Here is a 70,999-nt window from a genome sequence, read left to right as displayed (position 1 = left end):
CATTTCTGCAGCATTGAAGGTCCCCAAGAACACAGTGGCCTCCATCATTCTTAAATGGAATAAGTTTGGAACCACCAAGACTCTTCCTAGAGCTGGCCGCTCGGCCAATCTGAGCAATCCGGGTAGAAGGTCCTTGGTCAGGGAGGTGATCAAGAACCCAATGGTCACTCTGACAGAGCTCCAGAGTTCCTCTGTGGAGATGGGAGAACCCTCCAGAAGGACAACCATCTCTGCAGCACTCAACCAATCAGGCCTTTATGGTAGAGTGGCCAGACGGAAGCCACTCCTCAGTAAAAGGCACATGACAGCCCACTTGGAGTTTGCCAAAAGGCACCTAAAAGACTCTCAGGCCATGAGAAACACGATTCTCTGGTGAAACCAAGATTGAACTCTTTGGCCTGAATGCCAAGAGTCACGTCTGGAGGAAACCTGGCACCATCCCTACGGTGAAGCATGGTGGTGGCAGCATCATGCTGTGGGGATGTTTTTCAGCGGCAGGGACAGGGAGACTAGTCAGGATCGAGGGAAAGATGAACGGAGCAAAGTACAGACAGATCCTCTATGAAAACCTGCTCCAGACCTGCTCTGGACCTCAGACTGGGGCGAAGGTTCACCTTCCAACAGGACAATGACCCTAAGCACACAGCCAAGACAACGCAGGAGTGGCTTCGGGACAAGTCTCTGAATGTCCTTGAGTAGCCCAGCCAGAGCCCGGACTTAAACCCGACCGAACATCTCAGGAGAGACTTGAAAATAGCTGTGCAGCGACGCTCCCAATCCAACCTGACAGAGCTTGAGAGGATTTGCAGAGAAGAATGGGAGAAACTCCCCAAATACAGGTGTGCCAAGCTTGTAGCATCATACCCAAGAAGACTCGAGGCTGTAATCGCTGCCAAAGGTGCTTCAACAAAGTACTGAGTAAAGGGTCTGAATACTTATGTAAATGTAATATTTCAGTTTTCTATTTTTAATACATTAGCAAACATTTCTAAAACCAGTTTTTGCTTTGTCATTATGGGGTATTGTGTGTAGATTGATGAGGAAAAAAATCTATTTAATCATTTTTAGAATAAGGCTGTAACGTAACAAAATGTGGAAAAAGTCAAGGGGTCTGAATACTTTCCAACTGCACTATATATATATATAAACGCAACATGTAAAGTGTTGGTTTCATGAGCTGAAATAAAAGACCCCAGAAATGTTCTATACGCACAAAAAGCTTATTTCTCTCAAATTGTGTGCACAAATTTGTTTAAATCCCTGTTGGTGAGCATTTCTCCTTTGCCAAGATAATCCATCCGCCTGACAGATGAGGCATATCAAGAAGATGATTAAACAGCATGATCATTATACAGGTGCACCTTGTGCTGGGGACAATTAAAGGCCACTCTAAAATGTACCGTTTTGTCACACAACACAATGCCATAGATGTCTCAAGTTTTTATGGAATGTCCACCAGAGCTGTTGCCAGAGAATTGAATGTTAATTTCTCTACCATAAGCCAACGTCGTGTTAGAGAATTTGGCAGAACTTCCAACAGGCCTCACAACCGCAGACCACGTGTAACCACGCCAGCCCAGGACCTCCACTTCCGGCTACTTCACCTGCAGGATCGTCTGAGACCAGCCACCCTGACAGCTGATGAAACTGAGGAGTATTTATGTCTGTAATAAGCCCTTTTGTGGGGAAAAACTCATCCTGATTGGCTGGGCTTGGCTCCCCAGTGGGTGGGCCTATGCCCTCCCAGACCCACCCATGGCTGCGCCCATGCCCAATCATGTGAAATCCATAGATTAGGGCCTAATTTATTTATTTAAATTGACTGATTTCCTTATATGAACTGTAACTCAGTAAAATCATAGAAATTGTTGCATGATGTGTTTATATTTTTGTTCTCTCTCTCTTGGTTGTCCTTAATTTTGGAAGAAATGAATTTGTTCAAAACTGTTCAACTATTGTCTTTCTATCTCTTTGAGTCAACTACTCACCACATTTTATGCACTGCAGTGCTAGCTAGCTGTAGCTTTCAGTACTATATTCATTCTTTGATCCTTTGATTGGGTAGACAACATGTCAGTTCATACTGCAAGAGCTCTGATGGGTTGGAGGACATCCCCCAGAAGTTGTCATAATTACTGTGTAAGTCACAGGAGGATGGTGGCACTGTAATTGGAGAGAACGGGCTTGTGGTAATGACTGGAGTGGAGTAAGTGGAATGGTATCAAATAAATCAAACACATGGTTTGCAGGTGTTTGATGCCATTCCATTTGCTCCGTTTCAGACATTATTATGAGCCGTTCTCCCATCAGCAGCCTCCTGTGGCATAAGTCTATGAAAGGGGGTGAGAACCATGAGCCTCCTAGGTTTTGTATTGAAGTCAATGTACCCAGAGGAGGACAGAAGCTAGCTGTCCACCAGCTACACCATGGTGCTACCCTACAGAGTGCTGCTGAGGCTACTGTAGACCTTCATTGCAAAACAGTGTGTTTTAATCAATTATTTGGTGACGTGAATATATTTAGTATAGTTTTAAAAGGTTTCACTATTTAAATTTTTCTGAAATTCACTGAGGAGAATGATCCTCCCCTTCCTCCTCTGAGGAGCCTCCACTGTGTGTCATGAGTTAGTAGTGTGTGATCAACAGTCTACATTTCCTTGTCTTTGTCAGACGTCAAACGTTCTAGATATGGCACCTGGACATAGGACTGGGTCACACAAGCAGCTACAGAAGGATCCAAAAGTGAGTACCCTTTTGATTATTTTAATTTAATTTTAAATCTTCATATATTGGCAAAATGTTCTCATTTGGAAAGTGTTTTGAGTTCTGTTTCTATTTTGACCTATTGAACTGGTTGTTCTCTCAGAGACCAGGAAGGTGGGATACAATGCATGTCCGCATTGCATGGCAGATCCACCACCATAAACTGAGAGTGAAGGTATGGAAACGTGTTGAACATCCACTAAAATGTGTATAAAACCCAATTATTATTATTTGTATCCAAACCAAACATTATAACTGAAGCGATCTTTCTGTCTGTCCATCCTTCCATTTCTCAGCAGAAGATGGAAGTGGACGCACATGCAAACAACTTTGTTATCAAACCAGAGTTTCTGACTCAGCCACCTGGTCCTGACCTGATTCAAGCCATCCACCATCAGCGGGACCTTATTCAGTCCTCCACCCCACTCTCTAACCCAGGTGAGGAAAGTGACCAAAGACTAAACCTCCTTAAAAATATGACTTGTCTTACTTTAGTACTGTGTCTAACGCGGAGAGAAATGACTCAACATAGCATTTTTCCATTATTCTCCTGCACCAGAGTCACACAGTAGACATCCTTCATTTGGAGGTTTGGGCACACTGAGCGTCACAGCCTTTGGTGGACTGGCAAACCTAGCACTAAGTGAGTAGAACCTTCAGTCTCCCTTCAGTGTTGGTTCAGTATTATGTTAAAAACAATATAATCATAAAGGAGGGAATTGCCTTTTCAAGCTCACATATTTCTTTGACTTGCTTATTCTTCCTCCTCTTAAAAACAGACTATCCCATGATCTATCACAAAGACAATCGAAATGCACCAAGTGGAGAAGTAGGAGGAACTCCTGAGTGGTGGAGCAGGCAGCAGAAGACACCCCAGTCCTCTGAATGCCAACTTGAATGCTCTACAGAACCTGAACAACCAGGAAGAGATTCAACCAAGGAACCTCAGGACAGGGACACACTCAGGGAGAGGGAATGGGGACAGCAGCTGCACCTACCCAAAGAGAAGATGGAGGAGGAGAAACAGTACATAGTGGAGAAACACCAAGGCCACAATGTTGCAGGGACTCATGACAGTTCACCTGCTGAAGACAAGTCTGTTCCTCAGACAATGACCTTGGAACATGGTCAGCAGTCCAATGGCTGCCATAGCTGGGAGTCAGGTGACAGGAAGAGAAGACTTGAGTGTGAGAACTACATAAAGGCCAAGAAGATGAAGCGGCAGAGAGAGGATGACCAGGAGTATTTCAATGAGGGCCCTCAACCCAAGGACCCCACAGAGAAACCATCCCTGACCCCTACAACACTCACGCCATCCTCCATGTCGACGCAGCACATGACAATAGGGAACATTATTCCAGGGCTCTACCCAGTAAATAGTGTATGTAATCTGGCCCGGACTCAGGATGGCATTCCTGTTATGCAGCTCATCCCCTACCCTGCACTTCCCTGGGACATATACAGGGGTATGGACCTCCCTGTCTCCTCCTGTCAAGAGCTGGTCATGAGGGCTGATCCTCTGCATGGTGTGGTGGGGGCCAGGCTGTTGGAGGCAGCAGACTGTTCATATAGAGACCCTCATCACGGCTTTCCACACCCACCCTATCACCCCTCACTGGCCCTAAAGCAGCAGGAGAGGGCTTACCTCATGGAAAGAGAACGTCTGCACATGCTCAGAGAGGAATACTACCAGCACAGCCTCCATTCTGCCACCATGGGCGGCCATCTCCCCCATGTCAGCCGCCTGACCTCCACCTATTCCGGGTCACATATCTCCAGGGTGGGTCTCACACATAGCCACCAGAGTAGCTTCCCCAACAGAACTCTTCCCCCTGGGTGCTTAAGCACACTGCCGCCTCTGGTCCCCTTGTCTGGCGCTCCCCACAGGACTACCTCGTAATGACAGAAATCAGAAGACCCTACTCTGTGTGCTTGCTTGCCTTAGACTGTAACTCAGCAATGTACTGCTTCAAGACAAATTCTGTGATTCTGATTACTGCCTGTATGACACAGATAAACGACAAACTACTATGTTGAAAAACTCCGAATTTATTTACATCCCTTAAAACACCTGTAAATTGATGAACAATGACATTGAACAGAAAAGTGCAATCCACCGAATGAGTTCATAAAACTTTAACTCTTGAGTTTGTCAAGTTACTGTTCCTAAAATGGACATACAAAAATATAAATAACTGACAAAACTTAACAAATGTAAAAAACAAACAAGAACTAGGTAAAATCAAAAGCTACAGCATTAATTAAATCAGAATATCCCGTGACCATAAAGGAAAACCTAAGATCGATGACTTAATGGGAAAGAGTTCAGGACATCAGGAAAAAGATCAGGAACATGACCTGACAGACTTCTTTCTACACTTTAAACCTGAGGTTATTTCAAAACTGCTGTCAATGGGATCACATACTGAGGCTGCATTAAACTGAAGCTGCTGACGCCCTCGCCGCATTAAAGCTCATACTGTAAAACACTAACAAATAAAAACACACTGTATAAAAAAAAACTTTTGATCAGGGCTAGTAAGCACCAACACAATCTTCACATTCTTGCCAACTTGTTGCATCTCTACCAGAGATACTAACATTTAGTGAACTTTAATAAACAGTCCATCCCAGGTTAAGCCCAGCCATCATACATACAGCACAGCTGTAACAGAGTGATTCATTACGGCTACATTAGTGGTCTCCAACACGGGTCCTGAGAAGATGCTGGATCTGTATATATATATATATTTTTTTTCTTCTAAAGCTAAGTGCTAATTTCAAAGGAATGACATAGTGTGTTAGATATTAATGGCTGCATTGATCGCCTGGAATATTCCTATTCATTGAGATACAATTCAAGTTGGTATCATTACTTTAGTCTACAGAATCAAGGTTGGAGACAACCATTGTGGCAGCGTCAAGAGTTTACTTGGACCACTAAAATAAGGAGGGTCAGTGTGTGTGATCACACCACATCCATCCCCAGACCCCTGGCCACCTCAGTCAGGGCCCTCAAAGCACCTGAGGGCCCGCAGGAGTCAGAGCCGTCCAGGGTGGTGTCGGGGTCATCCCCCATATCAGACACGTTACTCAGGACACAGTACACAGGTGAGTCACTGCCCCTGGGGCTGGGCTGGGCTGACATCTCATCCCCTGCAGAGTGCTCTGAGGAAGAGGAGGAGCAAGAAAAGGGGGAGGAGGAGCCAGGGGGAGAGCCGTGACTCCTGTCTGCCCGGGTGGCAGCTCTCTTGGCTCGGCTGCTGGACCCGGGGCCCTTATGGAGCGTCCTCTTCTTAGCCATGTTCTTCATGATCTCCTGAGTCACCTCCACGGTCTCGTAACGCACCATGTTCAGCCTCAGATAGCCATCTTCATCTTCCTTGTATCTGTGGAGCAAGCCAAATAATCAACAACCACCCCCTTATGGTAAAACTGACTAACTCATGTTAACTCATCACATAAGAGAAAGATTAAGTGTTGTTCATACCTGAAGCGGGAGTGTCCAGAGGGCCATTTCAGGTGGTGTTTCTTGCGCAGGTGAAGAGTGAGTGTGTAACACCAAGAGAAGGTTTTGTCACAGAGATGACACTTGTATTTCGAGACCATTCCACCCTACCGAGGAGAATTATGCAAGTGTCAAGTACAGAACACTTGATCAAAATTCAACAAACCCAAAAGCATTTTTGTAAATGAAAAAGTCTAGCTTTGACACTGATCTTGATTCTGTAGTTCTATTGAGCACTGAGTACGTGTTTGGGGCCCCCTGCAGGCAGTCTGAAGTACCTCGTGTACTCTCTTGTAGTGCTGGTTCATGGTGTGGGCCATGCGGGAGGAGTAGTCACAGCCCTCTACAGAGCAGTGGTAGGCCGCCCCCTCATTATGGGTCTCCATGTGCTTCCGCAGGTCGTGCTGGTTCTTAAAGCTGGGAGACATACATCATAAACAACTGAGTGTAAGCAAAATAATATGTTCACAATATGTATACAGTCCATAAGGGTCAGTAGGTTGTGGGAAGTTTTATAAGTCTGTGGGTCAACAACCTGCTCTCACAGAAGTCACAGGGAAAGGGTCGCTCGTCACAGTGGCGGAACTTGATGTGGATCTTCAGAGTGGCGAGAGAGGTGCAGGTCATGTCACACAGGGGACACTTGATATGGTTCACTGGGAGAAGCAGAGGATAGATCACTCATAAGGTTTACAGTTAAAGAAACTGGACAGACAACAGACATCATCATCAGCCGATCGAAATATCTTATTGACAAAACCTATTGATAGCACTACAACTAAAATAAATCTGCTTGACTAATAGATGTACATGTCAAAGCCAGACATTGAAAATGAGCTAAATAATACTGAACAGAGAAGTGGTGGAGAACAGCACACTCACCATGCTGTCGTACATGGTCTCTCAACAGTCTCTCATTGGCAAAGCCTTTGTCACAATGCTCACACACCAGGGACTCTGCAATAATCAGAGGGCATTCAATCAAAATAAAATGTACATGTCTAAGCCAATAACATATCTGCCTATAAGCTGTAAAACAGTGACTTCTGGCCAGGCAGAGCTGAGCCCATTCACCCTCTGGCTCGGCCTGTCTGTGGATGTGGTCGAAGAACTTGGTGTTGCTGGAGAACATGCAGCCGCAGGTGGGGCAGGCCACCAGACGCTCCTGAGTGTGGCTGCGCAGGTGCTCTCGCAGACGGTACTTGATTTTAAAGAATGCATCACAACCTGTGGAAACACATGAAGAGGGTATCAGCTGAAGCAGGCCAACAAAACATCAGTGTATTCAATGCATCACTACAGCAGGAAAGGCTGTGCTGATATCCCTTCCTTTCCCCTAGCAGTACCTTTCCAGCTGCAGAAGATGGCCTGTTGCTGGTCTGGGAGAGGAGAAAGCCCAGTGCAGTGAGCGTGCATATCTACATGCCGATAGAACCACTCCGGGTTGTTAAATGTACTCTGTAGCAAAACAACAAAGTCACTGAGGGTGTATATCACATACACTACTATTTTCTACATTGTAGAATAATAGTGAAGACATCAAAATTATGAAATAACATATATGGACTCATGTAGTAACCAAAAAAGTGTTAAACAAATCAAAATATATTTTATATATTTGAGATTCTTCAAATAGCCACCCTTTGCCTTGATGACAGCTTTGCACACTCTTGGCATTCTCTCAACCAGCTTCACCTGGAATGCTTTTCCAACAGTCTTGAAAGAGTTCCCACATATGCTGAGCACTTGTTGGTTGCTTTTCCTTCACTCTGCGGTCCGACTAATCCCAAACCATCTCAATTTGGTTGAGGTCGGGGGATTGTGGAGGCCAGGTCATCTGATGCAACACTCCATCACTTTCCTTCTTGGTAAAATATCCCTTACATAACCTGGAGGTGTGTTGGGTCATTGTCCTGTTGAAAAACAAATGATAGTGCCACTAAGCCCAAACCAGATGGGATGGTGTATCGCTGCAGAATGCTGTGGTAGCCATGCTGGTTAAGTTAATTCTAAATAAATCACAGACAGTGTCACCAGCAAAGCACCCCCACACCATAACACCTCCTCCTCCATGCTTTACGGTGGGAAATACACATGCAGAGATCATCCGTTCACCCACACCGCGTGTGAACCACAAATCTACAATTTGGACTCCAGACCAAAGGACAAATGTCCATTGCTCGTGTTTCTTGGCCCAAGCAAGTCTCTTCTTCTTATTGGTGTCCTTTAGTGGTTTCTTTGCAGCAATTCGATCATGAAGGCCTGATTCACACAGTCTCCTCTGAACATGTTGAGATGTGTCTGTTACTTGAACTCTGTGAAGCATTTATTTGGGCTACAATTTCTGAGGTTGGTAACTCTAATGAACTTATCCTTGGCAGCAGAGGTAACTCTGGGTCTTCCATTCCTGTGGCGGTCCTCATGAGAGCCAGTTTCATCATAGCGCTTGACGTTTTTTGCGACTGCACTTGAAGAAACTTTCAAAGTTCTTGACATTTTCCGTATTGACTGACCTTCATGTTTTAAAGTAATGATGGACTGTCATTTCTCTTTGCTTATTTGAGCTGTTCTTGCCATAATACGGACATGGTCTTTTACCAAATAGGGCTATCTTCTGTATACCCCTCCCCCCTACCTTGTCACAACACAACTGATTGGCTCAAACGCATTAAGGAAAGAAATTCCACAACTTAACTTTTAAGAAGGCACACCTGTTAATTTAAATGCATTCCAGGTGACTACCTCATGAAGCTGGTTGAGAGAATGCCAAGAGTGTGCAAAGCTGTCATCAAGGCAAAGGGTGGCTATTTGAAGAATCTCAAATATATTTTGATTTGTTTAACTTTTTTGGTTACTACATGATTCCATGTGTTATTTCATAGTTCTGATGTCTTCACTATTATTCTACAATGTAGAAAATAGTAAAAATAAAGAAAAACCCTTGAATGAGTAGGTGTTCTAAAACTTTTGACCGGTAGTGTACACAAAGTCACTGAGTATTATTAACTAACATCGCAGTGCTCCCACTGGCACACAAGTCCCTCTGTGATCTCGGGGACCAGGTTGTTGCTGTGGAGGTCCTGGGTGCAGCTGGGGAAGTTAGGGTGGGACTTGAGCAGCTGTGCCCCGATGTACTTGAGTTTGCTGTGGAAGGTGTGGAAGTGTGCGTGGATCTCCAGCTCCCTGGGGCTGCCCATAGCCAGGAACTCACAGCCCTCCCACAGACACGCATAGTCATCTGGAGGGAGCAACACAACACACTTATTTGGCAAAAGGCAGTAGGTGCTGTTAGTGGTATTCTTGTGAGCATATAATCAACTGTGCCTCATTACTTTTGAAAAGCTTCCTGTCCTCGACTACTTTCCCTTGCAATCACCGACAGACTGTAGAGGCTGGAAAGATTTTACATTTACATTTTTTACATTTTTAGTCATTTAGCAGACGCTCTTATCCAGAGCGACTTACAGTTAGTGAATAGATCTATTTTTTTATACTGCCCCCCCGTGGGAATCAAACCCACAACCCTGGCGTTGCAAACGCCATGCTCTATCAACTGAGCTACATCCCTGCCGGCCATTCCCTCCCCTACCCTGGACGACGCTGGGCCAATTGTGCGCCGCCCATGAGTCTCCCGGTCGCGGCCGGCTGCGACAGAGCCTGGATTCGAACCAGGATCTCTAGTGGCACAGTTAACACTGCGATGCAGTGCCTTAGACCACTGCGCCACTCATTTTAAATTCTACATGTGCTTTCACCTGACGGAAGAGACTAGGGAAAGGAAACTATTGAGACAATACTGAGACACATGTGTAGTTGTCATCTGATGGTCCCCTCACCCACCCACCTAGTTCCTCCATAGCATCTCTGTCTCCTAGGTGATCCTTCAGGTGCAGTGACATGTGTTCGCTGAGCTCCTCCATGCCGTGGCCTTTGAAGGTGCAGGACGCCCACTCACATGACACCACCAGGTTGGACAGGTTCCTCCTCTTCGCCATGTAGATCTTGCTGATGGACACAAGGTAGGTTGTGCTGCCACACCAGTCCCAAACCACCCAGAACCAAAAAAACTGCAGCAGGTGTTGTAATAGCTTAATAGCCAAAACAGTTATTTTAACAGCAGGTTCGATTTGGCTACTGTACAGTAGCTAGCTAGTTCACAACATCATTACAACCAAACTGGATTAATTCTGGCACAACCTTCAGTGGGTCACTATTTTTCCAATTTTAATATGACTAACAATACTAGTTAGCGTGCTAGCTACAAGTGGGAAATAGTTACACAGTGTGCCTGTGCCAAATACCTAGCATGGCATTACAAAGCTAGCTAGCTAGCTAACTAGCTGGGATTTCCAACCTTGGAAAGAGACGTAAACGTTAGCTAGCTACTGTAGTTAGTAAATGCTAGCCCTTTATCGTTGTACAAATTATGATACAATTGGCATGCTCTCTAAACATTAATGTAATAAACACTGTTAGCTAAATATCACATTTGAATTTACTTACAGACTATGTTGTCATTGTTAACAGAAGAAGTCAGAATATTTTTCGTTCCCTCCAATGTTGAGCCACTTTCTTCTTCTTCTTTAAGATTGGGTTGGCAATCGCAGCCAACATTTAAGCTGCATACACTGCCACCTACTGTACTGGAGTATGAGGTCAGTCACGGCCTACCTACATTAAATTATCTTAATTAGTCCTGTTCCTCTAAGAAAGTGAAATAGAGCCCTAGACACCACTTCCCTCCCTCCACTACACCACCCAAACTCCAACCCATCCAGCCTCTCTAACCCTTTCACACAATCTCTACCTATCTAGGTCATACAGTTCACAAAATATCAACACATAATCCACCGTTTCCTCCACTAAACACTCATCACACAGACCTGTTTCATGTCTCCCTATCATCCACAACGTGGAATTCAAACCTGTGTGCCCACACCATAGTCTACTCCACACAACTTCCTCTATCCTACATCCCGTACTCCCCACCTCTTCCTTAACTGACCGGTGCACGCAATGAAATTGCCTCCCCTTACTGCTAGCACCCCACCCCCTTTGCCAAAGATCGAGCCCGGATCAAGGACTTGACTTCCCTATGGCCCAACGGGACCTGAATATCTAACCCCTCTCTCCTCACCACACTCTTAGCCACCACATCAGCCTTCTCATTACTCTCTACACCCATATGGGCTGGAACCCAGCAAAAGCTTACCACCACTCCCATCCTCTCCAATCAATCAAATTCAATCAATCAAATGTAATTATAAAGCCCTTTTTATATCAGCAGATGTCACAAAGTGCTATACAGAAATCCCATTAAGAGCACCATCATCTCCACAAACAAGTCTCCCCTATCTGACCTCCCCGTCTTCACACTACTCAACACTGCAGCCAATCAGAGCAGATCACTCTGAGTGGTTTCACCTCCTCCACCCATCTCAAACCTATAATCATGGCCATCAACTCGACCGCATACACTGACACATAATCAGTTAACAGATTACATACTCTAACATTGAAATCTGGGATATACACCCCTGCTCACACCCTACCATTCACAGGATCCTTTGAACCATCTATACTGTATATATCCTTAAAAATGAATACAACCGATTATCTATATATATATCTCTCCACACCCCTTCTCACGTCCTCACCCCATACTCTCCTACCCTCAATCATATCCAGATCTAGACTTGGTTTCGGAAACAGCCACGGAGGAACGTTCCCCAATGCAATTGCCGGCCCCATCTCTTTCTCCCCCAGTCCATATTCTACCACTTTCTGCCCAATTGTCCACCCGTACGCCCTCTGCTTACCCACTTCTCGCTCCCAACATTCTCCAGTTGCCATGACCGCAGGATGTCCTTCTGAACTCCCTTTCAACCTCGCCCAGTACGCTAATGCAAGTTTGTCCCACCTTATCCTCAGTGGCAGTTCCCCACCATCCACCTGCAATGCCTTAACAGGTGTCTTTGTCCTGAAGGCACCCACGCACAATCTCAGGGCCCTTGACTGTATCCTATCCAGGTGCTGTAGTATCGTTTGGCTGCTGATCCACATACAAAGCACCCATAATCCAAAGATGATCTGATCAATGCCTGATACATACACAACAGTGTTTGTCTATCTGACCCCCAATCATATCCTGCCACTGCCCTCATGAGGTTCAACACCTTCCTACACTTAATTTCAATATACTGAACATGTCTCTTCCACGTGTGCCTCTCATCAAACCACATACCTAAATACTTAAACTCAGACACCCTACCTATATCATGACTGTATATTTGCAGACTAACATCTTTAATCTTCCTCCTAGAAAACACCATAAAGCAGGACTTGGCCACAGACATCCTAAACCCCCATGTTAGAGACCAATCTTCCACAACTCCCACAACTTCTTGCATCTTCCTCATCACATATTTCACATTCCCACCTCTCTTCCATACAGCCTCATCATCAGCATACAACGCCACACCCACTCCCTGTCCCACCTTCTTAAATATGAAATCTATCATCAGGGTGAACAACACAGGACTAACCACACTTCCCTGAGGAGTACCATTGTCCACTTCAAACCACATTGACAATTCTGACCACACCCTCACCAGTATGACCCCGATCTAATAGGAAGTCCAGGATCCAGTTATACAGACGTTCCCCAATGCCTCCCTTTTCTCTATCTTAATCGTTCTTCTCGCCATTGCTCTCTTCCTTTTATACTCCATGAAATTAATTTCTGTCAAGCCATTCTTAAGTACCTGTAGAGCTATATCCCTTTCCTGCACCACCTTTGAGCACTCATCTGTCCACCATGGCACCACCCGCGTCTTCCTCCCCCCGAACCCACTGGTACAGTCACATCTGCAGCTGATATAATTACAGACGTTACTGCCTCAGCGCACTCATCCACAGACCCCTCCATTGATAACTTTTGTCCCGCCCATCTTCCAGTTAGCTTTCTCAAAGCACCACCTCATGTTATTGCTTCTACTCTGCATACACACATCCATATTTAACTTACATCGAACCGGAAAATGATCACCCGGCTATCTGACCAGCGCCCTCACTGAAAGATGGAGAGGAGTGTTGGTACCTGCCAACCTTCAGGGTCTACCATCCACAAAAGCCAAGCCAGGTCAGGGTGGTTTTAGACTCCAGCGTGCAGCAGTACTGTCTCTCCCTCAACAACATACTGCTCACAGGCCCAGACCTAAACAGCAGCCTCCTGGGAGTTCTCATCCGCTTCAGGAAATAACCTGTAGCAATAACAGCAGACATCCAGCAGATGTTTAATTGTTTCATCGTGAGAGAAGATCACAGAAACTACCTGAGATTCCTCTGGTACCGAGACAACGACGTCACAAAAAACATAATCGAGTACAGGATGAAGGTCCACGTCTTCGACAACAGCCCATCTCCTGCCATCTCCATATACGGGCTCAGGCAAGCTGCACAAGAAGGTGAACAGGACCATGGGGCAGACACCCAACAGTTTGTGGAGAGACTTCTATGTCGATGATGGGCTCAAGTCTCTGCCCACAGATACAGAGGCCATCGATTTGCTACGGAGAACACAAACATCGCTAGCAGTGTCAAACCTACGACTGCACAAGATCGCATCGAACAGTGCAACCGTAATGGAAGTATTCACCCCAGAAGATCATGCCAAGGGCATTAAAGACCTAGGCCTCTGAGGAGAAACCACACCCATGCAACGCAGTCTTGGATTATGCTGGAAAATAACAAAGGACCCCTTTACCTTCAGAGTATCAGTCAGTGACATACCATTCACGCGTTGCTGAGTCCTGTCAACAGTAAATAGCCTCGTCGACCCTCTCGGCCTGGTAGCTCCGGTAACCATACAGAGCAGAGCCATACTGCGGGAACTCTCCTCAGGCACTTGCGATTGGGATTCACCACTCTCTGAAGAAAAGCTGAAAGAATGGGAAGCATGGAGGGACTCACTACAGGATCTGAAGCAGCTTCATATCCCACGTACGTACAGTGCCTTACAAAGGTATTCATCCCCCTTGGCGTTTTTCCTATTTTGTTGAATTACAACCTGTAATTTAAATTGATTTTTATTTGGATTTCATGTAATGGACATACACAAAATAGTCCAAATTGGTGAAGTTTAAAAAAACTAAAGATTAAATAACGGAAAAGTGGTGCGTGCATATGTATTCCCCCTAAATAAGATCTGGTGCAACCAATTACCTTCAGAAGTCACATAATTAGTTAAAAAGTCCACCTGTGTGCAATCTAAGTGTCACATGATCTGTCACATGATCTCAGTATATATATACACCTGTTCTGAAAGGCCCCAGAGTCTGCAACATCACTAAGCAAGGGGCACCACCAAGCAAGCAGCACCATGAAGATCAAGGAGCTCTCCAAACAGGTCAGGGACAAAGTTGTGGAGAAGTACAGATCAGGGTTGGGTTATAAAAAAATATCAGAAACTTTGAACATCCCACGGAGCACCATTAAATCCATTATAAAAAAATGGAAAGAATATGGCACCACAACAAACCTGCCAAGAGCGGGCCGCCCACCAAAACTCACGGACCAGGCAAGGAGGGCATTAATCAGAGAGGCAACAAAGAGACCAAAGATAACCCTGAAGGAGCTGCACAGTGGAGATTGGAGTATCTGTCCATAGGACCACTTTAAGCCGTACACTCCACAGAGCTGGGCTTTACGGAAGAGTGGCCAGAAAAAAGCCATTGCTTAAAGAAAAAAAGAAGCAAACATATTTGGTGTTCGCCAAAAGCCATGTGGGAGACTCCCCAAACATATGGAAGAAGGTACTCTGGTCAGATGAGACTAAAATTGAGCTTTTTGGCCATCAAGGACAACGCTATGTCTGGCGCAAACCCAACACCTCTCATCACCCCGAGAACACCATCCCCACTGTGAAGCATAGTGATGGCAGCATCATGCTGCAGGGACTGGGAAACTGGTCAGAAGCCCAGACCTCAATCCAATTGAGAATCTGTGGTATGACTTAAAGATTGCTGTACACCAGCGGAACCCATCAAACTTGAAGGAGCTGGAGCAGTTTTGCCTAGCTTATAGAGACATACCCCTAGAGACTTGCAGCTGTAATTGCTGCAAAAGGTGGCTCTACAAAGTATTGACTTTTGGGGGGTGAATAGTTATGCACGCTCAAGTTTTCTGTTTTTTTGTCTTATTTCTTGTTTGTTTCACCCCAAAAAATATTTTGCATCTTCAAAGTGGTAGGCATGTTGTGTAAATCAAATGATACAAACCCCCCAAAAATCCATTTTAATTCCAGGTTGTAAGGCAACAAAATAGGAAAAATGCCAAGGGGGTGAATACTTTCGCAAGTCACTGTACACCACGAACTCCCACTCGAAGGCAAAACGCACAGAGCTGTGTGTGTTTTTAGACGTTTCCAAGACGTGGGCTTCATTCTAGGGAAAGCCAAGCTAACCCCTCAGTCTGAGCCTACTATACACTGGCTCAAACTATGTGGAGCAGTGTTGGCAGTAGAAATGGCAGAGCTCATCCTAGATGAAATAGACCTCAAACCAGACACCATCAACTTCTACTGTGACAGCAAAGTAATCCTCGGGTACATATACAATGAGACTAAACGCTTCTATGTGTATGTGCACAACAGAGTCCAACACATCCGACAATCAACATAGCCAGAGCAGAGGCAATACATACCTACAGAACACAATCCCGTTGACCACACCTCAAGGTCAGTTCTTTCTTCCCAGCTCACCACTATGTCATGGTTCACAGGACCAGCGTTCCTGTACAAACCCGATCATGCCCAGCCAAAGACACAAGATCTGTTCGAGCTTGGATGTCAAAGTCCGCCCCCAGGTAACAAGCCTCATCACGCAAACCAGATACAGTAAACTTACCTCAGAACGATTTGAGTGCTTCTCCACATGGAATTCACTACTGAGAGCCGCTTCATTCCTCATCCACATTGCTCGCTCTCACAAGTCAGACTCGACAGGTCAACCGACCAAATGTAGAGGCTGGCATCAGTGCAACAAACCCTGACTCTGGAAGAACTGCCTCAAGTCAAAAAAGTCATCATCAGGTCTGTTCAAAAATACATATATTCTGAGGAGTTCACTGCACTTGAAGAGAAAAAATACATTCCTAAGAGCAGTTCACTCACAAAGCTGAATCCCATCCTGGACGAAGGTCTCATCAGAATAGGAGGCCATCTGAAACGCACAGCTGGACAGTGGTGAGAGAAATTCCCTTCATCCTACCAAGACACAACCACATATCTACACTGCTAGTACGGCACTACCATGAACAGGTGAAACATCAGGGCAGCCACTTCACTGGAGCAGCAGTCAGAGCAGCAGGCCTAGAGATCATTGGGGGTAAGAGGCTCATCAGCTCTGCACTACACAAGTGGAAGTTCCGTGGAAAAAATGAACAACAGAAAATGGCAGACCTGCCTCCCGAATGCCTCAGTACATCCCCTCCCTTCACATACTTGGGGTTGGATGTCTTCGGCCCTTGGACAGTCACTGCTCGCCGTACCAGAGGAGGTCAAGCTCAAAGCAAAGCTGGGCAGTGTTGTTCACCTGCATGAGCACTAGGGCAGTGCACATCGAAGTCATCGAGTCCATGCCCTCAGGAGGTTCTTAGCCATCTGTAGAACAGCAAAGATCAGAATGTGGAACAAACTTCATAGGGGCATGTAAGGAGTTGGAACTCGGAAAGGAGAAACATCAGAGGCCTAGTGTCCAGAACTACCTCAGTGAACAAGGCTGTACATGGGAATTCAACCCTCCTCACTCTTCACACATGGGAGGTGCCTGGAAGCACATGATTAGGGTGGCATGCAGAATCCTTGACTCCATGTTGTACAAAACAAGTCGCTTCACCTCTCACACTAAATTCTGTGCACCCTTATGGCTGAGGTCACAGCTGTAATCAACGCCAGACCTCTCGTTTCCGTCTCCACCGATCCAGACTCCCTATACATCCTGACTCCTGCTATGCTACTTACCCAAAAGGTAAGATTTTACTGACAAAGATCTCTTCAAGAGCCAGTGGAGACAGGTGCAGAGTCTCGCCAGCAAGTTCTGGTCTCGCTGGAGCCGCGAGTACCTCCCTACCTTGCTGAGCTGACGAAAGTGGACTGAAGCTCATCGCATCCTACAAGAGGGAGATCTTGTGTGCTTCTAAGAAGCCAACCTTACTGAAGCACACATTTGTATCACTCTGTATTGGCCTAGGCCTACTACCAGCTACATCACCCTCTTGGCCACCCACATCATCCTCTACTCTCTTCACTGCTTCAGCATAAAACACATTCTGTTCTACTCTGACCCAGGCAACCTCAACCTGTCTCTCGGGCACTTCTGATCCCCAGCAACATGGGCATCCCCAAAATATGACATATATTCTAATATGACTTTATCAGGTAAAGACTCTGCTTCAAAATTCAAAAGGACAGACAGTTTCTTCTCAGTTTCACCACGCTTGCCACCGGGTCTTGCACCAAATGGCGGGCGTCACAGACACAGGAATTTTACATTTTAGTTGCTCCACCTCAACACTTAACGTCACCCCAGTAATCACTAATTTCAAAGGCGCTCTGCTGCGGAGAGCAAAGCAAGTCACAGGTCTTGTCCCTAGTCGCGTGAAGTGTAGCGCCCACTCCATCTGGATGGAAAAAACACAGAAAATCATCACAATTCTACTTCGAGCTACCTTCACCGATTTAACAATACCCAACTTTTTTTTCTATCCAGCCTGAGACTACATACTGTATGGATCAGCCAAAAGGCAAGGATCCACTTTCTCCAAATAGTTCACTCCCACTGGGCCTGAATCATCCTTTGCATGACCATAGGGGCAATGGTCAGACTTGGAGGTCTTCACCACACCTGCCGCCCACCACACGTAATTCAGGTTCAATTTTGAAGCCATCAGAGACAGCAGAATACGGTTGGTACTTAGCACCATTCTTCCTCAACATACAGTGGGGAAAAAAGTATTTAGTCAGCCACCAATTGTGCAAGTTCTCCCACTTAAAAAGATGAGAGAGGCCTGTAATTTTCATCATAGGTACACGTCAACTATGACAGACAAATTGAGAGAAAGAAAATCCAGAAAACACATTGTAGGATTTTTAATGAATTTATTTGCAAATGATGGTGGAAAATAAGTATTTGGTCACCAACAAACAAGCAAGATTTCTGGCTCTCACAGACCTGTAATTTCTTCTTTAAGAGGCTCCTCTGTCCTCCACTCGTTACCTGTATTAATGGCACCTGTTTGAACTTGTTATCAGTATAAAAGACACCTGTCCACAACCTCAAACAGTCACACTCCAAACTCCACTATGGCCAAGACCAAAGAGCTGTCAAAGGACACCAGAAACAAAATTGTAGACCTGCACCAGGCTGGGAAGACTGAATCTGCAATAGGTAAGCAGCTTGGTTTGAAGAAATCAACTGTGGGAGCAATTATTAGGAAATGGAAGACATACAAGACCACTGATAATCTCCCTCGATCTGGGGCTCCACGCAAGATCTCACCCCGTGGGGTCAAAATGATCACAAGAACGGTGAGCAAAAATCCCAGAACCACACGGGGGGACCTAGTGAATGACCTGCAGAGAGCTGGGACCAAAGTAACAAAGCCTACCATCAGTAACACACTACGCCGCCAGGGACTCAAATCCTGCAGTGCCAGACGTGTCCCCCTGCTTAAGCCAGTACATGTCCAGGCCTGTCTGAAGTTTGCTAGAGTGCATTTGGATGATCCAGAAGAGGATTGGGAGAATGTCATATGGTCAGATGAAACCAAAATAGAACTTTTTGGTAAAAACTCAACTCGTCGTGTTTGGAGGACAAAGAATGCTGAGTTGCATCCAAAGAACACCATACCTACTGTGAAGCATGGGGGTGGAAACATCATGCTTTGGGGCTGTTTTTCTGCAAAGGGACCAGGACGACTGATCTGTGTAAAGGAAAGAATGAATGGGGCCATGTATCGTGAGATTTTGAGTGAAAACCTCCTTCCATCAGCAAGGGCATTGAAGATGAAACGTGGCCGGGTCTTTCAGCATGACAATGATCCCAAACACACCGCCCGGGCAACGAAGGAGTGGCTTCGTAAGAAGCATTTCAAGGTCCTGGAGTGGCCTAGCCAGTCTCCAGATCTCAACCCCATAGAAAATCTTTGGAGGGAGTTGAAAGTCTGTGTTGCCCAGCGACAGCCCCAAAACATCACTGCTCTAGAGGAGATCTGCATGGAGGAATGGGCCAAAATACCAGCAACAGTGTGTGAAGACTTACAGAAAACGTTTGACCTGTGTCATTGTCAACAAAGGGTATATAACAAAGTATTGAGAAACTTTTGTCATTGACCAAATACTTATTTTCCACCACAATTTGCAAATAAATTCATAAAAAATCCTACAATGTGATTGTCTGGATTTCTTTTCCTCATTTTGTCTGTCATAGTTGACGTGTACCTATGATGAAAATTACATGCCTCTCTCATCTTTTTAAGTGGGAGAACTTGCACAATTGGTGGCTGACTAAATACTTTCCCCCCCCACTGTACATCTTCCTACTGCACTCGGCTCTTCTCTTTCTTCCTCGCTGTCCATAACCACGTCGATCCGTTCACCGCGCTCATGCCACGCCTTCATCCGCTGTACTGCCTGCAGAACACGCACTGATGGTTTTCTCCAATACCCACCTTCTGTTCCTTACCCCAGTTTACTAGTCTGGCTATCTCTGGCCTCTCCATGCTCCCAAAACGTGCCACAGTCGTCAGCCAGGTCTCCTCCTCGTCAATCATCGCCTGTTTCTCGACACCATGGTCACGTTAAACTTCTTCTATGCTGCAGTAAAATTGATGACATGCGTGTCATGAATCATGAATCATGAAACATAAAATGTAGCCTATGCTAAAATATCTAGAAAATAACTAATTAATACAAACAAATACAAAACGGGGATAATTTGCATAGAAATTTGGACTCAATTAGGGGATTTATGTCAACTCAGCAAAATTGTTTCTCTGGCTTTGACTGTACCTTTTGTGTGCCAGTGTTTACTTTTCCATTAAAACAAATATGCACATTATAGTGCTGTTATGTGATCTTAATCTAGTATCATCACATACCACAAAACACCTGATATATTGTGATTTATTTCACTGAGCAGTGTGAATTTTACTATGATGACACTATAGTCACAGAGTTTCTAAACCATGCTTTTCTATGGTTCCACAGTGGAAGATCCATTATGGTAAATCTAGAGAAACAGCTTTAAAGGGATACTTTGGGATTTTGGCATTGAAGCCCTTTATCAACTTCCCCAGAGTCAGATGAACTCATGGATAGCCTACCATTTTTCTGTCTCTGTGTCCTGTATGAAGGAAGTTAGAGGTAGTTTCGCGAGCCAATGCTATTAGCGTTAGCGCAATGACTGGAAGTCTACAAGAAAACTGGTATTCACAAGTTCATCTGACTCTGGGAACTAGATAAAGGGCTTGATTACCAAAATCCCAAAATATCTCTTTAATGCCCTTGTAGGCACAAAGAGGGATGAAAATAACTTTGGCTGCCACACAGACTGTGCCCTACATGGACATGGATGGATGAATGTCTCTGAAAGTTCCTCAAATTCTAAAAATCTGTTTTTGCTTTGTCATTATGGGGTATTGTGTGTAGATTGATGAGGGGAAAAAAAACGATTTAATCAATTTTAGAATAAGGCTGTAACATAACAAAATGTGGAAAAGTCAAGGGGTCTGAATACTTTCCGAAGGCACTGTATACTGTAAAACTCTTATGTAGTGTAACTATATCAATTTTAATGTTAAAATGTTTCTTACACTTTATGTATAGTTATTCCAGCTCCAAACTATGTCTATTATTATTATTATTATTATTATTATATTATTATTACTGATTACCAATTAAACCTTGAAGTTGGTGGAGAAATCATGCTCATTATGGTAATATTTTGGGATATCATCTCATTCCTTGTAGAGGGTAGTTATTGTTTTGTTCCACAAAGCAAATCCTTTAACAGATCACACCTTGAAAAGGCTCCTGAACACGATAGCCCTGATGGTGTTACTACTGCAGAGTGGGAAAAGTGATAATTATACTGATTTAAAAGGAGTCACAATATGATAATTATCAGGTAATTTCACATGAAATCAAATACCAAAAGGCTAAATAAGTCTGAATACTGATGTAAATAAGGTATGTCATTTCTAAAAACCTGTTTTCGCTTTGTCATTATGGGATATTGTGTGTAGATTGCTGAGGATTTTTATTTATTTAATTCATTTTAGAGTAAGGCTGTAAAGTAACAAAATGTGGAAAAAGTCAAGGGGTCTGAATACTTTCCAAAGGCACTGTACATATTTATGGTTTACAATATGCAAAGCTGAGGTTGAGGTTTTGTGTAAGCAGCCTGTTTTAATATTGGCAACATGCTATTTATATGATGCATCATGCAAAGTTTCTAATGAATGACCAACTGTGGTTACCATGGTGTTCCACCCTCAGTCCTGCTATAACATTTCAAATGGGGTAGTGGTCTAAGGCACTGCATCGCAGTGCTAGCTGTGTTACTAGAGAACTGGTTCGAATCCAGGCTCTGTCGTAGCCGGCCGCGACCGGGAGACCCATGGGGAGGCCCACAATTGGCCCAGCGTCGTCCAGGGTAGGGGAGGGAATGGCCAGCAGGGATGTAGCTCAGTTGGTAGAGCATGGCGTTTGCAACGCCAGGGTTGTGGGTTCGATTCCCACGGGGGGCCAGTATGAAAAATAAAATATAAAAATAATGTATGCACTAACTGTAAGTCGCTCTGGATAAGAGCGTCTGCTAAATGACTAAAATGTCAATGTAAAATGTAAATGTCTCTTTGTGAATTCAACACTTCCCTGATCCATCCTACAGATTATGCGTCAATGTGAGAGAAAAAAATGGGTGTTTCCAGACTTAACAGATTGCCATGCACACCTTGCCTCTCACCTGTGAACAAGGAAATCATCTCTGCCTCACATCACATAGCAGGCTATCTGGGCTGTGTTAAAATTAGAAAGAAAAAGGTTAAAAAATAAAATGCAAGAAAGAATATCCTCTTGGCTTACCAAGGTTGCCTTTATGTTACGTAAGTACCACTGATTTATTTATGTTGTATAGTAGTTTGAACCAAAACTTTTTTGTTGTACATCCTTTCCTTATTACCTGACCTTGTTACTGAATAAATAGACAGCATGATGACTCGGATTACAAAAGAATAAAGAGAGACCTTATGTGAAAAAAATAATAGATCTCTGTTAAATTTGGTTACATGTTTTGTCATGTATGGTTTCATTAAGCTTTTAATTTGAAACCAGTTGTTTCCTAGGTGATAAACCTTAAGTAAACCATAGTTTATGACTCAGCTGTCCACTGTCATAAACCACATAACTGACTTAGAGGCACTTCAATCGTTCCTGTCCGAGGTCAAAGCAGTTGAAAATAAACTAATGCTAAGTTTTTGAATGACATTTAAAAAGTAAAGAGCAGGGGACATTTTAGTAATGGTTAACTGAGTATACAAAACATTAAGAACACCTACTCTTTCCATGACATAGACTGACCAGCTGAATCGAGGTGAAAACAATGATCCCTTATTGATGTCACTTGTTAAATCCACTTCAATCAGCGTAGATGAAGGGGAGGAGACAGGTTAAAGGAGGATTTTTAAGCCTTGAGAGAATTGAGACATGGATTATGTGTGTGCCATTCAGAGGGTGAGTGGGCAAGACAAAATATTTAAGTGCCTTTGAACAGGGTATAGTAGTAGGTGCCAAGTGCACTGGTTTGTGTCAAGAACTGCAATGCTTCTGGGTTTTTCATGCTCAACAGTTTCCTGTGTGTATTAAGAATGGTCCACCACCCAAAGGACATCCAGCCAACTTGACACAACTGTGGGTAGCATTGGAGTCAACATGGGCCAGCATCCCTGTGGAATGCTTTCGACACCTTGTAGAGTCCATGCCCTGACGAATTGAGGCTGTTCTGAGGGTAAGGGGGGAGGGAGGGAGGGAGGGAGGGAGGGGGGAGGGAGGGAGGGAGGGGGAGGGAGGGAGGGAGGGGGGAGGAGGGAGGGAGGGAGGGAGGGAGGGGGGAGGGAGGGAGGGAGGTGTACCCTTCTTTCTATTATTTATACAGTTTATTAGCGTACACCCAATATGTTCCCCCTGTTGATGTTGCTTATTATGCATTAAGGTTGAACCAAGAGATTACATGTAACAATAACACTTAATTAATCGACATATCTATTTATTATGGCAATCGAGATGTTAGCTATTAAAATCAGAGCCAACAATAATATCAAGGGATTAGAAATCCAGGGCTTAAAAACAAAGGTGTCATTGTACGCTGATGATTCATGTTTTCTTTTGAATCCACAACTTGAATCCCTCCACAGCCTCATAGAGGATCTAGATGCATTTTCTAACCTCTCTGGATTACAACCAAATTATGATAAATGTACTATATTATGTATTGGATCACTAAAAAATAACAATTTTACATTACCATGTAGTTTACCAATAAAATGGTCTGATGGTGATGTGGATATACCCGGAATACATATCCCAAATTAAATAAATGATCTCACTCCAATACATTTTAATAGAAAGTTAGCAAAAATAGATAAGATCTTGCTACCATGGAATGGTAATTACCTGTCAATTTGTGGAAAAATCACCCTGATTAACTCTTTAGTATTATCCCAGTTTACCTATTTGCTTATGGTCTTGCCTATGCATAGCGAACAGTTTTTTAAATTATATGAGAAGAAAATATTCAATTTTATTTGGAACGGCAAGCCAGACAAAATTAAACGGGCCTATTTATATAATGAATATGAATTCGGAGGACAGAAATTATTAAATATTAAAGCATTAGACCTTTCACTAAAAGCTTCAGTCATACAAAAGTTGTACTTAAATCTGAACTGGTTCTCTAGCAAATTAGTAAGATTGTCTCACCCAATGTTCAAGAATGGCCTTTTTCACTTTATTCAGATTACAACCTCTCACTTTCAGTTATTTGAAAAGGAAATAATCTCCCAAATATCACTATTTCTAAAACAAGCCATAGAAAGTTGGTTGCAATTTCAATTTAATCCTCAAGAAATGACAGAACAAATAATGCAACAAATATTGTGGTTAAACTCAAATATACTAATTGATAAAAAAAATATATTTTTTGACAAAATGTTTAAAAAAGGTATAATCTTCGTAAATGATATCATAGGTAGGACTGGTGGAGTTATGTCGCAAATGCAGCTAACAAAAACATATGGAAATGTCTGCTCTAACCAAAATTACAACCAAATAATTGCAGCTTCACCACAAAAATTGAAGAGGAAAGTGGAAGGGGGAAAAAGTAAGGAACTTGTCTGTCGGCCCTGCATTAAAGAACATAATTGGTTAAAGAAAATTGTGATAAATAAAAAAGTATACCAGTTTCATTTAAGGACCAAAGGATTGACAGCCTGTCACGACCGTTGGAGAAAGTGGACCAATGCGCAGCGTGGAATGAGAACATACTTTTATTTTAATTACCAACACGAACAAAACGATAACGTGACGTCCTTGGTTACAAACACTAACCATACACGGAACAAGATCCCACAACACACTGTGGAAAACAGGCTGCCTAAGTATGGTCCCCAATCAGAGACAACAAGCAACAGCTGATTCACGTTGCCTCTGATTGAGAACCACACCGGCCAACATAGAAACAAATGAACTAGATAATAACCCTAGCACACAAAACACATAGAAACAACACACCCTGGCTCAACATAACAGAGTCCCAGAGCCAGGGCGTGACAGTACCCCCCCCCCCAAAGGCGCGGACTGCGACCGCGTCAAACATAAACCGAACAGGGGAGGGCCGGGTGGGCATTCCTCCACGGAGGCGGTTCCGGCTCCGGGCTTGACCCCCACCCTCCAACAAACCCCCCAAAGCGCCCCTGGTCCAGTCTGGCCCTGCTGGCCGGAGCTGGACTGAACACTGGTGGAGCGGATTGCTCTAGCTCCGGAGTGGAGCAGCTGACCAGTGCCGGACCAGGCACCGGTGGAACAGGCACGGGCTGTGCCGGACTGACGACGCGCACCACAGGCTTGGTGCGGGGAGCAGGGACGGGCCGGACCGGGCTGACGACGCGCACCATTGGCTTGGTGCGGGGAGCAGGGACGGGCCGAACCGGGCTGACGAAGCGCACCACTGGCTTGGTGCGGGGAGCAGGAACAGGCCGGACCGGGCTGACGACGCACACCACAGGCTTGGTGCGGGGAGCAGGGACGGGCCGAACCGGGCTGACGAAGCGCACCACTGGCTTGGTGTGGGGAGCAGGAACGGGCCGGACCGGGCTGGCGACGCGCACCACTGGCTTGGTGCGAGGGGCAGGAACAGGCCGGACCGGGCTGGCGACGCGCACCACAGGCTTGGTGCGAGAGGCAGGAACATGCCGGACCGGGCTGGCGACGCACACCACAGGCTCGGTGCGAGGGACAGGAACAAGCCGGACCGTACTGGGGACACACATCACTGGCCCTACGCGGGGATCAGGAACGGGCCGGACCGGACTGGCAACACACCCCAGTACCTCTCGCCGTGCCTCTACATTCTCCTTCCCCCTGGTGACCAGTGACTCCCGTAACCTGGCGGCCTCCTTTGCCAACCCGCTGAACCACTCTATCCCGGCCTCCTGCTGCCCCGTCGTCCACGGCGTGAGCCCCCCCCTAAAAATGTTCTGGGCATCTCTCCTCCCCGTGGGCCAGGCCTCCATGGCTCTCGCCAGACTCTCGCTCCTCTGCTCCCAAGTCCAGCCTCTCTCCTCCTCCCGCGGCTTGACCCAGTCGAGGTTGATATCCTTTAGAGCCCTCTCTGGCGTTGGCTCCTGGACACGCTGCTTGGTCCAGTTAAGGTGGGATCTTCTGTCACGACCGTTGGAGAAAGTGGACCAATGCGCAGCGTGGAATGAGAACATACTTTTATTTTAATTACCAACACGAACAAAACGATAACGTGACGTCCTTGGTTACAAACACTAACCATACACGGAACAAGATCCCACAACACACTGTGGAAAACAGGCTGCCTAAGTATGGTTCCCAATCGGAGACAACAAGCAACAGCTGATTCACGTTGCCTCTGATTGAGAACCACACCGGCCAACATAGAAACAAATGAACTAGATAATAACCCTAGCACACCAAACACATAGAAACAACACACCCTGGCTCAACATAACAGAGTCCCAGAGCCAGGGCGTGACACAGCCGTCCCATATAGATTGCAAAATAGTTGGGAATAGATTTTTGACGTACCAATTCCATGGCATAGTGTTTATGAACTGATACGCAAAACGACGCCAGATTCAAAACTTAGAATTTTTCAATTTAGCAGACTTAGTATAGAATTATAATTTTTTTAACTTACAAATTGAGACCTCCCGAGAGGCGCAGCTGTCTAAGGCACTGCATCGCAGTGCTTGAGGAGTCACTACAGACCCGGGTGCGAACCCAGGCTGTGTCACAGCCGGCCGTGACCAGGAGACCCATGTGGCGGCGCACAATTGGCCCAGCGTCGTCCGGGTTAGGGGAGGGTTTGGCCAGCTGGGATTTCCTTGTCCCATCGCGCTCTGGCGACTCTCTGTGGCGGGCCGGGTGTCTTCAAGCTGACTTTGGTTGCCAGCTGGACAGTGTTTCGTCTGACACATTGGGGCGGCTGGCTTCCGGGTTACGCGAAACAGTGTGTCAAGAAGCAGTGCAGCTTGGCAGGGTTGTTTTTCGGAGGACGCATGGCTCTCGACCTTCGCCTCTCCCGAGTCCATAGGGGAGTTGCAGCAATGGGACAAGACTGTAACTACCAATTGGATATCCTGAAAAAGGTGTCAAAGTGACAAAAACAATGTAACTAACATATTGAAATGTATAAAAATATTGCTGTACATATACTGCATTATTTGATCTTTATTTGTTTTCTGTGTCAGAAGCTCTGGTGAATGTCATCAGGCTGGAGAATGTCACCAGTAAGTTAATCAGTGTGAGTTGGATGGGTATTAACCTGGACCAGCAGATACAGTACAAGGTGAAGCTGGCGTCTGGTTCCAACTCAACCCATAGTGAGACCTCAGCCACCAAAGCTGTTTTCTCAGACCTTACTCCTGGAACCATATACACTCTGATTATTGAGTACTTATCCTGCAGCATTAAGAAAAACTTTTCAACAGACATAATCACTGGTATGTCAAAATGTTTTCAAGTAATCTGCTTGAATTTACTAAGAACCTACTTTTGTCACAAAATATATAGATCAAATGAGTACAATGGGACGTTTTGTGCAAACATCACATTTGTTTTGCTAAATGTTCCTTTATCCTTTTTCTCCTTAAGCTGGAAAGGTCTTTGAAGCTTTCACTCGAATTCCAGGCAGAGAGTTTGTGTCTGATTATACAAATATATCCAGCAAACTTTAAAAAGACTTTGTGACCAATTTCACCATGCAGGTAAATATTCACTAAGCATTTTTTATAATTGCTTTTTAATTTATGTCATATACAATGCCTTCGGAAAGTATTCAGACCCCTTGACTTTTTCCACATTTTGTCAGGTTACAGACTCATTCTAAAATGTATTTAATTGTTTTTTTCCCTCATCGATCTACACACAATACCCCATAACAACAAAGCAAAGACAGGTTTTTATACATTTTTGATAATAAAAAAATAGAATAAAATGGAAACATAACATTTACATAAGTATTAAGACCCTTTATTCAATACTTTGTTGAAGCACCTTTGGCAGCGATTACAGCCTTGCGTCTTCTTGGGTTTGATGCTACAAGCTTGACACACCTGTATTTGGGGAGTTTCTCCCATTCTTCTCTGCAGATCCTCTCAAGCTCTGTCAGATTGGATGGGGAGCGTTGCTGCACAGCTATTTTCAGGTCTCTCCATAGATGTTCAATCGGGTTCATGTCCGGGCTCTTGCTGGGCCTCTCAAGGACATTCAGAGACTTGTCCCGAAGCCACTCCTGCGTTGTCTGTGTGCTTAGGGTTGTTGTCCTGTTGGAAGGTGAACCTTCACCCCAGTCTGAGGTCCTGAGCACTCTGGAGCAGGTTTTCATCAAGGATCTCTCTGTACTTTGCTCCGTTCATCTTTGCTAGTCTCCCTGTTCCTGCCGCTGAAAAACTGCCACCACCATGCTTCACTGTAGGGATGGTGCCAGGTTTCCTCCAGACGTGACGCTTGGCATTCAGGCCAAAGAGTTTTATCTTGGTTTCATCAGACCAGAGAATCTTCTTTCTTTAGGTGCCTTGTGGCAAACTCCAAGCGGGCTGTCATGTGCCTTTTACTGAGGAATGGCTCCTGTCTGGCCACTCTACCATAAAAGCCTGATTGGTGGAGTGCTGCAGAGATGGTTGTCCTTCTGGAAGGTTCTCCCATCTTCACAAAGGAACTCTAGAGCCATCGGGTTCTTGGTCACCTCCCTGACCTAGGCCCTTCTCCCCCGATTGCTCAGTTTGGCCAGGCGGCCAGCTCTAGGAAGAGTCTTGGTGTTTCCAAACTTCTTCCATTTAAGAATGATGGAGGCCACTGTGTTACTGGGGACCTTCAATGCTGCAGAAATGTTTTGGTACCCTTCCCCATATCTGTGCATCGACACAATCCTGTCTCGGAGCTCTACGGACAATTATTTCGACCTCATGGCTTGGTTTTTGCTCTGACATGCACTGTCAACTGTGGGACCTTATATAGACAGGTGTGTGCCTTTCCAAATCATGTCCAATTAATTGAATTTGAATACATTTCTAAAAATGTATAAAAACCTGTTTTCGCTTTGTCGTTATGGGGTATTGTGTGTAGATTGCTGAATAAATGTTTTTATTTAATCAATTTTAGATTAAGGCTGTAACGTAACAAAATGTGGAAAAAGTCAAGGGGTCTGAATACTTTCCGAAGGCACTGGAATATAACCCTGTATGATTTAAATGTACATATTTCTTTAAAGGTTGAAAACAATCTCCCGAAAGAGTACCAGGACCTTATCAGGGCTAAAGAATTGGTGATGGTTGTGACCGGTGTTCGCAGAGGAAGTGTGATCGTTGGCTTTGATCTGATCACTGCTCTGGAGGTCAAACTGTCAACCTCTGACGTGCAGAACAGCGTCATCAATGCGCTGAAATCATCTGCACCCGGAGTGGATCTGAATATCACCTCTGTCAAAGGTTCAATTCCAATAACTACATACAATTATCTATTCTATGCTAGTTAATCAATCAAGTGATCTTTGAATAAATATTCAAGAACTAACAGAAATAAGGACGCTTTGGATCAATTGGATGATAGATTTGCATATCTAGGTATAAAACAGAAGTCTACATTCACACCAGGTGGTTATCATGTCGCCATGTGTATTTAGTGGCTTTTAGTAACTTAACTTATTACTTTATTACAGAGGCAGATATCTGCCAACGAGGAGATCACACATGCTCAAAAAATGCCAGCTGTGTCAGAAAGGGACCTTCACATACTTGTGAATGTAAGGCAGAATTCTACGACCAAAACCCAACCGTACCGGGTACTGACTGCAAGAGTAAGAAACGTTGTTGCTTGAAATGTGCGCCACACTTTACATTAAATAAGTACTTTATACAACAGCAACTACCAGTGGAAGAACATATGTTATTACCCTGTAATACACTAGTAAGTACATCCAGTTAAGCGGTATTTACCACTATTGCACTCACTATTTTGAAGGAAATATCTCTGTAGGTGCAGATCCATGTAAAGGCTTCTGTTCATCACGTGCTCAGTGTGTGGTTGGTCCTGGAGGCAGCCATGAGTGTAGCTGCCATCCTGGTTAGATAGATCAGAATCCTGTTTACCCTGGGAAGCTATGCAAAGCTACACTAATGTCCTCTGTCTCAAAATGTATCTGTCTCAATGTCTTACTTGAGTATCTTACACATACTTTACATTACATCTTCATGTCATCAAAATGTACCCACTCTAGATCCTGCGGACTGTTTTGATCAAGAAAATGAAATTTGCTCATCCCAAAATCAATGTCTTCCTTCCAAGTTTCTCTGCTCATGTAAGTTCTGAAATCATACCAATTCTTCAGATCTCACATACGGTATTCAGAGAAAGAGGAATCTGTAATACTGAGGCCTATTTGTGCCTCTGACTGAGTCAGGATGACCTACAGCTTATTATAACAACTCTCTCTGCTTCCCCCCTACAGTGAGGAATGTTTTCAAATTAACAGCAGAGTTAAACTCTTGGATCTTCAATTCCTCTCTGTACGACCCCGGGAGCGATGCTTGGGCATATACCTCTACAAAGATCATAACAACTGTAAGTGCATAGATTTGTAATTATCATGATGTCATATTATTAAAAATGCTATCTTAAAACACTATGGTTTCTTTTCCATAATTACTTTTTAGACTAGACATCTACTTTACTATTTTTTTTAAAATCCAGGTTGTCCCCAGAATGCGGCGTGTTCTGTCAGAGCCATCCTTTGACATGACAGTGGTGGGCTTCCAGAGGGGTAGTGTGGTGGTCAGGATGATGTGTGGTTTTAATGGGAATACTTCCACTGATGAAAGAGCTCTCCAGACTGCTCTCCAGGACACTATCTGCAAACACCTGGACATAACCGCCATAGCTACCTTGAAAAGTATGTTTAAAACATAGGATTGTTTTGAATGAATTGGCATTTCACGGTGATGCTGTTTGTTTTGTTCAATTAATGTATGTGTCTTGGTTGTGGTTTCACTAATTTCTTCTATTTTATTTTGTGTGGGAGGCTGCTTATCTAATATTTTCCTTTCAGTAGTTACTGATAGACATTGACCAAACATCTATCTTTTCCCTGTAGGAATTTCCCAGATATCAACGGCCCCGGGAGAAGGCTGGAAAGTGGCAACCATAGTCCTTGGAGTTCTGCTGGGCTTGATTTTGTTAGTCGTGGGTTGTTGTTCTGATCAGCACCACAGTGAGGAGAGCAGCTTGCAAGCTGACCTCATACAAAATCCAGCACACAGAGCACAACAGATAGGTGGTGTCTAATGACTACTTACAATGATGTTATTCTTACCAGGTTTAGTTCAGAAATTCTTGAAAGACAGGACAATCTCTATTTCTTTCCACAAATATATTTCTTAATATTAACAACATTGAATTATATATTTTGATAGACAAAAGTATCAGCTATCACACCATGTAAAGGAACCACGTCCTAATTCTTTAATTGTTTCATAAAATGCAACTAACTGGATTCATGTCAACTCCGTCAGACACCATAAAAGGCATTTCATTTTTACATTTATTGTCCAACAAGTTTTTTATAAAGGCCTTGATTGTTTAATTCTAACATTAGATTATTCAAATATGTAATACAACTCTTCAAACGTATATTAGTTTTATTTTATAGTTATAATGCTAATTTCGTTAGCATTTTGGCATGTTTTTCAAGATTCAGAACATAAAACAACATTTAGAAAGCAAACATTATCCCTTAGGTCTAGCACAGCAAATAAGTCTGTAGTTTAAGCATATGTTGCAACAAGGTGAAAATATTTTTTTGAATATTGATACAAATATTGATATTAAGAGGGTTAGCCATCCGTGAGTTGACAAGCCACTGATGGGGTTGACAACGAATATTCAAAACATACATAATTTTGCCTCTAAAAATAAAAGTTTAATACAAACACTTGTAATATATAGAAAAAGTATTAATTTGAAAACCCCCAATAAAAATATAACCATTCTATCAGATCTTTCAGCACTGTGACGGAGTTGACTTTAGACTAAAATCTGATGGAGTTACGGAGTTGACTTTTGACAAAAATCTGATGGAGTTGATGTTTTACAGAGTTGACAAAAATAAAAATTTTCTTCTTCATTCAAGTAATATACAAAGTTTTTCCTCAGTTCCTTTATGACTCTAAAACCAAATTATATCATGTCCTATATTAATCTATCTGGCAGATGGCGTTGACAGTTTATGGTTGTGACAATGGTGATTTTAATATTGTTTGTTTAAATCTATCAAAAGTAGAGAACTTTTTCAGTTAATATTAATTATTGCCAGTTTTCAGTTAATATTAATTATTGCCAGTTTTTAGAATTTTAAACACTTTTTTTGAGAGTTTGAAATTGCGACCCTTTGCAAGAGCATTTCCGGCATAGAGCCGACATGGAAATTAATAATATTGAAAATATTTTGACAATTCCAAAAGCAAATCTTTGCCCTAATAAAATTCCCCTAAATGTATTTTTTAAGCTCAAATAACGCAACAAAATAACAAAAATGTAAAGTATAAAAATACAGTTTCGCTGCTGGACAAGGATTGTCCCGACTTTCAAGAATCCCTGAGTTAAGATTTGTCACTCATGAAAACAGGAATAATAAGGTATGGATCTGGAGAAAACATTTACTATTGCAATAGGAACTAAATGTATTGTTTTGAAGTGTTATTGTGTACTTATGCAATTTCACTGAGGGCATAATGGCCTGGATCTTATTGCAGTGGATAAGAGTACTGAAGCAATGCCATGAACCATAATGGGCTCATGTTAAGTTTGTTTGCAGTCTTATTATTTTTCAGTTAGTAATCAGCATGATTGAGGGCTTGGTAAAAGCATTTAAATAAACATTTATTTTGTATTTTGATATTATTCGTTTTGAATGTGCCTTTAAACGTACCTGTATTTGTCTTGGAGGAGGGTGATTATATTTAGCAGACTAGCGCCTCATTCGCTCCTCCGATCTCCTTCCCTTAGTCCAGACTGCATGATTATATTGGTGGGGCCTTGACTGGCCACATGGCAGCAGTGGCAGTCCTGGTAGGCTAGACTTCTCTGGGGCAGACATACTGGTGTTCCCTGGGTAATAACTCCCAGACAGGAGAAGCTGTCTGTCACTCCAGATCAGAGCCCTTTCCTGGTTGGCTCATTATTCATTAATGGGTCTCATCATGTCTCCACTGAGTCCAGTCTCTCCTCAGTTAAATAGCTGTAACCTGTGAGAGTGTCTACATTGGTTACCTGTATCACCTTGTTCTATACAAAAGGTAAAGGAAGAAGAAGTGTCTGATCATATCCATTTGAAGACGTAGCACTGTTTTACTTTTTACCCAATGGGAGATACAAAGTCAGCTAGACTTCTTTAGAGTGGACCTGATGAATGTAGATTAAAATAATTAAACGTCACCTTTATTCTTATAAAAGGTGTATAGCACGGCGAGCTAGGTGCGTGCAGACACTTCTGGCAAAACAGGGGACACAGTTCCACTGCCATCTCTGCTCCTCCATTCAATATTTCATACAGCTCGCTCTCCAAATAGTGGCCCATAACAACTTAATTATTTAGGAGGTTTTACATCAGGATGACTGAATTACAGACAAACAACAGACCCTGCATTTGTTCAGTCCTTCAATGGATTGGCTAGGAAAGCATAAATTACTGTTTCCATTTTATAGCTGCTGTTGTCTGAGGGCACCTTTTGTTTGTGGGAAGCAATGTCATTTGTTGACTCCCTGTTTAAGGGACCGTTTATATCTCAGAACTAATTCCTGATGATGGTTTTCTGTTCCTCATTTAACAATAGTGGGAAGTGTTCCTTGTTTTACAAATTGTAATGCAATTTTCTTTCAAGTTGACTGCATTTTGTTTTTCAAGTTGACATGTAAATGGTATTGTACTTTATGCCTATATGCTTAAATAATTGTAATTTGCCAGAACGTGAATTCCACTGCCATAAGAAATCTCTTTATTTTACCACCCAATGGGAAATAACAAAGCAGCCAAACCATCTTCACTGGACCTTCTGTAATTCCTCTGAATCTTTAATGTCCACTAAAATAAAAAGAGGCAGTTTTGGTGCCCTCATTCATATTCTAATGGGTTTTGCAATCTCTCTCTGTCTATGTAGCGTAATGAAAATCACAAATACCTCTTCTGAAGGAGTCTGAGAGAGTGTCTATGGGCCAGTTCAAGACTTCAATAGAGGTGCATTAACTAATACTGTATCATGATAATCATTCACAACATTCAGATTCTGCTTCAACATTTTTAATTAGTTCATTCAGAGCAAGCTGAGAATACAAGCACACAATCACAACACATCTGCAGTATATGACATCATATTGTCATCATTTCACACGGTTTGAGTACATTCGCATCAAACTGACAGCATATAGATGAGAGAGTCATAGCACCGAGGTGTGGTGTGCTCAGCACATTAGTTACTGTCCTGGGGGGCAGGCGCTAGGAGCCGGCGAGCTGTGGAGGTCTAACACACTGAACCCTGACAGGTACCAGAGAGCAGGCTGGTCTGGGGGTACAATAGACAATAGCAGACACACAGCAGCGTATGGGAGGACTGCCACATACTGTAACATACTGGCGGACTGCAGGTGCACAGACATAAGAGAGACAGGGTGAGATGCTTTCAGAGTAGCACTCACACTCACTATGAATAGATGTGATACCAATGGTTCCAGACAGGCAGCTGCATGTTCCAAAAAGCAGATTTGATCTTCTAATCCTGGCCCACTCCTTATCTTTTTACACCTAACTATTGAGCCCATTGAAGAAAGTGGAGGTGATTGAGTAAATACAATAGGTTCTCCTATTTCCTATATCATACATATGCTCATTTTTAACATTATACATGGTTTTGCACACCAATAGATCACAGCTTTGTAATGGATAAAATAACGACATATCATTAAAGACGGGTGTATTATCAGAAATACATCAGTTTTCATACTGTATCAAATAACTGGAAAGTGGACAAAGTGGTTCTCACATTGAAGAAGGCAGTAGAACCATGTGTGTGAAGGTAGAACTTCAAAGCTGGTGGGTTGACATAACAGTTACAATAGGCACTAGAGTACTAAGTGCTATCTTTTGTACTGTAAGTCAGTGACAATTTTCTTGTTTGTTTGTGTAGACACTTATGGTATGAGATCAGACTATCACTACACATGCAGTAATTTTGGAAATGTGATTTCTCATGAATGAGAAGCTAGATTGTGACCGTGAGAATAGGACACTAGAACGCTACTATACAACCAGAAAGAGGGCCTTGCATGCAAGCTGTAGCAATTACATTACAGTTCAATTGGTTTCTTAGCAACCAAATTGATGAAAACAGATATCCTCCCGAATATGATGAAATATGAAATGAAATCTAGGTCCAAAGAGTAGAGTCACTGTAACCAGGAAACGCTACAGTAATTAAGATTTTATATCTGCAGAGACCACATAGTCACTGCCGTCTAAGAGATCGAAAAGAAGAACTATAGACAATCCATCATCAGTATGATGATAGGTAGTCAGAAAAAAAAGCAAAACCTCTCACTGCCTTCAACAGCCGTTTAAGAGCCATATACTGTTCTTGATGTACAGTTTGTGTATCAATGGCTCTCTGTTTTAGAATGTTTTTCTTTCTACAAAGGATTGACAAATGCAACAAAAGAATGTGCAAAAAATTTGCTGAAGTTTTAACAGAGAGAGGACGTGCACACACGCGCACACACGCACGCACACACACACACACACACACACACACACACACACACAAAGCATTATAGTTAAACGACAGCATGGTGAAGATGTCAAACTGTCAACTTAAAAGCTCCACATCTAGTGAGTATACACAGAGACGAGGAACATGAAGGAAAATACAGAGAGAAAGAGATAAACGAAATGGATGAGAGTTCTCTAATTCATTAGGCAGCGTTTAATTCCCTAAATAAAGTAGTGCAGAGATGTTTTGTTTTTACTTTTTTGCCTCAGCCAGTCTATTGCTTATCTCTTTGCTCTTCTTTGAGATAACGACTCCCTCTGGCTTGGACTCGTCTGGCTTGGTGCTCGTGGAGGTTTTCTTCTTGGTTGACAGTGCACCAGCGATGGTCTTCTCTTTCGCCTTTTTCACCATTTTGCTCGTTGTCGTTGATGTCTTTTTTGGTTTGGTTTTTGTCTTGTCCACCTATAGAGGCAGAGAGGAGGGCATTGTGTACTTCACATCCTCCTACAACTGTAGGTAAACTACACAGTCAAAATGTCATCAGTCCAGGTTACAGTATCATCTTTGGAATGATACTGTATGATACAGTGATACAAAGAGCTCATGAATCTCTAAGGTGAACACTGGCAATTCATTTCCTGGAGATGTTACAGTAAATCTTTATTCTGAGCATGCAATACATACCTTCCTGTTACTAACATCAAATAAAAATAAAATAGCAAATGTCACTATCTTGTTTTTTTGTTTTTTGTTTTTTTAGTTTTTGGGGGGGGGGAATGGATCAGCTTAATATTGCAGATAGATTGTATCTTCTATCAATGTAATTGTCTGCATCACTTCCAATCCCCCATGTTTTTTTTTTTTTTGTCACTATCTTGTTGGTAATATTTGCAATACGTGGTTAGTGCACTTACGATGAAAGAAAACCACTTGTGTCCATTGGAACATAATCTCTGTTTAGAAAAACTAATTTCATTTCCATCCTGAAGGTTGTGTCTAAAATACAAACTTACAGTATAAAGTTGGGGTTAGTATATGAACAACTAACTTAATATGCACAATCTTATTCTCTTTCTATGGGACGAGACTATATTTTTGGTCATATTCAACAAATTAGTTTTTTTTGTAAAGATAATTGGGCTTTTTGCCCATTGTATAAAGTGCTTCTTCTGACACCAATCAAACCAAAGGACTGAGAGTTGATATGACATGCAAAATAATACATTAATTTAATGAATCCAAGCTCTCTTGGTGGTCTTGAGAGAGGCAGTGCAATCTTTAAGGACGTGGCTGACAGCTTTACAGAATGATTGAATTATCTGGCAGTTTGGTGGCTAATGTGACCCTAGTCCTGTTGGTTAAGGTGCATTAATCAAGGTGTGAGTTAATCTGAGTTCAACCTCCATGCCTTCCAGAGAAATTGACAACACACCTGACTACAGCAGATCTAGAATAGAGCTGCTCTCAGTCTCAGAACAGTCCTACAAGAGTGAGAGAGGGAGGGGCCATATAAACATAGCATGCAGACACATGAGACTTTCCTACCGCTCACAAACATGCATGTGGAGATTTAATTAACTTTGATTGATTACATTAGTTTTGTGATGTGCTAATTCTTATCTTAATTTAGTAGTTTAGACAGTTCCTCTGAGATTTTATACTGTACAACATTTCAAAGTGATTAGGACCATGGAACAGGCTACAGTGATGATCTCAATCGTTATAAGTTTAGCATCTAAATCAAAATAGTATATTGCTTGAAGGAGAACATATACATGAAAACAACAATGTCCAAAGTAACTAATGCAGTTTGAAGTTTAATTTGCATTATTTGGAGTCATTGGAGACATAAATACATAAACATGAATTGGCCCGTCACAGCAACAGGTTGGAAAACTCGAAATTGAACATGTATTTTGTGCAATTAGATACACATTTTAACATAAAATGGTAAGTGTTCAGTGTCACATGCATATTGATGTGGGCTCACCTTGGTGGTCTCCTTGCCGCCCGGCTCGTTGTACAGGCTGCGTATCCTCCTGCGCTCCAGCAGCTTGTTGTCAGTGGGCTGCACCTTGGTCTGCTCCCCCTTGTAGGTGGCGCTGTAGCTGGTCTCCAGGCTGGTCTTGTCCTTGTCATCCATAGGGGGTTTGTACTGAGACTGGGGCTTGGTTGACTTCACTGGCTTCACATCTTTGTACGCCTTGAACTCATTCCTGAAAAACAATGAATCAGCAAACTCATTAGATGCCACTGTATTAATTAATCATACAACAAATCACTTAGTTTTATTATGAATCCCAAACAAACATTGTTGTTGCCCAAAATCTGTGGGAGGAAATGGACCGAAATGACATCAGATCTACAGCCAAAGTGTACACAGGGAGGGTAGCATGACTCGTTAGTCACTTTACTCCCCATTACAGTAACTACAACACAGGGCTTCTGTTTCTTTCACACACAGACGACAACTGCAAAGCTCTCTACACATTTTACACAAAAACTCATTGACCTTGCAGTCAAAAACTAGGGAAACAAATGAGGGAGCCCCTCCAGAGAGGCCTTAGAGAGGCCTATGTTGAGAACAATAGACATGATTATATCCACAGCTCCTTTACTGCCTTGGCCCTGACATGATGTGCTACTGTATTGATCTGGTAATAGAGGAGGATGAAACAGGGGACAATCAATGCTGCAGCAGTTATCTATGATAACATTAGTCTGATCATCAAGATCACAGGACACTGAAATGAGAGAACATATGTTATATCAAATATCAAACAAAAACACATTTAAGATTAATCTAGAAAAAAGCTGACATGTACAGTTCATGATGGAGAGGTAGCGTGTGCTTTCTTGAGTAGATTATAAAACCCAGTAGGGATGACGTGCGCTTTATTGTCAATAGACTGAAGGCTACATGCATCTTGGATTTGCTACTGCTAGTACAGTAACTACCAAAAACGCATGCATAAATTATTAATCAATTGTATTTAAATGTTGTGCACAATATGTTCTTCTCTTACCAACATGTGCACAACATTTAAATACAATTGATTAACAATTGATGCATGTAGTTTGGTAGTTACTGTAATTATATATTAAGATTGAGTATTGGCTAAGCAACACAATATATTGTGTTAGGCCTCATTAAATAATTTTGGCCTCCACAATAAAGTTCATTGTGGCCTAAATTCCATGTTTAATTTAGGGTTGATATACTGTATTTAAACTGTGAAAAAATATACATTTCAGAGGCAGAAAATGTGTAAATACAGTAATTCAATAATAAACATTCAATGAAAATACATAGTCCCACAGTAGTCAGATCCTCACCTATAAGAGCTGCCAGTGCCAGTTGAGACGACCTGTTTTATCTGTCTGTTCAGCGCGTCTGCTGCTGCCCTTCCTTTCCCCTCCACAGTGGCACCTGCCGGTGGCTGTCCCTCCATTTTGGCACTCACTTTCTTCTCTACAGTCTTCTCCTTCTTCACTGGTTTCTTTTTCCTCTCTTTGGATTCTTTCTCTTGCACCTTTTCTTCAATTTCACTCTTCTCCACACCGCTCTCGGGCTCTGTGGCTGCATGCTCCAATTTGCTCCCCACGCCTCCTTCTTGGGCACCAGAGGAGGCAGTGGGGCTGGGTTTGGGGATCCAGGGGTGGTCTCCCTTATTAGGGACAGGCCATGGTTTATAATCCTTCTGATACTGGGTTACGTTGTTGAAAGGAGTCGCCGAGGGGTGATATTCATTCTTAGGTTTGCAGCTGGGCTCCGGGCGTATATCTTTCCATTCCCTGAAATCCTGTCGCATCACGGACGCACTACAGCCATGTTTTCCTGATGCGGCACCAGTCGCGGGCGGTGCCTTGGCCGCCGCCGCCGCCTCCGGTTCACTGTGAGAAGGCTGGGTTTCTATGGTGATAGGTCCGGTCCTCTTCTGTCTAGAGGGAGGCTGAGGATGGAGGTGTTGCACCTCGGCCACATCCGAATATTTCGTGAAAACCAAAGGCACGGCGATGTCCGCTTTGTCTAATTCACTCCAGAAGCGGTTAATGCAGCAAGCCCGTGTGATGCACGGCCATGCCATAATCAACGATGGAGATAGAATAACCTATGCACTTAAAATCTGAATCAAAGTGTTAGGCTACTGATAAGAGTCCTGAAAGAACGTCCTACTCACGGACTGGAGAAGGGGAAATGATGCTCCCTGCGCCCACTCAAATTCTGTCCAGTCAGGAAAATGTACGTGTCTACCTATGTCTCTTTTTTTCAGAAATCCTACGATGCTTGCTAGATGGTAAGAAATGTAAGAGCCTTTTAATACAAATTAGCAAAGTCCTTTGTAGGCTACTAGTTCTGCACAGCTAATATAATTTAAGTTGAAATATACTGGATTTGCTGTGTGGAGCACATTGCATTGGCGGTCTGAATCTGCTTTCTGGTTGCGCATCAGAGCGACCCCACCCCGCTACGTTTCGGAAACCTCAGAAGATGCCCGGGGTCTGCACTGTGAACTGTCACCTGGGTCGGCCAAGTCTAGGCCGCAAAGAGGGAGGAGACGCTGCCTGGTTAACCCTCCCTTTCCCGTGGATGATGTAGAGACACGGCGGACCTCGATCTAGTGTACAGTATAGCTTACCTCTGCCCTCACATACTATAGATTCGAATGTATGGTGGGAGATGTACAGGTAGCTGCCAAAATAATGGAAACACTTGAGTATGAGGGATACAAAGTATATTGAAAGCAGGTGCTTTCACACAGGTGTGGTTCCTGCGTTAATTAAGCAATTAACATCCCATCATGCTTAGGGTCATGTATAAAAATGTTTAGCAGACTATTATTATTTTGGCTACCATGGCTATGCCCCCATAGGATGACAATGCCCCCATCCACAGGGCATGAGTGGTCACTGAAGAGTTTGATGAGCATGAACATTATGTTAACCATATACCATGGCCATCTCAGTCACCAGATCTCAACCCAATTGAACACTTACAGTATGTGAGATTCTGGAGTGGCGCCTGAGGCAGCGTTTTCCACCAACAAAACACTAAATTATGGAATTTCTCTTGGAAGAATAGTGTCGCATCCCTCCAATAGAGTTCCAGACACTCTACGCCAAGGTGAATTGAAGCTGTTCTGGCTCGTGGTGCACCAATGCCCAATCAAGATGCTTTATGTTGGTGTTTCCTTTATTTTGGTAGTTACCTGTATATCTAAAGCCTCAAGCTCTGTGAGTAGTTAAATACAGTACATGACCAAAAGTATGTGGACACCTGCACGTCAAATATCTCATTACAAAATCATGGGCATTAATATGGAGTTGGTCACCCCTTTGCTGCTGTAACAGCCTCCACTCTTCTGACAAGGCTTTCCACTAGATGTTGGAACATTGCTGTGGGGACTTGTTTCTATTCAGCCACAAGAGCATTAGTGAGGTTGGGCACTGATGTTGGGTGATTAGGCCTGGCTCGCAGTCGGCATTCCAATTCATCCCAAAGGTGTTCGATGGGGTTGAGGTCAGGGCTCTGTGCAGGCCAGTCAAGTTCTTCCATACTGATCTCGACAAACCATTTCTGTATGGACCTCGCTTTGTGCACGGGGGCATTGTCATGCTGAAACAGGAAAGGGCCTTCCACAAACTGTTGCCACAAAGTTGGAAGCACAGAATCATCTAGAATGTCATTGTATGTTGTAGCGTTAAGATTTCCCTTCACTGGAACTAAGGAGCCTGAACCATGAAAAACAGCCCCAGACCATTATTCCTCCTCCATCAAACTTTACAGATGGCACTATGCATTGGGGGAGGTAGCGTTCTCCTGGCATCCGCCAAACCCAGATTCGTCCGTCGGACTGCCAGATTTCATGAAGCTCCTGGCGAACAGTTCTTGTGCTGACGTTGCTTCCAGAGGCAGTTTGGAACTCGGTAGTGAGTGTTACAACTGAGGACAGACTATTGTTAAGCGCTACACAGTTCAGCACTCAGCGGTCCCCTTCTGTGAACTTGTGTGGCCTACCACTTTGCTGCTGAGTCGTTGTTGCTCCTAGATGTTTCCACTTCACAATAACAGCACTTACAATTGACCGGGGCAGCTCTTGCAGGGCAGAAATTTGACGAACTGACTGGTTGGAAAGGTGGCATCCTATGACGAGGCCACGTTGAAAGTCACTGAGCTCTTCAGTAAGGCCATTCTACTGTCAATGTTTGTCTATGGAGATTGCATGGCTGTATGCTCGATGTTATACACCTGTCAACACTGGGTGTTGCTGAAATAGCCGAATCCACTAATTTGAAGGGGTGTCTACAATCTACATACTTTTGTATATATAGCGTAGCATCAATACTGAATAACTATGAGTAGCCCTATGGTGCTTGAGGGTAGTGGGGTGTGACTCAGTGTGAGTAGGCCTACTTTATTGAGTATGTGAAGGTCACACATATCAGTCACAGAGACACTGTTGGGAACAAACATGGAAACACAGAGGGATAGAAAAAGCTACAAACAGTTTGAACAACCAGTGCATTATTCAAAACATCTACATGTGGCTGAGAGATACAAAGCAACACCAATTATAATGGAGGACATATTAGATAGGCTTTGTGAAAGGGTAAATCGCACAATTGTTTGGGTTTCATATCATGTGGGAACGTTGTTTAATAAGCCAATATGAGGCTTATAATGCCTTTAGGCATTTTGTTTCTATCAATGAGACTAAAAGTGGCATTGATGGATAGCCTACCTGTCTTTGCTCATAGTGATCTGTTTAAATCTGTACATTAAGTAAGGAAAAGTTGACAATATAATTCAGGTGGCAATATTTATTCTATTATACGTGATTCACAGAAGACTCCTTATAAATATGTACAGTATGCAAGATACATTTTCACGTTTATTTTCACCATGATTCATTCATTGGTTTCAATGTTGGGTCAAGGTTTCCTTTATCAAGCAAAAATGTTAAGATTACAGGATCATTGCGAAACAAAGACATGCTTTGTGAAGCTACAATAGCTGTTATGAACCAAGGACAGTCTATGAGACACATTGTCTCAAAGCGCTGGAATGGAATCTCTCACCCTATGACTACCATTGGATTTTCCCAGCTTGTGTATCTGTTCATTTAGATTTTGACGCCATGGTCCATGGGCTGATTGCTTAGGCAAACACATTTGTCCAATCAAATAAAACATCTATGTACTTTTCTGTTTGATTTTGCTATCAGACACATTTCCTTTATTAGTTGACAATCATCATTGACATGCAATTCATCCCTTGCTTCAACCTGGTCTCAGAGCATTTAATATTATTCTGTCCTTAAATCCACAACACTCCATTTAGTATGATATTACGTTTCATATGGTATGTATTCATTTTTGGATGTCCATCACCCCTTTCGTATTACATGTTACAAATTACAATTCGTATTATATGTAACGAATTTGCAAAATGTACAACATGTTACGAATTTGCAAAACGCATGATATGTTACGAATTCTAGCTAGGTGGCTAGGTGGATAATGTTAGCTAGGCTAAGGGTTAGGGTTAGGGATTAGGGTTAAGATTACATTTAGGATTTAGGTTAAAGGGTTAAGGTTAGGGTTAGGGGAAGGGTTAGCTAAAAGGGTTAAGGTTAGGGTTAGGAGAAGGATTAGCTAAAAGGGTTAAGGTTAGGGTTAGGGTTAGCTAACATGCTAAGTAGTTGCAAAGTAGCTCAAAAGTAGTAAGTAGTTGAAAAGTTGCTAATTAGCTAAAATGCTAAAGTTGTCCATGATGAAGTTCAAACACGCAACCTTTGGGTTGCTAGACGTTCGCGTTATATGACCACTCATCCACCCTGACTTTTTGCCTAAAGTAATCATCTGTCTTATGTAACCATACCAAACTTAACATATCATACTAATTTGAGTGTCCCGGATTTATATTTAATATGTTACGCCTAGTCTATGAGACAAGGCTGCTTGCTTATGTAGCTTATAAATGGCATGTAATATGACTAAAGAGAGGCAACATAGCCCATTTGGGGCTTTTGACATAATGGAACAGATAATATACAAGGACAATGTTCAGATGTCCCCTGCACTAATAAAGAGAGTACACAATACTCTCTGTGACAATCCCAGCACCCTTCACACTATAGCCCCTCCCTTGAGGGGTATAAACTTGTTCAACCGAGTATGAGAGATCACTGATGTCATGGGTTGTAATAGAGATCACTAGTTTTATTGCCCATTGACAGCTAACATTTTTGGCATTCTATGTTCTATATTGTAGTTATGAAGACAATACTTGCGGCATACACCGGTGTCCTGCGAGGTAAGAAAATTTTTACGGGGTGCAGTAAATCCATTCCAGTATCTTCACCCTTAATTTCATTTGGTTTATTTATTGAATATTGTTGAATATTGGTTACATATTTTGTATAGTTTTCAAGGTCCCGTGAATAGAATCTGATTGCATTTGAAGTAGCAAAGGGTTGACATTTAACTTAATCAATCCTAATGTGATGTGTTCCAGGCACTGGCTCCGTCATCCTGTCAGCCCTGCAGTCCCTGCTCTCAGTGTGCTGGGCCTGGTGTCCCAGGCTGGAGAAGCAGGTCCAGGTCTTCTCTGTCATGCAGTTCATCGTCTCCTTCCTTATCATGGGTGAGATTCTCTGCTGAGCTCTATACACTTCACTGTCAAATGGCTGAAGCACTGGATTCTTGGTTTTTATTTATGTACAGCATATAAATGGCCAGCCTTTTATTGGGTTTCTTGGAAAACTGCTGCGTACCAGAGGGCATAAACACAGCACCACAGTGTTAATGGGATGCATAACCTCCAACTGGCTATGACACAGCACAAATACTAAATTATGATTCTCAAACTTTTTTGTATAGATTCTTGTATTTTTACAGATTTTAAAAGACAATAGAATGTTTTGTCAATGCAAAATGTATCTGTGTTTCATCCCCTGGCCTATCTCTGTGTTGGACCAGGCCCTATATGCTCTGTGGTGATGCTGTACCTCCTCTGGACTGACTACTGGTGGGTCACAGCCTCATACACCACCTGGCTCTTCTATGATTGGAACACACACAAACAAGGCAAGCTAAACGCTACATTACAGCCCTTCAGAGAATACAGCTGGAGTAGGGCACTGGTTGTTCTTCAGACTTACTTTAGCTTTTTGTTGATGATATGGTGTGTTGTCTCCTAGCTGGCCGAAGGTTCTCGTGGGTAAGGAACTGGACAGTGTGGATCTACTACCGAGACTACTTCCCTATCCGAGTGAGTGATAGTAACTGCACACTTATTTGTCACATTCCAAGGGTAAATTAACTGTTGTTAAAGCCAATATTTGCTATTTAGTATAATTTCAATGTTGAGTCTCATCTTTAACAATCTTGTGATTTCAGCTTATAAAGACTCACAACTTGTTGCCCAATCGAAACTATATCCTTGGCTACCACCCACATGGAATATTTTGTTTTGGAGCACTTTGTAACTTTGCAACAGAGGCCAATGGTTTTTCAGCCAAGTTCCCTGGAATAACACCATTTGTGGCTACCCTGGCTGGGAACTTCCGCATGCCATTAGCCAGAGAGTACCTGATGTCTGCAGGTGAGGACACTGGTCTCTGGTTAGTCTCAACCCACACTAAAACAATGAGTGATTGTTCGTAATGTGAACATACATTGTAGATTAATTTCCCTCCAAGGACAGTAAAGGTTTCATTTATATATATGATTGAGTAGTTCCGTAAATGTTGCTCCTAAAAAATAGTGATTAATTATTATTCTTCAGGGGTTTGTCCTGTGAATCGCACCACTCTGGAGTTCATTCTGTCATGTAATGGGACAGGGAATGCAGTCGTTATTACTGTTGGAGGGGCAGCTGAGTCTCTGGACTGTACTCCAGGAGTTCATTGTATCACCCTAAAGAACCGCAAGGGCTTTGTGAAACTGGCTTTGCAACAAGGGTGAGTCCCCATGATATACACAAACGATCCACACCAGAAAGCTACATTGATTCAAGGAGATACACTTCAAACAGACTGTCAAACTAATCATCTGGAGGTGAGACTGACTACACTCTAAAAAGAAAAGGTTCCTGGAGTATCCTTTAGGGGTTCTTCAAATTGAAACGGTGGAGGAACCCCTATAAGTTCTTCAAAGAATCGCTTTTAATGGACCCTCAAATAACCTTTTGAATAACCTTTTGGGGTTAATTTTTGAAATACCCCCCCTCCCCTATTATTATTATTAATAATGCGCATAACAATAACACACTCTTTTAATTGTCAGTGTTTATTATGATTTTAGTGACAAAGCAGAATAAAAAAAAGTCCAATGGGTATGTCCTCTGGCGTGTTCATGTTAATGTGTTGATGTTCTCCGTATCCATAGCCAGAATGATTTTGCAGTGCATGGCGATCAAACAGGTTTCCTGTTATATTCATCAGAGGTGTAGGGAGGGTGAAGTATGTGAATCCCCAAAATAGTAATTATACAGATGTTTAACAAAACATGCATATGACAGTATTCATACCTTGGTTTTTGTGGTAAACATTGTTTTGATAATGGTTTCATACACATGCCTTTTCCATAATGTAGAGGCCGATGAAACTTTAATTGAAGAGGTAAGGGAGGAGGCGATTTTCCGTGCCAAGAACCCTAAGGTTCTTCAAAGAACTTTGAGGATCTTAGAAGAACCCTTGTTGAACCCCTAATTTTTAGAGTGTATGTTGTGTTGTGTCTTATTGTGTTATTGTCTACCAGGGCTGACCTGGTGCCTGTGTACTCGTTTGGGGAGAATGATGTGTATAAGCAGCTGATACTGGATGAGGGATCATGGTGGAGGCTGATCCAGAGGAGGCTACAGAAGATCCTGGGCTTTGCCCCCTGTGTGTTTCAGGGCCGGGGCCTCTTCTCCCCTGACACCTGGGGCCTGGTCCCCTTCTCCAAACCCATCAACTCAGTTGGTAAGCTTACCATATTCCCTTGAAATACCAGGGGTCTTCTGTAAAGTTATTTATAGGTTTTTACTATGTAATTACCATTTGACCATGTCATTTCTTGGTAATTTCTGTTCCCCTAAAACAAAGTGCAACCAAATGTTTTTTGTGTGGTTTTTTTCACCCCATTAAGTTATGTATGTGGAGAATGGCCTTGGATCTAATCTAGAATTAGAGTAGATTTGTATCTATTCAAGGGTGAATAACACTGAGACTGTCATCCGGTTAGAAAATGATTTTGCCTTTCAGTTGGAAAACCCATGGAGATGCCCAAGATCAGTTCACCCAGCCAAGAAGAAGTGGATCATTACCACACCATGTACATGAGCTCCCTTACACAGCTCTTTGACAAGCACAAGACCCACTTTGGGTTGAGGGAGGAGGATGTACTGGTGATTCACTGAGGAGTGGTCATACCCTGGCCGGGTCAGACACAAGCACTACTCTTTGGCTGCTCCAGATAAGCCTTGTACATTATGACTGAAGCTGTGACTAAAGGAACAATATCACAGATCAAAGGCTACCTGTCAAGACAGACAGAAACACAATAGATGCTGCCGATTCTTTTCTAGGATAATCACTAGGTGAAGTGTCCTGGGGTAAGATAGTTGTTTGCTGTCTGGAACCGGCTGTAACACATTTTCTGCATTATTGCGCTCATCACATTCACTTCAATATAACCCCCAGGGGGCAGCATATTTCTCTCAATTTATGGTTCAGCTGAAGCAAATAAAACAGAGAATGTGTATTTTAATCAGAACTGGGTTGTTTTCTGGCACTTTCCAAAGATATTTGCAGAGAGAACATTGTGATGTCAAATCATTGCTGTATTAACAAGTCACTTGCATGGCCACACGGGGGTGCCTTGACTCTTCACTACAGTGAACAAACAAACGTATGCCAGCTATTCAAACCTTTTGTAAAGTATTGTATATCAAGCAGGCATGCATTATCATGTATTATTAGTTGCTTGTATGTTTTAATATAACTATTCAGTGGTTCAGTGTGTATATTTAAAGAAACGATTGTTCAAAGAGAGACTACTTATCTAAATTCAATTTTTCCACATAAGAACAAGTGAGGTCAATAGACACTCAAGATGTAGCTGCCACATGATCATAATCTGAGACTATCTGTTCACATAACAATGATAAGAATGTAGGTCTTAATAAAACATATACACACTATAACATTCCCTCTTTATTTAGGAAGGGCATAGAACACGTTATTGATCATAGTTTGAATCACTAATCCCTCACTGAAAGCCCTGAATCTGCCTGTCAGTCAGTGCAGTGGTCCCCAGCCCTTCATCCATCCACATGTGCATCTGTTGAAGGTTTAATGTGTTTGTTACCATATCTTAACAAGATACAGTATGTCACCATATTGACTTTCAGTTGCTTCTCAAACATTACATATGCCTATAAAATATTTGATATCTTTATTTGTTCATTGTAAAGAACTGATGCCTTTGAGCCATTCACCCTGTAATTGTTGTTGTTTTAATTTTCTGGATTGTACGGCTAAACGATCAAAATGTGGATGAACAAAATACTTTATAGTAATATCACAAAGTTGGGTTGACACCTAATCTTGAAAGTGAATCAATAAATGAAAGACAACCAGCTGTAGAATACATTATTAACATGCCATGTATATTGGCATGATTATTTTAAATGCAACACATACATTTCCAATTTTTACCATGACATATGCCCTTATGTCTCTTGCCTTTACATCTCACCAAAATGAAGGTGTTTTATTTGGTTGTTGCAGGAGATTTATTTGCACTCACAGTTAGTTTTTTTTCTATTATGACATGGGTCCAATCGAAAAGTTTAACATAAATATAGCGTTGTCTGAGTAACAGTGGTAGCTGTCAAGCAGGCAGGCATTGTTTGGAACTGTGTTTCTTAGGCAATAATGAGAAACAAAGTTACTTGTTCACTGCACCAAATCACTCTTTCAATTTGAATACATATTCACGCCAAGTATCCCATGAAAACCATGTTTTTGATATCATTCCATTCACTCCATTCTAGCCATTATTATGAGCCGTTTTCCCCTCAGCAGCCTCCACTGGTATGTACTGAATAAGGATAATGAATCTGTAATAATAATAATAATAATATGCCATTTAGCAGACGCTTTTATCCAAAGCGACTTACAGTCATGCGTGCATACATTTTTGTGTATGGGGTGGTCCCGGGGATCGAACCCACTACCTTGGCGTTACAAGCGCTGTGCTCTACCAGCTGAGCTACAGAGGACCACAGTAAGACTGACATGCTCACAACCTGCCATTGGATACAAATTATTTGCATGTGAAGTTATAGTCAAATACTGCATAGAATATTATACTTACCATCTACTGTTCTTTATATTCAGCACTTCAAAAAGAACAGTTTTGAAATGTGTATATTGCATTTTTTTGCTATTGGATTAAATGGTGAGCCTATCATTCATTGTCTGATGTATTGGTGACTAAATAAAACACAAAAAAAGTTATACTTTTGAATCATCTGTCCATAGAACATTCTTCCAAGAGTCTTAATGGTCCCATTATGCCTGCCGAAAACCAAATGGTGCATTCCACAGTAAGAACCTGTGATGGTTTGGGGATGCTTTGCTGCCTCAGGACCTGGACCACTTGCCTTAATAGAAAGAAATATGAATTCTGCTCTGTATCAGAGAATTTTACAGGAGAATGTCAGGCCATCTGTCTGTGAGCTGAAGCTGAAGCGCAGCTGGGTCATGCAGCAAGACAATGATCTAAAACACACAATCAAGTCTCCATGAAAATGTCTAAAAAGCAACACATATGAAGATTAGGAATGGCCTAGTCAAAGTCCAGACCTAATCCCAATTGAGATGTTGTGGCAGGAATTGAAATGAGCAGTTCATGCTTGAAAACCCACAAATGTCGCCGAGTTAAAGCAGATCTCCATGCAAGAGTGGCCAAAATTCCTCCACAGCGATGTGAGAGACTGATCAACAACCACAGGATGCATTTGGTTGAAGTCTTTGCCAGTGGAAATTTTAGCATGCAAATCTTGGTGGGGCAAACTCAACATTTTATTTTTAGATGCATGCCAGCAAAGCCTCTACACAACACAACACTAAACAATACATTAATTGCACTATAATGGTGACAAACGGTGCCCACAAACTGTTAGGGCCTACATAAAGATGTCCCAACAGCAGAGCTTTCATTTCAGCAACATGGAGTGGATCCTTACCGCCGCTACACCTGGCTATCATTGGAGCCTTGTCTGGCAGCGAAACAGTTCATTCAGCCTCTTTTAGTCCCTTTAAAAAAAAAAAACATAGCTGATACGGCTGACTTGCTTAAACAAATGTGGTTTCTACTGACAATTGAGATGTACAAACTATGGCATAAGGGAACGATGAGCAGATAAGAGGCAATCCGTAATTTCGATTAAGACAATGAGCGAGCTAATTTAGACGTAGTCAATATAACTAAATGTTTAGCGACAGAATTCAGAACATGGGCCGTTCTTACAGTATTCTCCCTTTACACCAAGTCAGAAGCGTAGGATAAATAAAGGGGGCATATAAGCAGGCAATGAAAGCTCTTACAATATTCGATGATGACATTTCTCTAAAACAGGCTATAGGCTACATGTGCACCACCAAGTCAGAACAGTAGGCTAAGTTCTGAGGGGGAAAGGGACCAAATTATTAGGGTGAGGCACATGGGCTACTAACAGCATAGTACACAACATACACTTGGTATTACTTTCTTAGCTACAGTAAACATATATCCCTGGCATATTACATAATTTATGCAGCAGCATACAATACATTTTTGGACTCACTTTGTTGTGCTGTGCTCACTTGAACAGGAAGGTGGCACGGCGGTCCTTCTTGTGGGAAAATGTTGTCATGAAACTTTGTCATCAAAGTCTGGCATTCTCTGGATTTATGGTGCTTTCAAGACAACTGGGAACTCTGAAAAAAAACAGGTCGAATCATGACGTCAGTGATCTTCAGGTCGGAGCTCTAGAAAGAGGCCCGGGTTCCCGACTTGGAATTCCGAGTTGGATGACCTTTCAAAACGTATTTTCCCAGTAGGAGCTCGTTTTTTTCAGAGTTCCCAGTTGTCTTGAACTCTCTGATGTCTGAGATGTCCCAGTTCCGAGTTTCTAGTTGTTTTGAACGTGGCAGAAGTCATGCTGGCTTGACAGCATGGCCAAGGTATTCAACCTTTTCTGGCCTATGGTGTTGTGTGTGAATGTTTATCCTTTTAAGCTTGGGAAAGAGACCCTTAAACCCAGACTTGGACCACACACCCTCTCCACCGAATAGCAGGCAGGGGAAGCAAAATAGGGATTCCTTTGCAACGCTCGCAGTTAGACACAGATTCCTTCCAAACCACCCATTGTTGAATTTGCGATATCCAACTTGTGTGATGTTTAGGTCCAATGGCCGATGGCCGATGAGCACCAATACGTTTTATCTATAATTTCTCTTCATATGATAAGGATTGAAAAGGATTTGCCAGTAGATTGTTGACGTGATTCATGATGATGACTGCTTGTCTAGCTTGCTAGCTAAGATTTGAAAGTATGATGTTGACATGATCAATTCAATCAAAGCTAAAGTAGATTTAATGTGATTTGACGTCATTTTATCTGTGGCCAATGACCTTGAACCTTCTATGGCAGCACCCAAGGGGGCTTGAACTTTCAAGGTCTCCCTGTAGATTTTGTGACGTAGTCCCCATGAGTGATAGAACACTGAGCCAATCACGGCGCAACTAGAGAAGATTACCAACCCCTACGCTCTGTATTTTCCGCTGGCTGCCCCTCCACCACAGAAAGCACTGAGCTAGGCTGAATCACCTGCATTTTGGAGCTGCCTTACTCAAGAAAAGCAAAAAAGAGACCATGTTTGTATGCGGCTTTATTAACAAAAAATATATTTTCTTTACCTTGTTTGTTTGCAAACTGATATGTGACACGTATTAATGCCAAAATAACAGGAAAAACTGGCAAAAAAATAAATGAAGTGCCCGCATTGTTCTTGGCTCTGTGGGATGTCAGACATACCAAACAGAAACAGCTGTCAACTGGAGCCATATGCACAACTCTCGCCCAATTAAGTGATGACATACTAAAACATCATATTAAGGTTGTTGTTCCCAAGACATATTACAAAGTCTAGTTATTATCAGAATTGTTTCCAACAGGTAATTTTGCGCCGCAATAATGTCTATCAATTTACCATCTCACCAGCTTGTAGTCCTAAAAACTGGAAATGAGTTACCTCTGGTTCGTTCAGCCATTCCTATGGGGAAAATGAATGGGGGAAAATAGGGTTTTCGGAAAAATGCAGAAAATAAGGTCTGAGTTTAACACAGGCTTAGGAGATCTTATATGTTTTGTTCTATGAGATAATATCAATCAGTTAACATGACCATTATGAATTTACCACAGACCTTATTTTCGGTGTTTCTTTTTTTTACAGCTCCATTCATTTCCCCATAGGCTTTGTCAAACATTTTTATAACTAAACCAAGATAGACAACAGCCTGTCGTTTCCAATGGGAACAAATTAGACATAGTGGGCAGAACAAGCAAGGAGAGGGGCAGAGCTAGCGAGATCCTCTTGGCGCGTTCTAGCACAATCTGCATATTTCTGTTAGGGAACGCCTACTCTATGAAATGCGCGGGTGCAATAACTCAATTCGCATTTGCACTCCTTCTAAACAACGCAATTTTTAAAAACTTTTGGAAAGGGTAAAGTCTACAAACCTAAGTCCACTCTGTTCATAACATATTCTAGTTATGGGAATAGAAAATTGTATTGAGATCAAACGCTTCATCGGTGAGAAAATGTGCAGAACGTCGGACTGCGCGCCAGTGGGTTTCCTCTCACTACCATATTTGGTAGTGAGTGGAAACGCCAAGCGGATGCGTCACATTTATACATCCAGTGAAATATCTGTCACATTGTTCTATCTGTGGCTTTGTCTAACGTACGATGGCGTAATTAGTGCCTACAAAAAGACGCCATTACTAGGCCTATGGCTCTCTTTCGGGATGACGATATGTACTTTGCCACTTTTGAGATTGGACTGCCATCTTGTGGATTTTCCCAAATAATTTCAAGACAACACTGGGAAATCATAGTAATAATGTAGACTACAGTAAAATTGCAACATTGTCCTCCATTTGCCTCCCGAGTGGCGCAGTGGTCTAAGGCACTGCATCGCAGTGCTAGCTGTGCCACTAGAGATCCTGGTTCGTATCCAGGCTCTGTCGTAGTCGGCCGCGACCGGGAGACCCATGGGGCGGCGCACAATTGGCCCAGGGTGGGGGAGGGAATGGCCGGCAGAGATGTAACTCAGTTGGTAGAGCATGGCGTTTGCAACGCCAGGGTTGTGGGTTCGTTTCCCACGGGGGGCCAGTATGAAAAAATAAAAATAAATGTATGCACTCACTAACTGTAAGTCGCTCTGGATAAGAGCGTCTGCTAAATGACTAAAATGTAATGTAAATGATTATAGTATCTTGGTATCATCTTCCCTCCTCTGCTCGAGGTTATAGGCAGGTCACAGTAACTGGTGTGCTTGTAGCATAAAGAAGGGAAATGGTATAACCTTTTATTTAAAGTATTCATAAAACAGACTGGCAAATAATGGTGACAAATACATATTTACCCTCCAAAGTTATAGTGATAGCCTATAGTTAATTGGCAACATAAATGTATATGATGCAGTAGAATTCATGCAATGCAGTAGCATTCAATACACCAAGTGGCATTTGATTAGAAACAAATATAATGCAAACAAAAATTATTTTTTAATGGCAATATTCTTAAGGTACAGAGCAATATTAATGATCAAAATGTTACACAATTATGCCCCCCCCCCACCACCAAAAAAAAACTTGTCTAGAGGTCATATTTTACTCAGACTTTACAGTTACTATTCATATGAACCTATCAAAGACTAAAGCTATAATACAACAGGGAGACATCATTTGAATGTCATTTTAATTGGATTTTGTCCCCTTATACTGAAAAAACTCCATAAGTTCAGTCTTAATATCCTATATCACCACAGTGCTGATCTCAGACTCGGCCTCGGGTTCAGGCTCATCCTCAGGGTACAGTCTGCAGTATTTGTCAACCATGACATCCAGGTCATGCTTAACGTGAGAGTTTATGTGGAGCACGGCCAGACTCTTGCACCTGTGTTTGATAGGTGTGTCACTGAGATAAGTCTGCAGGCGTTTCCTGGATGTCTCAGAGCTGCTGCTGTCCTCCAGCATCAGGACAGGCAGGGTGGTCAGGACCTTCAGGAAGCAGTTGACGTTGGGGAAGAACTTGACGTCCGACAGCTGAAGTGTCTCGTGGATGGTGGAGGGCAGGCGGACCTCCTTGCTCCGGTGCTTCCATTTGATCTTCCAGCAATGCAGCTCAGCGGGCAGCGTGTCTGGGTTGGGGAGGTCCTTGCGGTACACATCTGCATGGTTCTCCTCTGAGGTGTTGAACTTCATCTGGCCCATGATGGCAGGGACCAGAGACAGGCACTTGAGGGCTTTGAGGTTGCTCTGGGAGAAGATGTCGTCCACTTCATCGATGATGCCGCGGATCACCGGGACCGTCACGTACTCCTTGAAGTAAGTCTCTGGCGGGATCTCGCCTGTGTCGGCCGAACGGTGCTTCCGGAGGAACAGACGAGGCACCTTCACCGGGATCTCCATGGTACCCGCCAGATTCACAGCCTCCTCAAACCAAAACTCATGGTATACCTCGATGTTGTCAAATACTTCATTCAGAGAGTGCAGGACAGCTGTTAGACTGTTGGCAGCGAAGAACACATCAAGGGCCTCCCCTTGCAGGTTTTTGCCGAAGGCACGTGTGAAAGAAAGAGCGTTTTTCAGGATGACCAAAGTGACAATGAACTCAAAGTCAGCCAGGGTCTCTGCGATCGAGTAGGCGTCCCCAGTCACAGCGTCAGGGAACTTGACGTTCTCATTGTCCCGAATGCCATCCATGCACAGCAGGAGGGACTCAAGCAGGTCCACAGTCAGTTCAAACACGTTGTGCTGCACTGTCCAGTTAGAGCTGCAGGCCTCCTTCAGCTCGGTTGCTTTCTCATCATTTCCCTGGTGGTAAACAGAGATGGCCTTCTCCAGCTCAGCCTGCAAGGATGGAGACTGCTTAAAGAAGACATCAATCTTTCTCAGGGTTGCCATGACAACCTGAACGCTGGGGAAGGGAAGGCTGTTGGCAAGGTGGATATTCAGTGCGCAGGTGGAACAAGGTGTGTGCATTGCCATGGGGTACTTTCCCATCAGTCCGACTGCCACAGCTTTCATCTTAGTGGCAAAGGTGCCGGTGGCTACATGGGCCTGGCCGCGGCAGTCCTCCATCCTCAGCCCCCACCCGTCTGTCACTTGGGTCTCCAGCCTCTCTACCAGTGAGGCCTCATCCCCTTCGAATGGCAGAAAGTCCAAGAACTCCTCCCTAAGAGTGTTGGACTGATCAACAAACCGCAGGAAGAGAGGCAGGTGTCTCTCCCTAGCGAATTCCACCAGGTCCCCTGTGACTAGTGAGAAGAAGCGACTCTCTCTCACCTCCATGAGGATCTCCTCTCTGACAGTGCTCTCGCAGACGTCTAGGAGCTGGCTCTGCTGGGCCGTGGAGAGGTACTCCACATTCACTGCTGTGGCCTCAAACCGTCTCCTCAGAGCCTCGTCTCCAGCATTAATGCGGTACTCCAGTAAGGCCTGGAAATTACTGGGGTCTTTTTCCACTCCTTCTGGGACATTGGTCTCCAATGGGATGTTCTGCTTTCCTAGCATGACAACAATCTCAAACAGAGAACACAGGTAATCTCGGAACTCCTTCTCCTCTGGGGACAGCTTGATTTCCTCCTCAGCGGCATCTTGACCCTCGGTTGCCTCAACGTCTTTCTTTGAGTGGAGCTGTTCAATGGAGGATGCCACTGCAAGGAAACAAAAAAATTAACTTCGATATAAGCTCATGTTCAACAGGTGTATGGATACAACAATACTTTTAAACAATGCAACTTACATCTTCTCTCTTTAATTCTCCTTATGTCTTCTTCAGTCTGTTAAAAAACATATTTGAAACAAAAGATAATGTAACTATGTTTACTATTACATTGAAAACAGACCTACAAAAATGAAGCCAGTAGTAGTTCACAGAAATGTTCCTTTTTGAAGCAACACTAGGACATAAAGTTCTTGCAAAAAATAAGAGATATAATACCAATTCTTTGATCCGCTTGCGATGTCTGCTATGAGGATTTTTGAGGTGGCTTGTTAAATCAAATATGGTTGGAATAGCAGTATCCTTCAGTACTGTTCTGTAAGGGCTCTGAAAAAAAATAATGAAGACAAAATAAGTTATTTAAATACATGAATATCAAAACACACACCTCAAGACCTCTCAAATGTAAGATTGTCTCTAAAAAGAAAGATTGTTCAGTGAGGTAAACATGTTTCAAACAAAGATGTTTGTGGTTTGACATGCACTTACTGTTTTACAAACCATAGCCGGGTCAAAGTGTTTGGCACACAATCTGTAGTGTTTATTGAGTTGGTCTGATGTTTTCGCCTCCAGATCCGCCCGACGACAGTTCTCAACCCAGAGCTTACATCTGAACAAACCATAATAGGAGGGGTTAGGTGGCATTTCTTTTATAGGCCTAGTTACCTGTCAACTATTAGTTTTAAATAATCAAGGTCCAGACTGAAGACGATGATTGATTATTTAGGTGTGTTAGTGCTGGGGTGGAACAAAAACCAGCACACCCATTAGCTCTCCAGGACCAGAATTGGAGACCCATGAATTCAATGGTACCTAATGTATATATGTCCCAATAGTTTCACTAGAGGTACGATGGATATACACCACAAATGCCATGGGGGCTAACTTATCTGTACAACTCAGTTACAGGCGGATGTCAGCACTGTAAGCCACACACACCACCTGGCTCGCTTCAAGTGAACTGGCTAGCAAGTAGGCTAGCCAGCCATTTTCCACATACGAAAGTTAGCTATGATGACTAGCGTGCTACTGAACACAACATAGCTATATTTGGCAAGTTATAGTATAACTGGTTACTCCCCGAGAAAAGTAGGGTTCATATTGTGATGGTCATACTTTGTCATACCTTTCTGGATCTCTTGGAAACCTGAAAAAAGCCAAATCGGATTGAGTGCTCTTCCTGGTGCAATTTGGAGCCGCGCAAAAATTGGGCATTGTGCATAAACGTTTATTCAATTTCAAATTAATTTAGTATTCAGACATATGTTTTCCGTTTAAATAATGTAAATTACACAAGCTAGCTACCTGTTATTTTGAAATTAACCTAAAAGGCGCGCAACAGTGCTAAGCGTGGCCTGGAGGATTCATCAGAGGAGTTGAGAAAGAGGAAACCGAACTACTTCCGTGCCACAAAACGATGTACGTCACAATGATGTCTCGTCACGTGCTCATTTGCGTTCTCTCTCTATGCACAGATCCAGGATCAGCTCTAACTAACAACCATTTTCCATTTACATTGTAAGGGTTAAAAGAAAAACGTACCTCGGATCAGTGTAAAACCCGTGAACAGAGGCTTCCGTTCGTCTTCAACGTTACACTAACGATTGCTTTACTCTCGTGTCAGAGGTACCCCAAATTTGCAAAAAATATAGCTCGTTTGTCATTGCAATTGGACATATAGGAAATATAGTAAATTTTAAATGGCTAAAGTTCGGGTTCATGAAAAAAAGGTAATACTGATGCGCGTCTATAAATGAGCGCGAGTAATTATGAAACACAGGCGTCTATGTTTGATCTGGCTCGTTGGTCTAGGGGTATGATTCTCGCTTAGGGTGCGAGAGGTCCCGGGTTCAAATCCCGGACGAGCCCTCATTTTACGTCTAGAATTAAATAAGCGTGAATGTTGTGCATGGAATCATGGTGATTTGTCTATAAATGTGAATGAGTTAAAACGAGGAAAAATAGAACTCACTGCTTCAAGTTATTGTTCAGTCTCTGTTGTATTCTATGTAATTGCACCAAGTGTATCACTTTTCACGACGTTGTTGCTATGGTACAGCTTTCAATTATTTACATCTACCATTGTTCTCCAAATGTAAAATGAAGGGCTCGTCCGGGATTTGAACCCGGGACCTCTCGCACCCGAAGCGAGAATCATACCCCTAGACCAACGAGCCACGGCATAGAATAAGCTGATCTACATGATTATAAAATAAGAAATTCTACGTGCTCTTTCTTATAGTGATAATGTAACTAATAGAGTTCATAAATACACTTAAATCATAATACACTATAATACTACTCATTTACATCTCATCTACACCCATTCAATGTAGCTTGCTGTTGTGTATTATTCAAGAATCACTCAGGCTTTCTTCCAACACTAAGTTAGTACTATAACGTTAACGTTTTGGTTTGTTGCGCTGATCAGTGTATTAATGAGTGTTAATCATTATAATAGGCTACACAAAGGAGTTATTATGGTGTTAAACAGTTATTATTATTGAGCAGAAAAGTGGCCACTATCATGGTAATTTATTTGGTATTTGTGCTGGTAATAAATAGCATTGAGACAATAGACAGTGTATTCCTGGAAGAAATACACATTGGTGTGTGAAGATAAGTTGAGGAACAGAGGCACACAAAAGTTCAATTAACTTCTTTTTATATATCATACATAAGACTGTCTTAATATAATACAAAGGGCATTGTCATATACACAGCAAAGTATTGACTAGATCTTACAATCTGTGGATACATGGACTTATCCTTTTCCCCCATGCTGTTCAGTTTTATAGTGCATGTTGCATGTACAAAAAATGTGATAAAATGTGGAATCAAAAAATGAAGGAAAAGATATTCAAATGAAATCAGAGGACTTGCCCTTCTGTAGGGTGAGGGATATGTCAACAAGCACTCAAACATGTGTGAAACCCACAAACATAACAGCCTTATTGAAAATGGAACCACTTTTTTTTCAACCATGTGCTTCTCATACAACCAAAAAGTAAGGTTTGTGGATGCACATGCACTTACAATATACCCTGTGAAAATTAAGGTTTGAAGATCTAGCTTTCCCTGTTTGATTCAAACCCTACCTCATAGTGTTGTCCTGATGTAGTCAAGTACCTCTGCCCAGAGGCCATGTTACACCACTGACTAAGAAAACTGAGATCTTGCCACTGAATGGTCACCAAATTGACAAACAATCATCATACCAGCAGGAGCAAGGTAGTGAGTTCTATACTTCCTTTATTAAAAAAATATATAAATATATACATAAATTCTATTTCCACTATTAAAAAGGGTCTGCATGTCATGACAACTGCTCTAGATCAGAGGTCAATCAGCATGATCTGAAACAGGCTCACACTTAAGAGTCACTCTGGAGGTTTTCTTCATCTTTATTTTGGAATGTTTAGTACCAGTATGAGTGCCAGCAAAACCAGTTTCTGAGTCTCCAAAACCATGAGGGGTATGAAAAGGATTGGGATTAGAACCTAAACATTCAGATAAAATCATGAGGGGTATGAAAAGGATTGGGATTAGAACCTAAACATTCAGATAAAACCATGAGGGGTATGAAAAGGATTGGGATTATAACCTAAACATTCAGATAAAATCATGAGGGGTATGAAAATGATTGGGATTATAACCTAAACATTCAGATAAAACCATGAGGGGTATGAAAATGATTGGGATTATAACCTAAACATTCAGATCAAATCAAAATATCATTACAGGTAGCTTTACATTTGAGTTTGTGGTTATACCAAACATGATTTGTCCTTGTGATGGTCTCTCCCCTGAATTATGATGACAATAGAATGGTGTCCTGCGGTCTGTGTGTGTTTAACTAAGAAGGCTGTTATGAGCAGGACTTTGGTCTTGTTACTTTTCCAGAGTTGACAAAAAAAAAAAAGCACTTCAAAATCCCTGATATAAAATAAAATGAATGAAAAACGTATTTTATTAACTGTAGAGTTCTACGGACATGCATGTCTGCCTAAGTTGAGCACGCATGCTCAGGACATTAGCAAGAGGGCTGACTGGCACCATTTCCATTTGAATAGGACCAGGCTTACAAGGAGGTGCCCTGCCAAATCATTTAGAAACAATTGTCTGTACACTGGTACACAGGGTAATGAGTCTAAAATAGTCTCAAGTTTTATGGCAGTAGCTAGCATGTTGACCAAATGATGTATGAAAGGCAGCAAAACCCTTAAAAATAGTATAAGTGGTGGAAAATGTGGAAATAGAATAGTTGTCTCCATTGAAACATCCGTTTTTTAATTCTGCTACTCTGGAGCCTGCAGAGTAACTACCAATGTCTCTAAACATACCAAGGTTAAAAGAGAGACTCCCCAAAATAATATGGAAACAGGTTTGGTAAAACGTTGCAACCTTAACTGTTAGACTATATGGTAGCTAAGTTCAACAACTGTTTCCAGTTTTGCTAAAGCAATATATTGCCGCTGTTTTGTATTGACATTAAAATAAGACCATGATAAACTGAGTCAAAAGTGGTGAACTGCTACATTATTGGTTACAGACACCTAATATGCTATAGAACAACTGCTTTGGTATAAAAAAATATCCAAAGGGAAAATAAATTCTTGTAAAATTCACAGCATAATTTGAGGAGAAAAAAAGGCAGTCACTCTTTTCAGTTTAAGATGGAGATATTTGTGCAGGTGTTCAGATGAGGAACTACATGCAAATGGGGGGGGGGGGGGGCAAAGGTACTCTGGAAAATATAGTTCTTTTCACTGTGAAATCCTTAATCTGTGAACAAGATTTTGAGGAAGTAATGTTTAGGAGATTGGTGTGTACAAGACCCTGTAATGTGGGGCCCCATTGATGAGAAATCGTTGTAGAGAAAGGCCTCAGAAATCATCATTCTTAATGACCTTCTTCTATTATGTTTATTCTCCTTAAAGAATTAAGGGCTGTCTACAGATAAAAATAGAGGAAAGCCATGTTAATTCAAATGATAATGTCCAGCTCCGTCCCATTCCAAGTCCATGAGTCGTAAGGCCAAAGGGTTATCTGAGAACCAGCCACTGACTGAACCAGTCTTCCCCGCGCTGGGCCGGATCATTTTCTTCTCCAGAGCCCATCTCTGCTCTCTTGTCAGTGCCAGGCCGGGGCCAGGCCCAGCTCACCAGGCCCACAGGGCTCTGGACCTAAGGGGGGCAGCGCTCCCCCCTCAGAAGCTCCCCACTCGACATCTTCCACCTGCAGGGTATCCCCTCCACTGTCTGGGCCAGCGCACGCTATAGGAACTCCACTGCTATGTGCTCCCCTCTCACAGAGTTACACAACACCGACAGACAATACGAAATATCACCACAAACACGTTCCTCCTGGTCAAGCTACAGGTTTTAAAAGCAGCTCTTACTTTAAAAAGGGTAAAACAATCAACAACCTGTGGAACAAAAATGTCAGAAATTCCACAGTTTGAAATAAGAGTATGTGTTAGCATTTCATTACTGACAGCTACCTGTAAAACTGCTTCCAACTTTATCCCCAAATGCTCACCAGAAGATTTTGCCATGTAATACCGGACAGTGGTTATTTGTTACATGAATTTTGTGAAACGGCAGATGGATGTCTCAATTTTACTATGGTTTTTCAGCAACATTACTATGTGCCTAATGATTGCAAAAGGAAAAATGGAAACCACATTCTTTTAACAAAGGATCTTCTCTGTAGTAGCGGTTCAGTGATATCTCCCTTCTGACGTGAGCAGCTTTAGTTCGACACACCTGTAGTAAAAAACACCACCTTAAAAATGACGCATAGGGGGAACACACAGCCAAATGTCAGTGCAGTCACGAGCTGGCCATGGAACTCTGCTGCACACACACTCCAGTCATGGGAGACTCCTCCCGGTCCATGCCCTGCCTCATGCCCAGGTGGCCCTCTGGTAGGTAGTGGGCCGGCCCCGTGTTTGTGCCCATGGGGTATGCGGGGTGGGCGGCCATGCCTGTCTCCTGCCGGGGGTTCGAGAAGGCGCCCAGCCCCATGCTCAGCCCGCCGTGGTGCCCAAAGGGCAGGTGGCGGAGCTGGTAGGCCTGGTTGCCGTGGTTCCCAGTGGAAGAGGAAGATGTGGAGGAAGAGGAGGCAGAGGAAGACAGGGAGGTCAAGGACAGATGGCCATGCACCAACTCCATGGAGTCCTGTCTGGAGGCGCTGTGTGTGGGGGAGGTGTAGTGCCGCGGGCGGGGCCGTGTGGCCATCACCTGCGCGTGGTGATGATGGGGGTGGGAGTGGGGGTGCAGGGCCTTGGGGTGCTGAGGGGGGACATGGAAGGTGGTCTCCTGGACTGGGTGGGTCTCTCCGGCCACTGGCTCTGGTCCAACGCCGCCTCCCCACACCAATGGGGGAAGGTAAGTATTTCTTGCCTGTCAGTGGACCACAGTTTCAGAAATCAAATCAATGAATGTCTCTCAAACTGGCTCTGACTTTGCTGATAGCTACTTTATTGAGGAAAAATGTACCTAATATGACTGTGATGTGATTGTCCCACCTAGATGAACGCACTAACTCAGTCGCTCTGGATAAGAGCGTCTGCTAAATGAATAAATTGACAAAATGCTACTTGGAAAGTGTCTTACCATTACATTCCCAGTGCATTTCATTACATTTAAATAATATTGACTAAATTAGGACTTACAATAGGTTGTCTATTGATTAATTTGCTTCTTTAAATGAATGACAAAGACATGTCACCTGTGGACAGAGGGTGTCACCATCAATGGCTGGCAGCACTGCCCCAAAGTGCCCTCCACTGTGTAGGTGGTGATGGGTGGGGTCTGACCTCGCTCTGCCACTGGTACTGGTCCCAGATGACCCTCCTGCAAGAGAGAAGAGGGCACAACCTCAGCCTACGTCCATCACATCACATCTCAAAGATAGTGCAAAAATGACAACCCAGCAAAGGCTGAAAATACTTTTTTTGAAGCACCATCAACTGTTTGGTTTCCCACCAGTGCACTGAAAAGGGACCACTTTGAAATATGAGGCCGCAACCGCAATATTCAGTGGAGAGAAAGAGGGTTGATTGAGCCAGGGAGTGTTACCTGAGCTGGAGGAGGTGCTGGAGGTGGTTCCAGAGGACTGGGACTGCTCCAGCGCTGGGCTGGTGGACACACTGCTGCTCGTGTTGGTCCCCTCATCTGCAGTCTTCTTGAAGAAGCTGTGCTGCAGGGCGTAGTAGGGCTGGATGCGGCTCTTGGGGTCGTAGTCCAACATCCGCAGGATCAGGTCCTTGAACTTCAAGTAGTCAGCGACGGCGTGGCCAGACTCCCCCGCCCGCCGGCCACCTGGACCCCCGGCCTCCACACCCATGATGGAGTGTAGCTTCCGAGAGGCTGGAGGCTTATACTGCTCAGAGGAAAGACGGAGGGGATGTTAGGTAATTGAACCCAAATACACAACACTACCAAAAGCCACTGTTGTTAGGATACCACATTGAGAGGGGAATTGCAGAACACTCACCCTTTTGCCATCTTTGGTCTTCTTAACGCTCCATGTGCCATCTGATAGCTTCTCAAAGAACTTCCTGGCTTTTGGGGCTAGGTCCATAATATGATTGGGGGGGATACCTAGAACTTCAACTATCTTATTCATCTGGTCAACCTGAGAATTATAGAACAGAACAAAATACTGCCATGGATTAATGTTAATTGCTTGTATCAAATTCATTCACTTAAGTTGGCTACATTTAAAATGATCTCCAGATAGTCAGTCAAGCCTACTGTACCTCGTTGGCTCCACTGAAGAGGGGCTCTCCGGTGTGCATCTCTACCAGGATGCAGCCCAGGGACCACATGTCAATGGCAAGGTCATAGGGCATACCCAGCAGCACCTCTGGGGAGCGGTAAAAACGACTCTGGATGTACTGGTATATCTGAGGAAGGAGAAAGAGTCAATCACAACCCATTCTTATAGATAACATTACAGATCTCAGCATTACAAGCTTGAGAACAGAACATATGCAAGATATGAGACGTGTGCAAGATGCAACAAGATTAAACTATTTTGGATCAAGACAATAAGTAGTAGATTAGCATACCCTCTGTCCCAGTTGGCAGGAGCTGCCAAAGTCCACTATCTTGATGGCGCTCCTCTTGGGGTTGCACAGCAGGATGTTCTCAGGCTTCAGGTCACAGTGGATGATGCTGAGCTCAGGTGTGGCCAGGAACAGCAGCGCAGTGCAAAGCTGCTGAGCAAACTTCCTGGTCAGGTTGAGAGAGACACCGCGGAAGTTGGTGTTCCGCAGCAGGTCGTACAGGTTGTATGAGAGCATCTCAAACACCAGGCAGAGGTGGTTCCGGAACATGAAGTGACGTTTCAGGTGAACTACATGACAGGAAAAGGAGACATTCTGTCAGTCAAGTTTGGCTGATACACATACAAGAGAGACTGGTGTAAAACATGACAGTGCTCCATAATGGCTTGGACAACAGACAAGCACTAGAGTGCATTACCTATGTAGTATTTCATCTCAGTGTCATGTTTGTTCATGAGCTCTAGGAGGCGCACTTCAATCTGGGCTTGATTGAGAAAAGCTTTTTTGTTCTTGATGATCTTGATGGCAACCCACTCCTGCTCTGCACGGTCATAAGCTTTTACAACCTACAGCAATCACAAGGAGAGAAAAAACACCAACACATATTTTCTTATGTTTTAAATCACACTAGCTACACAAGTGCTCAAATTGAGAACAATTTCCAAAGTTGATCATGGGAATAATGTTGAATCATTTACAAAAGTGTACCTGTCCAAATGACCCTTTGCCGATCAAGGAGTCGATCTCATAGCGGTCCATCCACTTTTCCCCATTCTTGACGATGTAATCGTAGTTGTCATCGTCGTAGCCATCGTTGAAGACCTTCCTCTCTTTCTTGTGACTGGAGTCTTCACCCTGACCCGTTTGGTGCCGCCGCTTCTTTTTTGCATAATACACCTAAAGTCCAGGAAAGAACACAAATACAGATATGAGCATATGTACTTCCTGATCTAACTGACATTATGACAAATATTCAAAACTATAATTTTTTGTTACGTCTGCAATTCAAACACTGAACAGCAGAAACCAGTCTCACCTCATTGATCTGTTTATAGGTTTTGATAAGGTCTATGGAGAGCTTCCGCAGGGGAGCCAAAGTAGGGTCACGAAAGCACTGGGGCATGTGCCTCTGTAACAACAAATCACAAGAAAATTATTAATATCTCAGACAGAAAAATGTTTTATGAACTTTTCTTACACTTTGCAATCAAAATGATAGGCTAGTTAAAGTTCTGATTTCTATTGGGCAAGTGTGTGTGTATTTCAAAGTATGATTCTGTACATTGTTGAAAGTTTGTGTCTAGTAAATTGAAAGGTTTGTGGGTTGCTTGTATACCGGGTTGGCAGTGAGCTGTTGCGTCTGGTCGCTGTACGGTAGGACCGCAGCAGTTTGGTCAGTGCTTGGCTGGTGGCGTTCACTGTACTGCTGGTGCGTATGGGGCATTGGAGCAGCCATCTGAAGACCAGCAGCGTGGAATGAAAAAGAGGGCGCAAGCCGGACGGACGAAGGTTTGCATGCTGAAGTCTCTCCTCCTGAAAGAAATCAACATTTACACAAGTTAATGCTGAAATTGTTATAAAAACAAACCTTATACAAACTTCCCCTGAAGTAGTGACAACTCAATTTGATTTTCCAGACTGATTTCTCTGTCAATGGCAGGTTTCCTGCCGTGACAAACTGATCTAAAATACCACTTCAAGAGGTCTAGAAGTGGCACACTTCAGCTTTAACCTTTACTATGTAGTATGAATCTCAATGATTATCAACTACAATTCTAAAATGGGATGTTGATCAATTCTAACTAACATGTTACGGTGAGTGTAATTTAACTCATACATTGACATGAGTAGGAAGACATACGCCTAACTCTTACTGTTAAATTGTGCTATTATTCAAATTATATATGGTGTGTGTTGTATTAGCACCCATGAGAAGGTGCTGACAGAACAGCCATTTGTATTGAATGGAAATGCATGGCTTTACTAGTAATACAATCTAGGTCCTTGTACATTGTGTAAAGGCTTAAAAAACTAAAATATATACCAAAACATGTCCATATGGTAAAGAAAATATTGGCATTTATCTTTTTATTAGCCTTTATCAGGGGGAAAGGCTATATAATATGTACTTTTAGATCAGGAATAAAAATGTAATATCTATACACCCTGGGTAGTTAATCAACCTTCTCTTTATGTGAAAAGGAATCAGAAAATTATTATGTAGCTTGTTCATCTATCAGCATCTCACCAGACAACACAATTCACCAGTGCTACACAGTAACCACTATTCAGAATCCCAGCAACAGCACCTAATTAGCATAGCCTATCACCACAGAGATACAGCGTGATTTGGCAAGCCCATCAATGCACAGGCCAATCACAACGCAGTATGCAAATAGCCAACTTTTGTTGCCAGGGCAGAGTGGCTCCCATTTTCCAATGAGAAAGCAAGAAATAAACAAGAAATAAAATTGAACTTTGGCACACAAGAGCCTGACAGCAAAATAGCAGCACAGCCCAAAACCTGCACTCCATCTAAGAGCACTAGAAACAGAGCTGACCCAGCTGAGGAGGAACAAATATATCCAGACTGGTAAATATTATTAGGAGAACCTTGGAAATAAAGATGTACAGTAGCTACATTCCAGGAGAATCCAGTTTAGAAGTATACAATTGTAATATGCTATTTCTGACATGTCATACTCACAATAATAAAACATGTATTAGGTATAACTGATCGTGGGGGTGACCTCAGAATCTGACAAAAACAAATAAGGTAGCCTAGTCTAACCCTGTTTCTCACTATAATTAATACAGTACTATTCTTGATAAAAATGGTTATTTATATTGTATGTATAATATTATACATTTAATATTATATAATTATATCTGGGGCTGGTGAGATCATGCTTGTCCTTTGTGTAACTGTTCAATAATGCCAGTTGTTCAAGAATGCTTCCAAGCTCACAAAATGCAAAAGACTGATGATCTGTAAGGATGACTGGCATTTCTCTTTCACTCCTTTTAAATGTAATCCCAATTCCAAATTGTTAGTTTAATAATGCAACCGAAATTCCAGGGAGAATGCACTGTAATGGTCAAAAGGAACACGACAAGGCAGTGGTAATCAAGAATTGAAAGACTGAATCTGAACATCTGGAAAGTCAAATAAATAATATACATCTACAGCCACTGACATAACTGTGTTAGAATTTTTTTTCACTTATGGTGGAAATGTCTTCATCATGTGCAAGATGCTTTGCACCAACAACTGAAAGTTGTTTTGAAGTAAGCAGGTAACTGCTTTATTTAATAATTGAGTATTATATTTTTTGATTGACAAGATATGGTTAGGCTGGGGGGGGGGGGGGGGGGGGGAGTTCAGAAGGCTGCCTCCTCCCCACCAAAGACAAAATATAGCAGCTAACCTGGATGCATCGTCTCCTGTAAAATTTCATATCATCCTGGGAGGAGAGTCCAGCAGCAAACCACAACCCACTATAAAGAACAAAAAGAGATAAGTATCATTGACTGTGCATTTTAGGTGGGAGCTACTTTCCAAAAGCACAAAAACTTTGGTGGAAAAAGGGGAGAGGAAAAAATACCAAAACATTGCAAAGGCAATGGATTACCCATACAACATTTCCCGAAAATATTTATTGTAAAATTAACATTTTGTAAATCTAGAAAATAGAAAGCTCTAATCACTCCAACAAATCACATTTTCCCAGCCAGTCTGGTTAATTTCAGTGAACCAATTATTCAAAGATTGTCAACATGCCGAACACAATTAACCTTATAAATCTAAGACTATGAGGCTGTTCACTTTTTGCAAGAACAGTTCACACAGAGACAGGTGCCATCCTAACAAGCAGGTCAAATCAGGTGGACCATTGTTGTGGACCTAGTAAAACTAGAAATCTCCTCTCAGAATGTCTATACTCATTGTCAAAGCCATTACATGTATATGCCCGTGATGAAGATGATGACCTGAATGCCTCAACCGCAACTAACTAATAAAAGACAATCAAATATTACACTAAGTATTTTCAGTGTGGGAAGGCTTGCTAAATATGATATGCAGTATAAGCCTACACTGCAATGCAAAAGTGTTGTGAACACAAACTGCACACCATTTAAATTATTCAGAACAGTGCATATAAAATAGAGGTAATTCTTCCTACTGTTCCACTTAGGATAAACAAGGTAATTGCTTATAAAGCATAAACGATCGAAACATTCCCCGTTTTCAGGACCGTCTTCTGAACAGTTCCTTTCCTGGCTATTGAGTCGAGGCATGAACACAGGCCTAGCTACATGGATATACCATTATTATAATAATAATTTTAATTATTGTATGTAGCTTCATTTCTAACTATCTTCCCACAAAGTAACTATGTCTTTCCTATGACATTGTTTATTTATTAAAAACGACTCACTCAGTTTTGTTACATACTTGCACACTCAAAACGGGCTGTCATCAGTTCAAAATAAGGAATTGTTAACTGTTAGCTAGCTACTCACAGGTGATGGAGTATTTCTCGCCATGGTTGGAATTTCGAAAGTAAATCATCTGTTTAGTTCAGCCTTCTCAAGAGCAGAAATGTCAGCGGCAAAGTCTGACTTCGTCTACAATGACAAATACTACCTAGCTAGGTTGCTCACTAGCTAACATTACCCTTACAGCTTTGGTACGTTAAGGCAAGCAATCCGTTTCCTCTCGCCAGAGTGAATGCAGTGACGATGTGTTCTGCGAGCGAGCTGTATGGGCCTAACTTTAGCATACTAGCTACGACCAGCTAGCTAGGTGGCGAGCTAACTAACTAGCAAGCCAATAATGCTGGATATTATGGGGCCTGAATTGTTAACTGGATACCTTGTTACTGTTACCTTGCCCCCACCTTTCTAACAGGTTAGCTTGCTACGGTAGTTAACATGGCTAACGTTAGCCTCGCTTGCCCATAAACACTCAACGTTAGCTAGCTAGCTATTAACTTACATTAGTACTTTGACGTAACGTTAGTTAGCCGCTAGCTAATGTTAGCTACAACTAAAGGGTACAATGTTGTTAGCAAAAAAGGTTAGCTAGCTAACTAGCTAGGTTTAAAACATGTTAGGTGTAGCTAAATCTAGAGCGCTAACGTTAGCTAGCGAATCTGTACTGGCTAATGTTAGTGACATCCTCCGGCCAATGCAATGGTTGCTGATCGTTAGCTAGATAGTTATAGCTAGTAAATTAGTTAATTACCACCCATGTAACGCTAGCTACCTTTATTACACAACACACATAGTCAGCTTCATACACGGGCTCACCTCTGATGGCACGATCTTCATTTAAAGTCAAATAACCTGTATGATAGGGCAACTTATCCAGCTTGAGCTTCTCTGCCCTCAGTCGTCGGCTAAGTTAACGTTAGCAGTCAGTCACAGTCAACACAATTCCCGTAACGCGAAGGTGAAAAGGCTCCTCCACTGGCCAGCCAAATAAAACTTATTGACGATCAAATGCGTCCCCAACCAAAAAAATTAGTTATCCACCCAAGTTCGACTAGCTCGCATGTTAGCTAGTTGACTAAACGAACGTGGCTACTGCTGTTAACTAGCTAAGGTTAGCTAGTTAGCTAACAAGATTCTGTAGCTAGGAATTCAACCGCTAAATAAAGGTTGCTACATTCAGATTGTTCCATTTTCTTGTAAGCTCACCACGGGAAACACGGACGTAGGCAATCATAACGAATAATAATCAAGATCCCAAAAATATGAAACAAATATCATGCCCTAAAATATACGCTTAATTTGGACAATCATTTTTATGTCAATTTTCACAAAATGGCGCGCGTCCCAAACCTGCGCAGTGAACCGGTCCAGTAGACCAGAGACACTGACAACTATAAGTGCGGCTCCCCCTAAATATATTTAAACTATGCTAAATCATTTGCCTCTTAATTGTCTGAATCCGATCCATTTGACGCATTGTTTTCAACACAAATGTCAATGGTATATCCAGCGATTGCGTTATTCCGGCGGGAAGGGAGAACATTTGAAAATAATCCGCAAAAAAACCTTCTGACAAAATGGCGATGGCCTGAGTTGTTACTATGACAACTGTCAATCAAACTATCCCAATCCCCGGATGAACCAATGACGAGGATAATTCAACCATAGATTCAACGTTGAACGCTGTCATAACTTGTCAATCAATCAGTAATTCTAATGAAGAAATTGTCTCAATTTAACTATAACATTCTAAGGTAGAATACAATAATCTAGATAGGATTTCTAAATTATTTTTAAAAAATGCATCAATAGTTGTGTTGCAGGAATTTGCCAAACTTTTTTGCATCCATGTTTGAGGCAGTCATAAAACTGTATGACTGCAAAAATAAATTTTCAGAAAATTAAATGCAAGACATGCATACCTAGTCTTCTTTACAGTCAGATTGACATCATGATACCTGAATATAAACAAGCTGTGTGATATTGTTGAATAGAATATAAATACATTCCTTATCAGGACAGAATTAAATACAGTTTTTCTTTTAGTGGCTGTTGAGCTTTACAGCAGAGACTAGATGTATAAAGGGTACCCACATTTTATTTATCTTTAGCCTATACTGTATGGCTGTCAGCTTAAAGGTTCTCTAAGGTTCTATGAACTCAGTTTAGCAAAACTTGATGCTTGACATGGATTTACTAGTAACAATTAACGTGATAAGATATTCATAAATCAGATCAAACTACTGAAAGCAACCTGATTGAAATATCCAAGTGGGATCTTATTTGTAACATTTTTTATCTCTCTGAATGATGAAGCAAATCCATGTGCTATGTTCTTTGGCCAATGGATGGCAGCATACATCCTTTCTATGTGAAGTTCTGGATTTCTGATTATCATGGTCTTGTATGATTCTGATTCTATATTGACTTACCAGAGTCATGCTATTAGTGTTGAGGAATGCTCAATAGTGGTCCAATTGTAAAATATGGA

The 70,999-nt window shown here is 42.6% G+C and overlaps 5 protein-coding genes across 8 annotated transcripts; 1 reads left to right on the top strand and 4 right to left on the bottom strand.

Annotated features, from left to right (window-relative positions):
- Nucleotides 1–4,802: 4,802 nt before the first annotated feature.
- On the bottom strand, nt 4,803–10,855 carry LOC311105610 (histone H4 transcription factor-like). Of its 3 annotated transcripts, none has more exons than XM_084147809.1 (10): nt 10,774–10,855; nt 10,115–10,275; nt 9,282–9,508; nt 7,617–7,728; nt 7,345–7,497; nt 7,153–7,227; nt 6,806–6,926; nt 6,549–6,687; nt 6,253–6,377; nt 4,803–6,151 (listed from the first exon to the last, which is right to left on the bottom strand). In XM_084147809.1, exons 2-10 carry the CDS (start codon nt 10,263–10,265, stop codon nt 5,731–5,733), a joined length of 1,524 nt encoding a protein of 507 aa, XP_084003935.1. In that variant the 5' UTR covers nt 10,266–10,275; nt 10,774–10,855; the 3' UTR covers nt 4,803–5,730. The 3 variants fall into 3 exon arrangements, with proteins under 3 accessions (XP_084003935.1, XP_084003933.1, XP_084003934.1); XM_084147807.1 differs by having other exon boundaries at nt 10,115–10,337; nt 10,774–10,850; XM_084147808.1 differs by having other exon boundaries at nt 10,115–10,358; nt 10,774–10,849.
- Nucleotides 10,856–34,410: 23,555 nt separating this feature from the next.
- LOC311106052 (microtubule-associated protein 6 homolog) lies at nt 34,411–40,338 on the bottom strand. Its single transcript, XM_084148332.1, has 3 exons — nt 39,223–40,338; nt 37,877–38,102; nt 34,411–36,348 (listed from the first exon to the last, which is right to left on the bottom strand). Exons 1-3 carry the CDS (start codon nt 39,972–39,974, stop codon nt 36,139–36,141), a joined length of 1,188 nt encoding a protein of 395 aa, XP_084004458.1. The 5' UTR covers nt 39,975–40,338; the 3' UTR covers nt 34,411–36,138.
- Nucleotides 40,339–44,163: 3,825 nt separating this feature from the next.
- On the top strand, nt 44,164–47,290 carry LOC311106178 (diacylglycerol O-acyltransferase 2-like; the record flags this gene model as incomplete). Its single annotated transcript, XM_084148495.1, has 8 exons — nt 44,164–44,203; nt 44,405–44,533; nt 44,869–44,976; nt 45,090–45,160; nt 45,289–45,493; nt 45,677–45,851; nt 46,651–46,853; nt 47,136–47,290. 8 exons carry the CDS (start codon nt 44,164–44,166, stop codon nt 47,288–47,290), a joined length of 1,086 nt encoding a protein of 361 aa, XP_084004621.1.
- A 6,210-nt stretch (nt 47,291–53,500) lies between these two features.
- On the bottom strand, nt 53,501–57,309 carry LOC311105807 (52 kDa repressor of the inhibitor of the protein kinase-like). The gene is made up of 5 exons (XM_084148007.1): nt 57,061–57,309; nt 56,424–56,544; nt 56,154–56,261; nt 55,956–55,992; nt 53,501–55,866 (listed from the first exon to the last, which is right to left on the bottom strand). The coding sequence occupies exons 1-5, from the start codon at nt 57,147–57,149 to the stop codon at nt 53,963–53,965; spliced, it is 2,259 nt and encodes a 752-aa protein (XP_084004133.1). The 5' UTR covers nt 57,150–57,309; the 3' UTR covers nt 53,501–53,962.
- Nucleotides 57,310–59,327: 2,018 nt separating this feature from the next.
- Nucleotides 59,328–69,764, bottom strand: LOC311106141 (dual specificity tyrosine-phosphorylation-regulated kinase 1A-like). Of its 2 annotated transcripts, XM_084148467.1 has the most exons (12): nt 69,325–69,412; nt 67,440–67,509; nt 65,348–65,544; nt 65,048–65,140; nt 64,720–64,908; nt 64,430–64,577; nt 64,015–64,301; nt 63,703–63,849; nt 63,438–63,578; nt 63,020–63,323; nt 62,670–62,794; nt 59,328–62,341 (listed from the first exon to the last, which is right to left on the bottom strand). In XM_084148467.1, exons 2-12 carry the CDS (start codon nt 67,447–67,449, stop codon nt 61,769–61,771), a joined length of 2,214 nt encoding a protein of 737 aa, XP_084004593.1. In that variant the 5' UTR covers nt 67,450–67,509; nt 69,325–69,412; the 3' UTR covers nt 59,328–61,768. The 2 variants fall into 2 exon arrangements, with proteins under 2 accessions (XP_084004593.1, XP_084004594.1); XM_084148468.1 differs by lacking the exon at nt 67,440–67,509 and having other exon boundaries at nt 69,325–69,764.
- Between the last annotated feature and the right edge of the window lie 1,235 nt (nt 69,765–70,999).

Source organism: Coregonus lavaretus (genome assembly GCF_964263955.1).
Source record: "Coregonus lavaretus genome assembly, chromosome: 30".
NCBI lineage: Eukaryota > Metazoa > Chordata > Actinopteri > Salmoniformes > Salmonidae > Coregonus > Coregonus lavaretus.
The sequence above is the reverse complement of the archived record's forward strand: the minus strand, read 5'-3'. Positions and strand labels throughout refer to the sequence as shown.

What these genes read in the sequence shown, in the direction of transcription:
- LOC311106052 (XM_084148332.1), bottom strand. Translation starts at nt 39,974, where the DNA reads ATGGCATGGCCGTGCATCACACGGGCTTGCTGCATTAACCGCTTCTGG. An exon ending in GGCACTGGCAGCTCTTATAG is followed by an intron (nt 38,103 to 39,222) that starts GTGAGGATCTGA and finishes ATTGTTTTTCAG; the next exon opens with GAATGAGTTCAAGGCGTACA. An exon ending in GCGGCAAGGAGACCACCAAG is followed by an intron (nt 36,349 to 37,876) that starts GTGAGCCCACAT and finishes CTGCCTCTATAG; the next exon opens with GTGGACAAGACAAAAACCAA.
- LOC311105807 (XM_084148007.1), bottom strand. Translation starts at nt 57,149, where the DNA reads ATGCCCAATTTTTGCGCGGCTCCAAATTGCACCAGGAAGAGCACTCAA. An exon ending in GCAAGCGGATCAAAGAATTG is followed by an intron (nt 55,993 to 56,153) that starts GTATTATATCTC and finishes GTTTTTTAACAG; the next exon opens with ACTGAAGAAGACATAAGGAG. An exon ending in GAGAATTAAAGAGAGAAGAT is followed by an intron (nt 55,867 to 55,955) that starts GTAAGTTGCATT and finishes GTTTCCTTGCAG; the next exon opens with TGGCATCCTCCATTGAACAG.
- LOC311106141 (XM_084148467.1), bottom strand. An exon ending in GCAAAGGGTCATTTGGACAG is followed by an intron (nt 64,578 to 64,719) that starts GTACACTTTTGT and finishes TGATTGCTGTAG; the next exon opens with GTTGTAAAAGCTTATGACCG. An exon ending in GTGACACCCTCTGTCCACAG is followed by an intron (nt 62,342 to 62,669) that starts GTGACATGTCTT and finishes GTCCACTGACAG; the next exon opens with GCAAGAAATACTTACCTTCC.
- LOC311105610 (XM_084147809.1), bottom strand. Translation starts at nt 10,265, where the DNA reads ATGGCGAAGAGGAGGAACCTGTCCAACCTGGTGGTGTCATGTGAGTGG. An exon ending in CATCTTCTGCAGCTGGAAAG is followed by an intron (nt 7,498 to 7,616) that starts GTACTGCTAGGG and finishes GTGTTTCCACAG; the next exon opens with GTTGTGATGCATTCTTTAAA. An exon ending in CAGACAGGCCGAGCCAGAGG is followed by an intron (nt 7,228 to 7,344) that starts GTGAATGGGCTC and finishes TGATTATTGCAG; the next exon opens with AGTCCCTGGTGTGTGAGCAT.